Raw genomic sequence first — 72,089 nt, forward strand, 5'->3', positions numbered from 1 at the left:
TGGTTATGGCTTGTAAGCCTAATTATTCTTGCTATGTGTTAATGTTTGTGATGTGTTTATAATTGGTTGTTATGAATTATTAGTATAACTCATGTACATGATGAATGCTCTAAGACCATTCGAGGTGGTCGTGGCCATGGAATGAATGTGTGGCATGGTAGTAAGTTGATAATGATTGAATATGGACAATTGTAGAATGTGAATTGGAATGTCTAACTTGGTGTAACATGAGTATAGGTAACAAACACATGTATGACAACATGTAAATGCTTTAACAGAATTTTACTAAATGATGATTAACCATTAAATTGATGTATAATCAACCATTAAATCCGAAATCAACCACAACTTAATTCAAGCACTTACTGCTTACTCCAACACACCAAACTATAAACTACGATCCTGTAGGAGTATAATCTCGATTTCCTCGACTAGTTGTTGCCCAAAACATAGATATAACCCAAATCAACGTTTGGAAAAGAAACTTCAAGTTACAGAATAAGAACATCCCTCTTGCCAAGACGATTAACAATCCCTGTGGAGTGAAGCATGAATTGAAAGAGCAAAAGAAAACACAGATTGAAAAGAAAGAGTGGATTTGGAAGCATCGGATAGGGTGGAAAGCAAGAAAAAAAGCACGTTAGAATTTTGGAAGAAACCGAAATTTGAAAAAGAAAAATCTTACCTTATTTAGCACAATTTAAATGATGTGGATTTGAGTGCACTTGAGTGCATTATATCCTCCATTTAAACTTTGAGAAAGGGATGAAATTATGAATAATTTAAGCATGGAATATAAAAAGAAAAAAAATATGATAGGCTTACTAATACTAATGGACAATACTACAGTAAAAACACTATGTTGAACTCATAGTTCTACCTTTAATGCATAATCTAAAAGGATAAAATGAACACTATGCACGTGCTTTAGATGGGGTAATTCCGAATGAAGTTATGTCACCTATTTTTTTTAATAATATTAACATATATTTAAATATTAATATAATATAAATGTATAAATTTCTAAATATATAAATAAAATAAAATATTCATTTTAAATACATATTTATAGTTGACACTATAACAACTTTTTCTACATCTTTGAAGTAGTGTTTTCCAATTAGTTCCCAGCTCACCCAAAAATTTATAAGGTCCATACTTAAATTCCGACATTAAAGTTTATTGTACAATCATCAAGCTGTAAATTTTAGCATATTCCACAAGCTGTATTTTCCTTTAAGTTGGTACAACCAAAGCATGATATGGCACTATTTCACATTTAAGGAACACAGCAGCTTTATGGGGCCATCATATCATAATTTATAATAAACCAACCACTCAGCAGCTTTGCATATGGAACGTTGTTAATTTAAGATTAACCCACCAAATACTTTAATACCCCTCATCTCATATAAAGCAAATTCACTTTCATATCTTACTTAATGAATAAAAATAGTAGAAATTGAAATTTCAGGTTTAATTTAATTGATTCACTTTAGATTCTTTCAAAGATTTGATGTATCTGTTTAAGTATTCACCGTCGGTTAATAACTAAATTGATTGTTTTATTAATTAAATTAATTTAAAATTTAAAATCTTTTAACACTTAATTGAATTAAAATTGGTTATAGATAAATTAATCAAATAGAAATAATTTTCTTTTAACTCAAATCTTTCTTTTATGGTTTACCATTAACCAAATCAAATCAAATTTAGATTGGTTTATTTGCTTAAAATCGAATAATGAATACCCTTATAAAATATCAAACAAGAAAATGGGCTTCCATATAAAAACTATTTAAAATGTAGATTAAATTTGGATTTTAATATTTTAGTCCCAAATTCAATTAGTCTTGTTTTAACATATATAATTTTCTGGTATAATTCTCATTATTACTCATAAGCTTAAATTCTTAAATCAAAAGATAATATCGCCAACAACAATGGGTGCCAACTGAACTAAGGTATAATCGACAATATAAATATTTAAAAATATATTAAGTTGTTGATGATTCAATTTTAATAAAATATAAAAATATCAAATTGCTAAATACTAGATAAAATGAGATAAGTTTTAAAATTTTTTGGACAAAACTTGAAACTTATATTTCAAGTCAAGTTTTGTAAACATACATGATATTTATAGAAATATTATACCTACACCTCGCAAGCCTGTTTTGCATACCACCAACCATGAGAGTTAATGCCCTAGATATTGCAAGGTAAGGGCATTGACAAGGTCAAACCCTATTGAGCTCAAGATATTTCAAGCTATTAATATCGCAAGGTCTTACATGTTCCATGCAGACCACACCCCTAAAATAGACAAAATATCTGCCACTCATACATCACACGTGTCTATTACCCTGACATACTAGCTCATACTTATGAGGATAAGACACCGATAAGTTGGTTGAGTTCTAAGGAGTATGAAACCAAAGCAAGGATGACATGTGACATCTTCGGAATGACTAAAAGCCTCTTTTTGAGGCCTATGGATATCAGAGCAGAAAAACATACGTCTCTCTCTCCTCTAACGCTTTCAACTATCTCTTCTACTCTTTTTGGATCTCAATCCTTTTTGCCAACCAACATTTCTATCACCCTTATCTCCCTACAACTCTCTGTCCTTTCAGTGAATCGTCACAAACCACCACCACCTTTGTCTTGTATCAACATTGGTGTAATGAGCGTGGAGTCACTCCCAACCTTTAAGACCAAAATGATAGCTTTTCCCAACAACAACTTCCCCAACAATAAGAACTTCCCTAAACTTTCTCAACAACCAAAATCTTCCTAATTATCAAAACCAAATAGAATAAAACTTCAACTAACAATACCAAAATCCTTACAGTTCATCCAGTCAACAATAATATTATCCCCAGTACGATCACTAGCATGGATACTACAACCCTTATCCTAAATAGCCCTTAACTAGCTGCAGGACACTAGGTCTTGAACCAAAACCCAACCTCTCAACAAGTCTTATATCTCCGAGAACAACTTTGTAGTTTGTAAAAACAAGAATTCCAACATGACCATTAACAACAAGAATTTTTCAAAAGCATATAAAAGAGTTGAGGACAACACAACGATCTCCCTATAGGTAAGGCCAGGTAGGTGCAGATGAAGGGATATCTCTGATGTCCAATCAAGAGTAGGAGTAGCCAATGCATAGACCAACTCACAAAGACCAAGAATACATCCCTTAAGTATAACTCCGCCAAAGCAATGACTTAGAAAGTAAAGTATAAAAACTAAGGAAAGCACCTCATGACATGCAAATAACCTAACTAGGTAGAGCAAGTTACGTTTCGAGTGCTAACAATCCCCTAGCACCCTAAACACCCAACACCTTTTTTCCTTACATTTTTAGGCTCCCCAAAGAAAAATATATTGGCATTAAGGAACCTAAAGAACAAATTGAGAAATATGGTGACTATATGGAAATTTTAGGGGTTTTGCATAAATTAAAGTGTAGAATATTTCCAATAACCTAAAGAATCCATGCCAAGAGTTGATATTCGTTGATGTTAGATAGGTCAGCAAAAAATTACCAAATTATTGGAAATTAGTCATCGACATGGTTAATTCATTAGGGCTTTCACTTGTTTCAATGCAACAATAGTTGAATGGTTTAACCTAACAAAAAAATATAGTGCCTAAGCCTTTAAAATGGATTTGAGATGTAAGCATCTCTAGTAGTATATCATAACCAATGAAAAGCCAAAGTAGCTCAGACAAGTTTATGATAAAGCAAATAGGTTATAGAAACAAAAAATGTAGCATGAGTTACTCGCCTTGACTTTGACTAAAGCTCTTTATCACTATTGTAGAGATGTAACCCAACCCAAAGGGAAAAGTAATAGGGAAAGGATCAAAATAAAAGGAATCCAACCTTGCGTGTGAACATGGGGATGGGTCAATTTTCTCCCAGCTCCCATCAATAAAGGCGAATGAAAAGGCCTCACACAAACGACTTAGAAGGCAGCTCCACTTTAGAAATGGCCAAGAACAATAACCAAAAGCCCCTTACAATAGATTCAAGACATGTAAGCCTTTGGAGGCTACTAAGGTGCACATTCTACATCAAGTGGAGAAGGAAGGTATTCTGGAGTTTCCCTCACTAATGTGACCAGTCTTGTACATAAGGCAATCCTCATAATGGTGCAAATGCTATGGTTAATGTAGTCATAGGACAGAGGACTATGTATTCTTAAAATGCGTGATTAAAGAAGTTATTCAATAAGTTTAATTAGACATTTTAGGGATAGAAAGAGGGTAAAAGAAAAAGTTGGGTCATGTGGTAGAGATGACAAAGCAGAAATGAAAAAATTCACTAGGGGAGTCATTCACATTATCGTATGTACTTTAGAGGAATGAGTGTCCTCCAACTCTAAGAGATAAATTCAATCACACATCATCTTGTTCGTAAGCACATCCAAGGATTGTAATAGATGGTAGTAGTACAATGAAAGCAATACATTACCAGGTCTTCAAATAAATAAGAGTGACTGAAGATAAATTATGAAAAGCGAACCCCATTTTTGGCAGCACAAACCAACTGATCAAAGTGCTTAATTGAATAGGTTGCCAATAACTATGGGTGACGGTGAGCTACAATAACAATAGAAGTTGAATTCTGGTGGTAGACTAATTGTCAGCGTACAATGCAAACTTTGGGAGACTACTAATAGAAAAAAAAAAAGACCAAGTCAACCCTAACAACATTTAGCCTAACAATTAAACTCCCAATCCCCTCTAGAATAAAATACATGAAAGAAAATAAAAAACAAATTGCATAAAAATGCCACCTTATGTCCATCTAACTCACTCGACAACCAAAGGTCTCGTAGGTAAGGTTAAAAAGGGTAGGCTTTGCAAAAAATCAAATATATACAATGACGAAACACCAAGTGAACTTGTTGGATAAGACTACAATGAACTTGGGAAGTCTAGATTGTGAAGCGAAATGATCTTGAACAAAACAAAATCAATTGAACAAAATAAATGTATACATTTGTATGATAATGATCAAAAGAATGGCACCTAGACTGTGAGACCCTACCCAAAACATAACATAAGGCATTGTTAGGAAATGTGCCCATATTGTAGTAAACATGTAACTGTTTTCTATTTATTTGAATGATGAATAAATAAATAAAGTTAATTTCACATTTCACTATTATGTTTTTTTTTTATTTTCTATCTTTTATATTTTGCATGCATAATGAAATTGTGATAAGCAAATATTAGCTCATTGATTGTCTAAAGTTCAAACTGAAGATAAGTGGCATTGTAAAAAATGTTTACATTGCGAGAAAGATAACTTAGTTATGTTGATAATCTAAATGAGTCTGTAATCCTGTAAAAGAATCAAAGTGAGCGTTTGATTCAAATACTGATAAAGATTATTATATCGTCTACATTTCCAATTGGGGAGATGGATAGTCTTTGCTATTGGAGCATTTGACTCCATGAGTAGAGACATGATGTATTCATTGGTTGAATGATACATTTGATTGGACCAAAGATGAATTAATTCTAAATCTGTATGTGAATTAATTCACTTGTGACATTGAGGGTGTGATTTACATAAATCCTGAGTTAATCACTGACCATGCGTATGCAACCCATTTGCTTTGATATAAGTGGAGGCTTATGCTCTAAAGATGATCGAGCCCATAGCCGGTATGTTGGGTACATGACTTGTGTATAGCATAGCTTTACTAGCAACAATGGAATTCATAGCTCAATTAAAGAGTTAATGATATCCTCTCATTGGCATTGTGTGGATTGATAAATATGAAACGTGGCCATGGATTGCTTGTTCTCGAACGAGCAAGTTATCACAGTCATTTGTTGGCACTGATCGTATTAATCATTAAGAAGACATAATGGTGACAATGAGATAAAATAAAATTGTATTGAGTAAACAGATTCAACTCAAATGAATCAATGATATCATATGAGGGTAACACCCACATGACGAGGTCATTAGAGAAATATGTTGGATGAATGGTTTTCGTATAGAGTATACAATAAGGAGTTTTTAATCATGGTATTTCTTGTGGACTGACTCCATGATTAAGTAATAGTGAATTATTGAACCAATGCTTCTGAACATAATTGCAATCACTAGAGCCTAATTGTATATATCCAATTTGTCCCTCCGCTAGCTCAACAAAAGCTCGATCGGACTGTATTTGAATCAGAAGAAAAATTCTACGACTTTGGGAATAATTTAATTGAGTTTATTTATTCGATGTGGAATTAAATTAAGCGGTTATAAGAATTGTTCAACTATAGAATCTGATTAAAAATTTTTCTTGGAAAATTAATTTGGAAAAATATAAGTGATTTTTGAAAAAATTAATTTTGATCAAGTAAAATTAAATTAATCAAATCAATTAAAATTAATATGATATTTTTGGAAGTTAATTTTCAGGTTAGACAATTGGCCCAATGGGTAATTGGACTCGAAAATTGGAACTGATATCATAAATTTGGCCCGAAAACCTAAAATCAAAACCAAGACACAAAAACTGCTCGGTATGTGAAACCTAGCCAACAGCCCAACCGGTCGCTAGACCAGACTAGACACGACAATGTCGGTGGTTGCGACGACGGCGTCCTGGTGGCTGATGGCGGTTGATCATCTGTGGTTGAGCAATGGTAGAGTTACACTCCTATTGGGACTCTACCAAGGAAATTGATTTCAGATTAACTATTACAGAAAAATTATATATTAAATTTAATTTAATACTTATCTTAATAATATTTTATTATTTTAATATTAAAGTGATTATCTTAATATTAAATTTAATTTAATGTTTATCTTGTAGATAAAATTTTATTATTTTAATAAGATTTAATATTAAATTTAATTTAATATTTCTGTTGCTAAATATTATATTAATTTATTAAAGTGGTTAAGTTTAATCATAGTTAAACTCTCTAAACTCTCCCTGTATAAAGAGAGCATTGGGTCATTATTTTCACACACTTGAACTCAAGAGAAAGTTATAGAGAGAAAATTCTCTGAAGAGATTATTGCAGAAAATTTCTAGAGATATTTTTCTAATTTACAACTTGACCCAAAACTTTTGAGAAATTGCAAAATTATCTAACTGGTAATTTTTGTGAATTTTTTTTTATTCGAAGTGAGCCCACACTCAGCAGACATGAGCTTAAAGATAGTGGAGAATACTACTCGGTCGAAGTGCTCATCCTAGACAAATAAAAAATGTATAATTTTGGCTAAGTGTTTAATAATTTAGATATCACAATCAAGATCTTGTTTTGGAAAAAAATTTAAAACTCTAGTTGTTCCTTAAATTTATTTTTTGCTGCGTTTTCCAAACTCATTTTTTCCAACAATTTGTATCAAGAGCCAGGTTGTGTTCTATCTATCAGTATAAACAAATAATCAAAATAAATTTCTCTTCTTCTTGAATGATTTGATTACATAGAAAGTGTCATTCTTTAGATCTTATGCATGTTTTGAGTTATATATGAGAATGGATGCGATATAATATATTTGTTATGTAATTTTTTTTTTACCGAGGTTGTGGTTCTTAGGAAATAGACCATGGACTATTATGTCCATGTAGGGCTATTTTTTTAAAATTCATAGAACTCTTGTGAGCCGAAAAAGCATATAGGACTTAAATGTAATTTTTCCAAAAAAAGTCCATGACAATGAAAAGATGTGATGGCGGTTGAAGACCCAATGAATGCCTTGTGGTGAAAAATTATGTAATTTTATTTTTCCATTTATTTTCTAGAAATAGAACTATGGAAACCTTGGCTGGTAATTTTATTTTAATTACCTATCTCCTTATATATTTATTTTATAATTGTTTATTATATTTATATTATGTAATGTTATAATTGTGATATATATGAGATGATCCACAGTTGATCCATTAAAAATAAGAAGTGTGGTAATGAGAAAATACATGTGTTGTATTGTTCTATACACTTCTTTAGGTTATTCGATAACTGTGAGAAGTGTGGTAATGAGAAGATGCATGTCTAGGATTAGCTTTAACTAGAAAAGACTTGGTTTTTAAACAGTCAAATTTTACTGACCTCCCTTTCCTGGGACCCTACCTGGTGCAAGGTTCACTTTCACTTCTTCAATTTTTCCCTTGAAAGAAAAACTACGGAGAATCAGAATTGTTTGTTTTAAGATTGATTGATTCTTGTGAATGAATATTATTTCCATAGCATGCTATGCATATATTGGAAGCATGTCATTTAGATTAGGTAAGAATTCCACTAGGACTATTGTATGATCATTCTTGAAATTTGAGATAAAAAACCTTGCATGTTTTCAAAATATTGAGTGGGAGAAGGTCCTTGAACAAGATTTACTGCATCCATTGATTGTCCCTAAGTGATAGCATGATAAAGTTTCGAGCTAGTTCCTACCCTGGCCACACCCCAAGGTAAACTTTTTCATGTGGGTTCACTAGATGAGATTTCCTTTTAAGGACAACTAGTCATGCATGACTTTTAGAGAGATTATCCCAAGATAACTCACAAATGAAAGCATGTTCATGATGGATGTTGAGTCAACGATTACACACTCAAGATCATCTCTTATTAAATAGTTTCCCAAGAAACAATATTTAAGCTAGAGATGATGGCCAAAGACGGTCATTAATTCGTATGAAGTCTTAAGAATTAATACTCATGAAATGGTTGGATGTAATCCATGTTCTTACTAACCCCAATGCAATATGGTTGATTGGTGTGAGAATGATTGTAGCAACAAATTTTTTTAAGGTTTTAATATAAGACGCATGCATCATACTGCATTCTTGATATGTTGCTGAAATTAAAAATGTTTGCTTAATACAAAGATAGTAATTAGCGAAATCTTTATTTTTTCAGTTCAAATATGTCTCATACTCCTCTTATTAGCATTCTTATTGAGAATAAATTAAATAGGGATAACTTTCAAGAATGGAAATGAAACTTGCTGATAGTTCTCAGCTATGAGAAACACAAATTTGTTCTTAACGAAACGTGTCCTTCTGAATCTTAGCCTAAAGCAAGAAATCATTAGGGAGATTCTAACTTGATTGCTTGATGTTATATGTTAGCAAGCATGAGTTGTGTGTTGCAAAAGCAACACGAGAATTTTCGTACTACCAAAGAGATCATGACAAATTTGGAAGATTTGCTTGAAGGCCAAGTTGCGTTGGCTCGACAATTTGCTATTACAAATTTGATGAATTCTCAACAAAAAAATCAGCACCCCGGTCAAAAAACATATGCTTAAGCTTATGTGATTCTTTACGGAAGCAGAGGGAAATGGGGCTAAATTAGACATGAACACTCCAATTGAAATAGTGTTCAAATCCTTAACCAAGAGTTTGCTGGTTTTAGAGCTGCTTACAACTTAGGGAACAAGGTGCTTACCTTGACTCATCTCATGAAGGAATTACAATCCTATGAGTTGATGTTGAATGGTGTTAAGTTGGTTGAAGAGAAACATGCAGCAAACTTAGCTGAGGGCCCTTCGTCCTTTAAGGGGAAACAAAAAGCTAAGGGAAAGAAGAAACCGACTAAGTCTTTAGTTCCACCTCATGCGTATAGGAAGAAGGCTAAGAAGTCAAAAGATCCTAAAAAGATCAAATATTTCTTCTGCAATAGTAAAAGACATTTCAAATCAAATTGCAAGGAGTATTTGGATTACCTAGTCAAAAGGACAAATGTATAGAACTTTTTTTGGTTGAAGCTTGCTTAGTGGAAGAATCAATTGACAACTGGGTTATTAATTTTGGAGCCACTAACCATGTGTGTGTGTCTTTACAGGAGTTTAGCGAAACGAGAAGTCTACGTGATAGGAGCCTCTCATTGTGGTCCGAAGATGGGAGCTATGTTTCAGCTGAAGCAGTGGGACAAGTTATTTTACACTTTGATAATTTTAGGAAGATTGTTTTAAAGAACATGTTTTATGTACCTCCTTTTAAGAGGAATTTAATTTTTGTAGCATGTTTATTCCTGTTATACTGTGACATTCAATAAAAGGATTGTTATTCATAGAAATCATTCTTTAATCTATAATGGATGGATGGAAAACAATCTCTACTTTATCAAACCAAATAACTACTCGATGCTTCAAATTGAAATAGTGAATAACAATCTTAAAACTTCTCACTCTAATGAGGGGTACCTATGACATTTAAGACTTGGTCATATTAACCAAGAAAATAATCACTAGACTTGTGAAAGATGGTCCCTTAAGTATGCTTAAAGAAGTTAGTCTTCCATAGTGTGAATCTTGCTCAGAAGGTAAAATGACTAAGAGGTCTTTTAATGTGAAAGGTACAAGGGCCAGCCAACCTTTAGAACTTGTGCACACTTATTTATGCGGTCCCATGAGCATCAGTGCCCGAGGAAGTTACGATTATTACATGAATTTTATCGACGACTATTCTCGATTTGGATATATGTATCTAATGTACCGCAAAAGAAAAAACTTTAATAAATTTTGAGAGTTTCGTGTGGAAGTGAAAAAACAATTAGGTTTATCCATAAATAATCTTCGGTCTAACCAAAGTAGGGAATACCTATCCGATGAGTTCTTCGGATACCTCATAGAGAATGAGATTTTATCCTAATTAACGTGTTTGCAATCGCATTTGCGTAATGAATGGCGTGAGAGAAGGAATAGAACCTTACTTGACATGGTTCGTTCAATGTTAAGCTATTCACAACTTCCTACTTCCTTCTGGAGATATACAATACAAACGGCTTGTTATATTCTGAATAATGTGTCAACCAAGTCTTCTTGTAAGACACCTTTTGAACTGTGGCATGGAAAGAAACTCGCTCTAAATCACTTTAGAATATGGGGTTGTCAAGCACACGTTCTAAATAAGGATGCAAAGAAGTTGGATGCCCGGATAGAATTATGCATGTTTGTAGGATATCTAAAAGGAAAAAATGGAGGATTATTCTACAATACAAAAGATAATACGATCAAAGTTTCTACTCATGCTACTTTTATCAAGGAAAAATACATCGATAACTTTAAGCCTCGAAGTAAAGTAGCATCCGAGAATCTTCTGGGAGTGGTAGAACAATTACAAGTTCAATTCTTGCAAAATTTGTAGAAAAACTTGCAAACGATCAACAACAATACAGAATATGTAGTGGCGGGAGAGTTTCTAAGAAACCAGACTTCTTTATCTATGATGGTAGTATTTATAATATAGAAGCCAATCATGAGGATGATGATCCACTCACTTACGAGGAGGCTGTGCAGGACGTTGATTTCAAGCTCTAGAAACAAGCCATGGATGCTGAGATGAATTTTATGAAATCTAATATAGTATGGGAACTTGTAGCCTTATCGATTGGGATTAAACCCATAGGGTGTAAATGGATCTACAAGAAGAAGAGAAATGCAGAAGGGAAAGTGGAAACACACAAAGTTAGACTCATAGAGAAATGCTACACACAGAAACAAGGTATCGATTATGATGAGACCTTCTCTCTGGTAGCCATGCTCAAGTCTATCTGCATACTCTTATCCATTACCACTGCTCTCGATTACGAGATCTAGCAAATGGATGTCAAGACAGAATTTTTGGATAACTATCTTTATGAGACCATTTACATGGCTCAACCCAATGGTTATGTTGTCAAAGGAAAGAAGCAGAAAGTTTGCAAACTGCTAAGATCTAATTATGGACTTAAGTAGGCGTCCCGCTCATGGAATAAAAAGATTTGATTAAACATTTAAGACTTTTGGATTTGAGAAAAATGCTAATGAACCTTATGCTTCTAAACGTATAAAGGACAAAAAGATGGTTCTTCTCGTTTTTTATGTCAATGATATTCTACTTATCAGTAATGATTGAGGAGAATTTTCATCGGTTAAACTATGGTTAGCTTAACAGTTTAGGATGAAGGACTTAGGTGAAGCTATTTATATTCTTGGAATTTGAATCCTTAGGGATCAAAATAATAAACCGATAGTATTATATCAAGCTTCATACATCAATAAGATACTAGAACGTTTTGCAATGACCTATGCGAAGCCAGGCATTCAGTTGACTATATTAGGTTTTCATCTTTCTTTAGATAATTGTCTTAAGACAGATGAAGAAAAGAGCATATGAGTAAGGTTCCATATGCTTTGAAAGTTGGAAGCCTTATGTATGCGATGCTTTGCACACATCTAGATATTTTTTTCACCGTAGGATTGGTTAGTCCGTATCAGGCAAATCCAGGTCTCAAGCAATGTCAAGTTGTAAAACATATATTAAGGTATCTTAAAAGAACCAGGAATTATATGCTTGTGTATTCTAGTGAGGATCTTACTTTTGTTGGATACACATACTCAAAATTCTAAACTTGTAAATATTCAAGGAAATCGACATTGGGAAATGTATTTATTCTAGGCCGTGGAGCCATAATGCAGAAGTGTAAAAAAAATTGTACTGCTGACTCTACTGTGGAGGCCGAGTATGTGGTTGTTTTTGAGGCAACGAAAGAAGCAACATGGCTTCAAAAGTTCTTAACCGAACTTGAAGTTATTCGTGGTATAGAAAAAACTATAACAATATATTGTGATAACAGTGCTGTAATAGCAAATACCAATAAATGAGAAGTCATAAGAGGACAAAACACATTGATCAGAAGTATCACTTGATATGAGAGGCAATAGCCAAAGGAATTGTAGATGTGATGAAAGTAGCTTTTGAAAATAACCTTGTGGATTCATTTACTAAGACTCTTGTAATTAGGAGTTTTAACAAACACGTCGAGGATATGGGAATGCGAAACATGACACATTTACTTCATTAGGGCAAGTGAGAGATTATTGGGAAATGTGCCCATATTGTAGTACACATGTAACTATTTTCTATTTATTTGAATGATCAATAAATAAATAAATTTAATTTCACATTTCACTATTATGTCTTTTGTATTTTCTGTCTTTTATATTTTGCATGCATAGCAAAATCGTGACAAACAAATATTAGCTCATTGATTGTCTAAAGTTCAAACTGAAGATAAGTGGCATTGTAAAGAACATTTACATTGCGAGAAAGACAACTTACTTCTGTAGATAATGTAAATGATTTCATAATCTTGTAAAAGAATCAAAGTGAGCAATTGATTCAAATACTAAGATGGATTATTATGTCATTTACAATTCAAATTGGGGAGATGACTAGTCTTGCCTATCAGAACAGTTGACTCCATGAGTAGAGACATAGATGTATTTATTGGTACAATGATACATTGGACTGGACCCAAGATGAATTAATTTTGAATATGTTTGTGAATTAATTCACTTGTGATGTTCATGGTGTGATTTACCGAAATCCTAAGTTAGTCACTGACCATTCATATGCAACTCATGAGCTTTCATATAAGTGGAGGCTTATGCTCTAAAGATGACTAAGACCATAGCCAGTATGTTGGGTACATGAATTGTGTATGGCATGCCTTTACTAGCAACAGTAGAATTGATAGCTCAATTGAAGAGTTAATGATATTCTCTCATTGGCATTGTATGGATTGATAAATATGGAACGTGGCCACGGATTGCTTGTTCTCGAACAAGCAATTTATCACAATCATTTGTTGGCATTGATCATATTAATCATTAAGAAGATACAATGGTGATAATGAGATAAAATAAGATTGTATTGAGTGAACGGACTTAACTCAAATGAATCAAAGATATCTTATGAAGGCAACACACACATGACGAGGTCATTGGACAAATCTATTGGATGACTTGCTTTCATAAAGAGTATACAATAAGGAGTTTTTAATCATGGTATTTCTTGTGGACTGACTCCATGATTAAGTAATTATGAATTATTGAAACGATGCTTCTAGACATAATTGTAATCACTAGAGCCTAATTGTATATGTCTGATTTGTCCCTCGACTAGCTTAACAAAAGCTCGATCGGACTGCATTTGAATCAGAAGAAAATTCTACGACGTTGGGAATAATTTAATTAAGTCAATTTATTTTATGTGGAATTAAATTAGGTGGTCATAAGAATTGTTCAACTATAGAAATTGATTAAAGAATTTCCTTGAAAAACTAATTTGGAAAATCTAAGTATTTTTGGAAAAATTAATTTTGATCAATTAAAATTAAATTAATCAAATCAATAAAAATTAATATGATATTTTTAGAAGTTAATTTTCAAGTCAAATAATTGGCCCAATGGGTAATTAAACTTGAAAATTAGAACTGAAGTCATAAATTGGGCCCAAGAGCCCAAAACCGAGATCGAAACCCAAAAACTGATCGAATCAAAGCCCTATATGTGAAACCAGGCTGATGGTCCAACCGGTCGCTAGACCGAACCGGTCGGGTCATCATTGACTTACCAAATCGACAGTAGTTGAACCATCTCGGGGTGTCGTAAGGGTGTCGCACCTGCATCACCAAACATAGCTGTGCCGATGGCTACGACGGCGGTGTCCTGGTGCCTGGTGGCCGGCGGTGGTTGGTCATCAGTGGTTGAGTAGTGGAAGAGTTACACTCCTACTGGAACTCTACCAGAGAATTTGATTTCAGATTAACTATTCTAGAAATAATATTATTTTAATAGTTTAATATAAAATTAAATTTCATACTTATCTTAACAAAGATTTTATTAATTTAATATTAAAGTGATTATCTTAATATTAAATTTAGTCTAACATTTATCATTAATTTAATATTAAAATGATTAAGTTTAATCATAGTTAATTTCTCTAAACTCTCCCTATATAAAGAGAGCATTGGGTCATAATTTTCACTCACTTGAATTCAAGATAAAGTTATAGAGAGAAAATTCTTTGAAGAGATTATTCTAGAAAATTTCTAGAGATATTCTTCTGATTTACAACTTGACCCAAAAGTTTAGAGAAATAAAAAAATTACCTCATTGGTAATTTTTGTGAAATTTTTCTGAGTATAAGCAAACCCACACTCGACAAACATGAGCTTGAGGATAGTTGAGAAGACTAATCGGTCGAAGCGTTCATCCTAGATAAATCGAAAAGGTACAATTTTGATTAAGTGTTTATTACTTTCGATATCTCAACCAGTATCTTGTTTTGGAAAAAAATTAAAACTCTAGACTTTCTCTAACATTATTTTCCGCTGTATTTTCCAAACCCATTTTTCCAACAACACTCATTTGATTATTGAAGAATAACACCAATATCTTTATCTAGACAATCATAGATATGTTAGGTATTCAACCATTATTCAGTATCCATTTTTTAATGTTGACCCAATTATTAGACTTGTGAAATAGAAAGGGAGAAAGTTTTATACGAAGATAATCCAATGAATTAAAAAGGAATTGAGTAAATTGATGGTTGTAAACTTTATCAAATGAGAAACATATGTGGAATGGCTCTCAATGTAACTCCCCTAACCCGTATCCATCGCTGAATTAGGGTTACAGAGCATTACTGTACAATCGAAAACATTTAAATGTAATATTATTCAATAATATAACTACATCGTAACCAATCATATACATACATATCGTCCCTAAATCGAGCCCTCGAGCCCCCTAAAAATATCTTAGGAGTAAATCGGGACCAATTTGAAACAATGTGGAAAGTTTAGGAAAAAGATACAAATTTTGCAAAACAAAGGTCACATGGCCATGTGGCCAGGCCGTGTGCCTCACACGGCTAAGACACATGCTTGTATCTTAGGTCGTTGCCTCTCATGGCTGAGACACACGCTTGTATCTCAGGTCATGTAACCTTCGAACTAGGAACACATGGTCATGTCCCAGTGATGTGCGTGATAAGTTTCATATTTATGATTGATCGTACTTGAAGACTAACTATTATCACGATGAAGGCAAGCGCACCTATCGAATAGTAGTATAGTTTATAGCAAGACCGGAATGTCGAACCCACAGGAACTAAAAGTACTAGTATTAACTTTCTTTTTATTATCTAGCCTAAAAATAAGGGGATTTGTTTTATCTAACTAATTAACTAAACTAAGAATGCACAGAAAGTAAATTGGGAAAATACTTTTGGGAAAACTGATTGATTTAGACAATACCCGAGGGAAAAATCCATCTAGACTTCGCTTGTTATTTGACTCTAAATTAGATGATTTATTCATTTGACTTGATCCGTAGAAATCCCTAATTTATATTATTATCTCTCTCGAGACTAACAACGTCTAACCCTAGGTTGATTAATTGGGATCTCTTTCTAATTAAAACCCCTAGTGTTGCGTTAAGTTGATCTATGAATTCCCTTATTTGGTTTCACCCTAATTCGACAGATTTATGTCACCCTATGTCTAGGGGTGCAATCAACTCCGCTTAATTATGCTAGATCTACTCTTAGACAGGGACTTTTGCTCCTTTGAATAAGCACATCAATACTTGAATCAATATCCTGGAATATTAAAGCAAGAATTAAGAACACATAATTAAGATCAAATCAAATATTTATCATATAATTCAGAAAATAATAACAAGATTCGTCTTAGGTTTCATTCCCTTAGGTATTTAGGGGATTTAGTTCATAAGTGTAAAAGGAAACATCTCAGAAGAATAATAACAAAAAATAAAGAAAACCCAAAATCCCTTGAAGGAAATTAAAGGGAGATCTTCAGTGTTGAAGGAGAATCCGGCTTCTGAGATGGATCAATCGGCTTTCTTCGAGTAATTCCTTGCCTCCTACTCTGTGTGTATTTTCTGGGTACCTCCTGGGGCGTTTATATAGGCTTTAGAATGCTTTAAAACCCTCAAAAGTAGCATTTTCTGAATAGGACTAGACTTGGGCTTGACAGGGACACGCCCGTGTGACATGCCCGTGTAAGGTGGCTTAAGCCATGTTGCAATCTGTTAAATAGACACGGGCATGTAAACTACCCGTGTGAGGAAGTCCAAGCCGTGTTGATTTCCCACGTTGACCCATTTTCTCCGTTTTTGGCTCGTTTCTCGCTCTTTTTACTCTCCTATGCTCACCTAAGTATAAAACATGAAATTAAAGGCCTAGGAGCATCGAATTCCATAAATCTGATGATAATTCATCCAAAAGTAAGATAAGTATGGGAAAAAATGTGTATAAATTGTGACTTATCAAATACCCCCACACTTAAGCATTTGCTTGTCCTCAAGCAAAATCCTTAACTCACAATCAAAATAAATTCTTCTCAACTTATAATTCTCATCAATAGTATCTCAAAATAATCCATAAGTAATCATACATTGGAAATTCAACTCGAAGAACATCAAAGTTTCAAATATTCCAAGTTGAGCATTTTATTACGAAAACATAGGTGTCTCCCCACGTCTAAGTAATCACCTTTGATTCAAAATATCACAGAGTTTCACATCCTCACAAAAGATTCACTCAAATCACTCGAGGTGTTTAAGGACAAGAAATTTAGCACTCAATAGTCACTATGAAAAGTTATTACCATAGGCTTGCGTGAACATTAAATCTCCACCATTATATATTGAGATGATACATCAATCAAAAGGTTTTTAGAGGGTTGTAACGTGACTTTAGTTAAGGGGTGTGGTCACAAGCTGAAAGAAAAGGTTAGAATCAAGATTGAATTGAGAAATTACCTAATTAGAAAAAATACTAAAATTGACAAATTACATTCCTAATTAGAAGATCCTAGAATTGAGCTTTTCTTCATGGAATATGAAATTAAATACTTAAGCTCAAAAACAAAGAATTACTACTAAAATGTATGTACGTATTTTTTTTTAAGATCAAATCAAATTAACATAGAACTTTGCTAATTATCAAAAATAAAACATAGCTAAGCAACTTATTCAAATCAAATTTCGACAAAAATAGGGATCAAATGAGGAGATTTCAACAATAATGGGTTATGGGTTAATATTAAGGATAAATCAATGAATGTCTTGTTAGGCTCAAGGGGGTTCACTAAGGATTAATTATGAAGGTAGACTTTTATGGAGTAAGTGGGTTAAACCTAAGTGCCTTTATCATCTCGACATATCAAATCAAATGGTGGTGTCTTGACATGCATAATCGAAGCAATTTCTAGAATAACAAATCAATATTGATGCACTCATAGCAACAATAAAAGTGAGCATGAAAGAAATAATATATGCTCTAAAGGCTCAAGATCTCACAAGCATTATGGCTTTTTGATGTTAAACCTGTGAATTTCAACTCAAGATAATACCTAAACTTGGGGAAACAACCTAAAAATTTTAATTTTCAAGAATTTCAACTTATCATATTTGGTTCCCTAATATCTTAAAGTTTAAACAATCAATGCATATTTACTTATGGTTTAATTCAAAACATATCGATAAAAATCATGGCTCAATCAAAATTTATTCTTATAATGATATGAGAAAATTATTTGAGACAAGATAAAAATTCATGGGTTTTCTGGTAATGGTATAAATAACCCTCCCACACTTAAGATGTATATTGTCCTCAATGTACAAAGATATATAATAGTGATATAAAGATAATATCAAAAGAGAGGGAGAGAAGTGAAACTGCCCTGAAATTATGGATGAAATCCCTGGATACGTGAGAGCGAGAATTGAAGATAAAGCTGAAGGAAAGGCATGATTCTGAGGGATAAATTAGAAGACACCACTGTGAAAGAGAATTAAGGGAATGATTCAATAATAACCATAAAGATAAGCAAAGTTTAAAAAATATAAACATGAGTCTTCAGAAATAAATAGAAATAAAAGTAAAGATAAAAATAATATGAGTTTAAAAAGAGGCACGGTCGTGTAGCTCAGCATGAGTCTCACACGGTCGTGTCACACACCCGTGTGCTCTCGTCTAGCCCGTGTTTATCGTGAAACGAGAAGTCATCACACGGCCTACGGACACGCTCATGTGTCTAAGCCGTGAGGTCACATAGTCGTATCGCACGACCGTGTGTGATGTGGTTCGCTTCGCCAACGCCCGTGTAGATATGCGCACGCCCGTGTTGTTTTGACAGTATTGACTAGCAGGATTGCCCACGGCCATGTCGCACGGCCGTGGCAACGTATCGATTCTCATGTTTTGGGAAAAATTTTACTCTGTTTTCACACAGTCGTATAGCACGGCCGCGTCGCTGCCCGTGGTAGGAGCACAGCCTATAGCACATCCGTGGGCTAGGCCGTGTTCATCCCTGTCAAATGTCAAAATTTCCCGCGGTTAAACTATGAAAGAAAAATTAAACCCTATTTAGTGAGGTTAGTGCTTGGGTTGCCTCCCAAGAAGTGCTTATTTAGAGTCTAAGCTCTACTCTACCTTGTGGGTATATTTAGGGAAGTTCGTGGAGCTGTAGCTCTTCTCTATCGTCTTTAAAATTCTCACCGTTGTAAAGTTTGAGACTATGTCCATTTACCTTGAAAGTGCCTTATGATGGGTGACTCACCTCTACTGTGCCATAAGGAAAGACAGTTTGGACTACGAAATGACCTGACCATCGTGATTTAAGCTTCCCAGGGAATAATTTGAGCCTCGAGTTATATAACATGACAAGATCTCCAACTTCAAATTGCTTGCGTTGTCTTAAACGAGCGTCGTGGCGGTGCTTCGTTGCTTCCTTGTATAGGCTTTAATTTTCATATGCATTGGTTCACCACTCATTTAACTCATTCAACTGCATCAAACTCTTTTCACCTGAAAGTTTGGGATCAAAGTTTAGAAATTTTATAGCCCAGAATGCCTTGTGTTCTAACTCAAATGGTAGATGACAATTTTTTCCATAAAGAAGTCTGTAAGGTGATATTCCTATAGGGGTCTTGAAAGCTGTTCTATAAGCCCATAAAGCATCATCTACTTTCATTGAGCAGTCTTTCCTATTTAATTCTATTGTCTTTTCTAGGATACGTTTAAGCTCTCGGTTTGCTACTTCGATTTGGCCACTAGTTTGAGGGTGGTAAGGGGTAGTTGTTCTGTGGTAAACTCCATATTTTTTAAGGGTCTTGTCAAATTGGTCGTTACAAAAATGAGTACCCCTATCACTGATAAGTGCTCTACGTGTTCCAAATCGAGAGAAATTTTTTTTAAGGAATCGTACTACTACTCTAGCATCATTAGTAGGTAAAGCTTGGGCTTCAACCCATTTGGACATATAATCAACAGCTACTAAGATGTATTTGTTCCCAAATGAAATAGGGAATGGACCCATGAAGTCGATACCTCAGACGTCAAATATTTCACATGAAAGCATATATGTTTGAGGTATTTCATCACGTTTGGAGATATTACCTGTCCGTTGGCATTTGTCACAAGAAGTAACATACCTGTTGGCGTCTTTGAATAGAGTTGGCCAATAAAAACCTGATTCGAGTGTTTTATGTGCGGTCTTATTTCCACTGTAATGTCCTCTAGTCGGTCCTGAATGGCAATGTTCCAAGATTTTCAGTGCTTTTGACCTTGTAACGCATCTCCTAATGACTTGATCTACACATATACGGAAAAGAAAAGGGTCTTCCCAAAAGTAGTTTTTCACACTAGTAAAGAATCGCTTCTTTTGCTGATATGTCAACCCTTTTGGGATAACGTTAGCGGCTAAGAAATTCGTGATGTCTACAAACCAAGGTACCTCAAAATCAGATATAGCAAAAATTGTTCCTCAGGGAATGAATCATTTATTTCAACTTCATCTAGCTCTTTGGAACTTGAATTTTCAAGCCTGGAAAGATTATTAGCCGTGAGGTTTTCAGCTCATTTCTTATCCTGAATCTCCAAGTCAAATTCCTGCAATAATAGAACCTATCGAATGAGTCGAGGTTTTGCATCAGTCTTAGTTAAAACGTAGCGAAGAGCAGAATGGTCAGTATAAATGACAACTCTAGACAATATTAGATATGGCCTAAATTTATCAAATGCAAAAGCCACAGCTAGCAGCTCTTTCTCCGTGGTGGTGTAGTTTTCTTGTGCGGCGGTCAAAGTCTTGCTAGCATAAACGATAGGTTGAAAATGCTTGTCTCTTCACTGTCCCAAAATTGCACCTACTACAAAATCACTCTCATCACACATTAATTCGAAAGGTAAGTTCCAATCAGGTGCGATTATAATTAGAGCATTAATCAATTTATTATTTAGAGTATTAAATGCTTCTAAACATTCCTGATTGAAATTAAAAGGCACATCTTTTTCTAGTAATTTAGTCAAAGGCTTAGCTATTTTAGAAAAGTCATTAATAAATCTTCTATAAAACCTAGCATGTCCTAAAAAGCTTCTAATAGCCTTAACTGAACTAAGGGGAGGTAGTTTTTCAATGGTCTCAATTTTAGATTTATCAACCTCAATCTCTTTACTAGAAATTTTATGTCCTAACACAATACCTTCTTGAACCATAAAGTGACATTTTTCCCAGTTAAGTACAAGGTTCATTTCCTCACATCTTATTAAAACTCGTTTTAAATTTTAAGGCAAAGATGGAAAGAGTTATTGAATACCGAGAAATCATCCATAAATACCTCCATGATTTGTTCTACGAGTTTGTCAAAAATGGCCATCATACAACGTTAAAAAGTTGCAGGAGTATTGCATAATCCAAAAGGCATTCTACGATAAACAAACGTACCGTATGGGCATGTAAATGTCGTCTTTTCTTGATCTTCAAGATCTATTGGGATTTGAAAATAACCAGAAAGTCCATCTAGAAAGCATTAGTACATATGCCCCGATAATCTTTCCAACATTTGGTCGATGAATGGCAGGGAGAAATGATCTTTCCTCGTGGCATCATTCAGCTTCCTATAGTCAATGCAAACTCTCCAACCTGTAACTGTCCTTGTTGGAATTAATTCATTCTTCTCATTGGTTACAACAATCATGCCTCCTTGCTTAGGAACAACCTGTACTGGACTTACCCAAGAACTGTTAGAAATAGGATAAATAATTCCAGCATTTAGGAGTTTAATTACCTCAGTTTTAACAACTTCCCTCATGTTGGGGTTCAATCGTCTTTGAGATTGCACGCATGACTTATATTCATATTCCATTAAAATTTTGTAGGTGCAAAAAGAAGGGCTGATCCCTTTAATGTCAGAAATTTTCCAAGCTATGGCCCTTTTATGCTCTCTTAATACTTGGGGTAATTCCTCTTTCTTCTTGGGTTGCAAGTTAGAAGCAATAATCACTGGTAGTGTAGAATTATTTCCAAGGAATACATATTCCAAGTGATTTGGCAATTGTTTAAGTTCCAGTTTGGGAGGTTCTTCAATAGAAGGTTTTCGCTTAAGTTCATCGTTTACCTTAATACCCTCATATTCTGCTTGTCTTGGGGAGTGTTCATTGGAGTCATCATCTACCTCCTCTCCTTGCGCAAGATACAGTTCCAACATGTCCTTATGTATGATTTCCTGAAAAGAATCTTGAGTAGCATGATCAATAAAGTCAAAAAAATAACATGAGTCATCTTGTTCCCTAGAAAATCTCATGGCATCATAAATTTTAAAAATGATCTCTTCGTCACCTACTCTAAGTACTAATTTACCATCACCCACATCAATAACAGCCCTAGCAGTTAAAAATGGAAGCCCTAAAATTAAAGGCACTTCAACATCTTCATCCATGTCAAGTACAACAAAATCAACAGAGAATATAAATTTATCCACTTTTACAAGTAAGTCTTCTATAATACCCCTAGGATATTTAATAGATCTATCGGTTAGTTGAATACTCATCTTAGTGGGTTTAGGTTCCCCAAGACCAAGTTGTTTAAACATTTTATATGGCATCAAATTAATACTAGCGCCTAAATTAGCTAGTGCCTTATCAACATTCAAACTACCAATTAAGCAGGGAATAGTAAAACTTCCTAGATCTTTCAGTTTGGTTGGCAGTTTATTTTGTAGTATGGCCGAGCACTCCTCGTTATGTTCCACTGTAGATAAGTCTTCAAACTTCCTTTTATTTGTTAGAAGCTCCTTTAAAAATTTTGCATATGTAGGTATCTGTGATATAGCTTCAACAAAAGGTAAGTTGATATGCAATTGTTTAAAAAGTTCAAGAAATTTACCGAATTATACATCCATGCGGTCTTTCTTTAACTTTTTTGGATATGGGATTGGTGGTTTATATTCCTTTGACATTGGATTGTCATTGTTTTCGAGTTTTACCTCCTCTCTTTCGGTTGTGTCAGCTTCTTGTGGTGGCCTCTTTTCAGATTCAGCTAACACTTTCCCACTCCTAAGTGTAACTACTTTCACATGCTTTTTTGGGTTGGGTTCGGTATTACTAGGTAGACATCCTGTGGTCTCTCTGAAATCAACTTAGCCGGTTATCCAATTTGATTCTTGAGCCCTTGGATTGATGCTTGCTGATTCTTAAGTTCGGCTTCGATATTCTGGAAATGAGTTTCTGACACCGAGATGAATTTTGTTAGCATCTCCTCGAGGTTCGGCTTCTTCTCCTGCTGGTAAGGTGGTTGCTGAAAACTTGAGGGATGTTGTGGCCTTTGATTTCCCTGGCCACCCCATGATAAGTGGGGATGGTTCCTCCAACCTGCATTATAAGTGTTACTGTATGAGTTATTTTGAGATCTAGAATTATTATTACCCATATATTGAACTTGTTCCTCCTCGGTGCTAGGGTTGAAGGATTGATATTCTGTGTATCCTCTTCCATTAGAATCGCACCTTATCACTAGATGTACCTGTATAGAACCATACAAACTGTTAATCTTTTTATTTAAAAGTTCTACCTGGTTAGACAGCATAGTAACCGCATTGAGGTTGAAAACACCGGCTGCTTTTTCAGCTTTGTTCTCATGACTTGCCACTAATAGTTATTCAGTGACATCTCTTCAATAAATTCATAAGCCTCTTCAAGTGTTTTGTTGTTTAAAGTTCCACCGGCGGCTACATTGATGAGTTGTCTTGTTGAGGGGTTCACACCGTTGTAAAAAGTCAAAACCTGTAACCATAAAGGTAACCCATGGTGAGGGCACCTTTGTAATAGGTCCTTAAATCTCTCCCATGCATCATAGAGTGTTTCTAAATCCATCTGTACAAAAGAAGAGATATCATTCCTTAACTTAGCCATTTTAGCCGACGGAAAATATTTAAGTAAAAATTTTTCGATCATTTTTTTCCAAGTAGTGATTGACCCTCGTGGTAAAGAGTTCAACCACTGTTTATCTTTGTTTCTCAATGAAAAGGGAAACAATCAAAGGCGAATGGCATCATCAGAAATGCCATTGATCTTAAAAGTATCTCAAAACTCTAGAAAATTCGCCAAATGAGTGTTTGGATCCTCGTCCTGCAAACCATCAAACTGAACAAACTGTTGCATCATTTGAATTGTGTTAGGTTTCAGTTCAAAATTATTTACAGCAATAGCAGGTCTAACTATACTCGATTCGGCTCCTGTTAAAGTAGGTTTAGCATAATCATACATAGTACGAGGAGCAAGATTCTGATTTATTGGATCTGCAGCAACCACAGGAGGAAGCTGATTATTCTAATTTTCAGCCATCTCCTCGGTTGTATTATGGATATCTTCCTCTTGTCCTTCCTCTATGTTTCTTAGGTTTCGCCTTATTTCTCTTCGATTTCTGCGAGCTGTGCTTTCAATCTCATTGTCAAAAAGTAATGGTCCTGACGGGTTTCTTCTAGTCATAAACTATAAAAACCTGCCAGAAGAAAACAAAAGAAAATTTAGTAAAATTAACAAAACTAAAATAAAATTTAAATTGCAATAAAATAAATTACCAAAGTAATAAAATTTAAGCATTCCTAATATTTTAGTCCTCAGTAACGATGCCAAAAACTTGATGCGTGTGATAAGTTTTATATTTATGATTGATTGTACTTGAAAACTAACTATTATCACGATGAAGGCAAGCGCACCTATCAAACAGTAGTATAGTTTATAGCAAGACCGGAATGTCGAACCCACAGAAACTAAAAGTACTAGTATTAACTTTCTTTTTATTATCTAGCCTAAAAATAAGGGGATTTGTTTTATCTAAACTAATTATCTAAACTAAGAATGCACAAAAAGTAAATTGGGAAAATACTTTTGGGAAAACTGATTGATTTAGACAATACCCAAGGGAAAAATCCACCTAGACTTCACTTGTTATTTGACTCTGAATTAGACGATTTATTCATTTGACTTGATCCGTAGAAATCCCTAATTTATATTATTATCTCTCTCGAGACTAAAAAAGTCTAACCCTAGGTTGATTAATTGAATTCTCTTTCTAATTAAAACCCCTAGTGTTGCATTAACTCGATCTATGGATTCCCTTATTAGGTTTGACCCTAATCTAGTAGATTTATGTCGCCCTATGTCTAGAGGTGCAATCAACTCCGCTTAATTATGCTAGATCTACTCTTAGATAGGGACTTTTGCTCCTCTGAATAAGCACATCAATACTTGAATCAATATCCTAGAATATTAAAGCAAGAATTAAGAACACATAATTAAGATCAAATCAAATATTTATCATATAATTCAGAAAATAATAACAAGATTCGTCTTAGGTTTCATTCCCCTTATGTATTTAGGGGATTTAGTTCATAAGTGTAAAAGGAAACATCTCAGAAGAATAATAACAAAACATAAAGAAAACCCAAAAACCCCTGAAGGAAATTGAAGGGAGGTTTTCAGTCTTGAAGGAGAATCCGGCTTCTGAGATGGATCAATCGGCTTTCTTCGAGTAATTCCTTGCCTCCTACTCCGTGTGTATTTTTTGGGTACCTCCTGGGGTGTTTATATAGGCTTTAGAATGCTTCAAAATCCTCAAGAGTGGCCTTTTCCGAATAGGACTAGACTTAGGCTTGATAGGGACACGCCCATATGACATGCCCGTGTGAGGTGGCTTAGACCGTGTTGCAATCTGTTAAATAGACATGGGCGTGTGAACTACCCGTGTGAGGAAGTTCAGGCCGTGTTGATTTCCCATGTTGACCCATTTTCTCTGGTTTTGGCCCGTTTCTCGCTCTTTTTACTCTCGTATGCTCACCTAAGTATAAAACATGAAATTAAAGGCTTAGGAGCATCGAATTCCACAAATCTGATGATAATTCATCCAAAAATATGCTAAGCATCAGATAAAAATATGTATAAAATACGACTTATCATGTCCTCACCCATGTAATTCTCTTAGTAGGGTCACATGGTCATGCCACACACCCGTGTGCCAGGCTGTGTAACTCACTGACTTGCACCCTAAATAAATCATCAGATGACACACAGCCGTGTGGACCGAGATTTACCTAAAATTAAACCATTTCAAAACTATTCCATGCATGAACATTTTGTAATGACCCGAAATTTATGGTTATCGAAAAGTGTATTTTTGGGTCATTGTTCTCATAAAACAGATTCATAAATATTTATTAAAAATATTTACGAAGTTAGTAGTGTGGTTAATTAGGTTTTGGTTAGGTGAATTAGCTTGAATTAAGGTTAATTAGGCATAAGGATTAAATTGAACAAAGTGTGAAAGTTTAATTATAGATTAAAGAAAAGTTGAGGGATTAAATGAGAAAATAAACCATAAGTAACACTTGTATGGTAAAAAGTAAATACTAGTGTACGGTAACAATTAAATACATTTGTACAAATAATGTACATAAGTATAAATTAATTATAAATGTAAATATTTAATATTTTAGTATTTAATAAAATAATAAATAAATCAAAATTGAGACAATTGTATGGTAAAAATAATGTACATGTGTAATAAATATAATTATACATTTGTAATAAATATATGTATTTACTTATTATTTAAGAACTAATAATTATTATGTTAATATAATATTATATTAATATAATAAACATAAACTACATAAATAAATAAAAGAAACAAAAAGAAAAAGAAGAACAGAATAGAAACGAAAAATAAGGGAGAAAGAAAGAAAGGAAAAAGGGAAAGAAAGAAAAGGGAAAAATTAGGGTTTAAGGTTTCAAATTCAATTGGTAAGCCAATTTAGTTTTTTTTCTTGTAATTTTGATGTTTTTAGAATCCTAGAACAAATTATTACTTGATTTATGTTAAAATTTTGAAAGTTAGTTGATTTTTAGATGTGGGATATGTTGAATTAATTGAAGAATTAGGGTTTGAATTGATAGAATTTCAAGTTAGAATTGAGAAAAGGATTGAAATGTAAAACAAATTATAAGTTTGAAGTAGTAGGAACTAAATTGAAAGAAATTTGAAATTTGAGTTTTATGGTGAAATTAGAGGGTTGAAATTAATTTTAAGCGATAGTTGAATGAATAATAGATAATAAAATTATGACGAAAATAAGGTTAAGTTTGGATAGGGATCGAATTGGAATTTAAGCAAAAGTTGTGTATAAATTGAAATAATTGATATAAAATTGTATTGTATTGATAATTTTTAATTGATTAAATTATGTAGCTAACGTGGTGTCGGAGACCTCGGCTAGGAAAGGAAAGGAACAAGCCGAAAAAAAGTGACACGGGAATTACAATTTGTATTTCTATAATCCGAATCTAATAATTATTTATTGTATTTGTTATTTAATATGTAAGGTAAGTGAAATTGAATTGATTGAGTTTTATTTGTTATTATTATTTATATTGAATTGAATTGTCTTGTGTAAATATATGAATGATTGAAATGTGTATTGAATTGGAATTGATTGAAATTAGTATTGATTGGAAATTGAAAAGTGAATTGAAAATTCTATTAACTGTATCGGGCTGAGTCGGATATAGTTAGCATGCCATAGGATTGGAAGTGTACAGGGATACTTCGACTTTGAGTCGATGAGAAAATGAGTGTCGTATTATTACTTCAGATAAATCCGATGAGGTACTAAGTACCGTATTACTTTACTTCGGCATAACCGATGAGGCACTGAATGTCGTGTTGGAGTGTTTTGGTTGGATCCGTGTATTTTTCCGAGTCCGAGTCGTGTTAATAAGGGTATACGATTGAATTGACCAATCGATTGACATTGAATGATATTGATTATGGATTGGAATGAACAATGAAATGAAGTATGCAATTAAATTGCATGGAATTGCATGAATCATGGATTCATGGAATAGATATTGATATTGAAATTGAATTGAGTATATTATTGTGAAATGCTTATTGAATAGCAATTATGAGGTTGAAATAGAAAATATGATAATTGAAAGTGTTAAAAATGATGTGTTTGAGAAATTTGACTATTTGTTGAATGATTGTTGTTATGTGTGATTATGTATTTAAACATTATAAATTTTTGCTTAATAAGTATTCGGATTATAGAAATACCACTGAGTTATACTCAGCATACGGTTTATTTCCGTGCCGAGGTTAGGTATAGCCAGATCGTTGAATTAGCATCCAGAGCCGATCCCGAACTCAAGTGGTTAGGTATATTTTCTTTTTGGTAATGGCATGTACCTAGGGTGTCATTTGTTTGATATTTGAGTAAGGTTTGTAAATGATGTTATATGATTATAAACTATTTATATACTTAAATATATGTATAATAAATTAATATTATAAAATAGAATGTTTATATTAATGCATATATGAGTATGAAATTGATAAACTTTAGGTGAAATTATTATATTGAATTGTCTTGGTTAAAATATGAAAAGTATCTATAAGAGTACATTTATTTGGTTATTAAGTCTATCATTTTGGCATGTTTTAGAAGTGTTTAATCGTGTTTTGATTTGGTTAAATAATTGGATATTGAGTTATTTTTTGTTTAAGATTTGTAGGGTTGGTAAACTCTAATGTGTATGTTAAATATTTATGAGATTGTTCGTATTTGTTCTATAATGACCGGTAATGTTTCATAACCCTGTTCCGGTGACGGATAAGGGTTGGGGGTGTTTCACATTTAGACCAATTATGCACACTTTCAAAGCACTAAAACCTCATCTAAACACACATATATTTGTCACTTCCAAAATCTTAATTCAATTAATCAATATGCCAATCGAGGTACCACCATTAATATCTAATTAACGCATGCATAAACAAGTTCATATGACACGCTTCGTGCATTTAAATCTAGTCCATTTAGGTACTAAAGCATACCACATTTAACCATTTCCAAACCATTCAAGACATACCATAATAGCCTCATACTATTATGTACCTAAAACACATCACAATTGACCATTTTCAAGCCAACAAATTGTACCAACAAACCATACACTTCAATTAGCAAAAAGTGACCAAAAGAACTTACCTAATCAAGCAATATAAGTCTATCAACCATACTTAAACATCAAGGCACAAACATACCAAATTACCATTTACATATTCATCAAAACATCATTATAAATCACCTTATGCATGTTAATATTGTCATTCCCAAATATAATAACCTAGTTCAAATATGAACTAAAACATTCACAAGTATCCATTTTCAAACCATCATCAACAAGCCAAGATAATCATATCCAAAAGAACATTAATGTAACCAAAATCACATAACTTGGTAAGGCTTCAAGGAGTACCAAACCACCAAAGCTTTCCAAAGCTTATACATACCAAAACACCATTAACCCATGCACTATAATACCATTACAGATCAATAAAGCCTATATAACACCATCAAACTCACAATTTAGCATACTTGTTCATGATACATATGAAATCAACTATATATATATACATAACATTTAATTCATCATCATTACCATATGATCATGTTTAATTTTGTTTGCTTACTTATCGTTTCCAAATGCTTAGTATAATTCTAAACAACATCATCAAATCACAAGTTAGTGCATTTGTCCATATTATAAATGAGTTTATCCATAGCATAAATAGATTTCCCATATATAAGTACATCATTTAATTCATCAATATTTTTATAACATCATGTTACATCTTAATTGTGTACTTACCATTTCATTCCCTTTTCTTACTCATTGAACCATCTAGAATTACGTCGGATACTCGAGAAAGCTCACACGAAGTGTGCCTTTACATATAACCGTAACATTTCCTTTACATTATTGCTCACACGAGCTGTGAAATGGGCCTGCTTACACGAGCTGTGAGTTAGAATGTAAGCTACACGATGCTGCTCACATAAACTGTGGAGAATCCGCAACAAATTCAATACTAGCACCCAAAACTTGAAATCCCTAATGACATGTCATTTGTATCCTAAGAATTCCTAAGGTTCAACAAGGACTCAATATCCGTCAATTCCTCATAATGTAGTTATGTAGTTACATTCACATACATATTGATTCATTTAGATTAAAATCAATATAGTAAACATTTAATTTAAATAAGATTATAATTATTACAGTTCATACGAAGTTACCAAACTAAAAACTAGCAATGACTAAGTATAGGGGCTATTTGGTAATTTTCTTCTCTCCACGATTTTTCACTCATTCTTGATCTAAAATAATAATTCCATTCAATTCCCTTATTCTAACAGAAAAATTAATTCATTTTATGCAATTAAGTCCTTTTTTAACTTTTTTACACAATTGCCCCCACCATTTTAATTTCTATACAATTTAGTCCCTAAGTTCAAAACATGCAAATTAACCATTTTAATTCAATTAATCCCATTCCAGCATTTAGAATGATTAATTTAGCTTATAACCCATAATAATGAAAATTTACAAAATTACCCTCAAAGTTCACCCTTTTGCAATTTAGTCCTTAAACCCGAAACCTGCAATTTCATCATTTCTAAATAAAATTCATGCAAACCAATTTTGACCAAATCTTATAACAGCCCATATTTATCCATAATTTATACTATTTTCCTTAAATTTTACCTTTTTTATAAATCAGTCCCTAAACTTGAAAATCTTCAAAAATTACTTAACAAAATACTTATATTTAACAATCAAGCTTTATAATCTATTAAAAAATTTAAAGAACATCACAATTTCATCCATGGTAAAATTCTAAACATTTAACAATTTAACAAATTGATTCCTCGATTAGCCAAATCTAATTGCAATGATTTCAAAAACATAAAAATTATTAAAAACGGACCTCAAAATCTTCCACATGCATTGAAAATAGATTGGCCAAATGTCCTTGCTCAGAAAATGGAGTTCTTCCCATCGAAGAAGAACATATGAAATTATGTTTTGTTTTTGTTTTTCTTTTTTTTTTCTTATTTTATACCTATTATTTACTTTATTAATATTAAAATATATAATTTAAACTAATAAAAATTAGTCACCAACCGCCACTAATTTATAGTATGGTTTATTTTCCATTTTTGTTATTTAATTAATTTTCCTTAGCTATTTGAGACCTTTAATTAATATAATTCAACTTTTGCATCTTTTACAATTTAGTCCTTTTTAATTAATTAACTATTTAAACATAAATTTCTTAATGAAACTTTAATACAACCTTAATAACACTCCGTAGACATTTAATAAAATATTTACGGCTCAGTTTATAAAAATGAGGTCTCGATACCTCATTTTTTAAAACCACTTGACTTTAGGGTCATACCACTTAAATCTAATTATTCATTCAAATAACATAATTTTCCAATTCAAAATTTATTTTAATACCATATTTGACTCATAAATATTAAATAATAACATTTACAAACTTACTCGTTGGATTTGTGACCCCGAAACCACTGTTTTTGACACCATGAAAAACGAACTGTTACACTTAAATATAGTTTTGGTGTAGAAAATAAATTATAAGTGGAGGATATGTGTCGAATTAAACAAGGGTTGCCCTAAAAATAGTTTCCCCTACCTTTGACAGATAGATTAGTTGGTCCCTCAACAGGCCACAAGTATGGGTTTTTATAACCAAATCTAAATAGCCCTGGTTTACTAAAAAAAAGGCATTATTCATCGCCAAATATGGGTTTTTTTTTTTATATAAGGTCATTCATTTGAGTTTAAATAACGCTAGTGCAACCTACCAAAGATTGGTTAATAAAGTTTTTGGAGATTAGATAGGTTGCAATATAGAGGTTTATGTGGAAGACATGCTAGTAAAAGGTACCTTAATGGAGCAACATTTAAAGGATTTATAAGGATTTTTCTAGGTTCTGCGAGCTTATAGCACAAGGTTGAAATTGAACAAGTACTCATTTGATGTTTAACTAGGGAAATTTCTATATTTCTTAATATCTAATAACGGAATTGAGGCAAACGCTAATAAAATAAATGCAATTCGCATGATTACTAGTAAAATCCTAAAATTGAAAAGCAAGGTGGTATCATTGAACAGATTCATTTCTAAGACGGTAGACAAGTTCCTACTATTCTTTAGAGCCCTGCAAGCTTTATTCTAGTAGAATAAGGATTGTTATGCATCATTCAAACAATTATCAAAACATCATTGATTGATATACCTCACGAACTCGGATGAAACAGTAGCAATCGTTTGGGTTAAAGAAGAAGCAAGTGACCAAACTCCTGTACACTATGATAATAGAATCATACAAAATGACAAAATCAACTATGCCAAAATAAAAAAGATAATATTTGCCCTAGTAGTAGCCACAAGAAAGTTAAGAAAGTTTTTATATTATCATATTGTTTTAATGTTATTTGACCAACCCCTTAAAGAAATATTGCAGAGGATTGATTCCTCATGACAAATGATAAAGTGCAATGATGAAGTTAGTGAGTTTGACTTAGAATTCTTATCAAAGAAGGCAATAAAGGCCATGGTATTGGAAAAGTTTGTGGCTGAATCTTCTTTTACACATAATGTAGATAAAGATGAAGAAGAAGAAGGAGATTAGGTAATGGAGGATGTTGATCTAGACAAGAAAGACCACAAAGGAAAAAGGACACCAAATGTTGTAAATCCAGTAAGCCATTTGCCTAAATTCTAGTGGACCTATTTTATTGATGGTTCTATTAGAAAAGATAGATTTGGTGTAAGAATTTTATTACTCAACCCTCAAGTAACAAAAAGCAAGATAGCATATCTTTTAGGTTCAAGTCTTTTAACAATGTCACAAAGTACGAAACTCTCATACTAGTTCTCGAGTTAGCATGTCGACCTTGGGAAAAAATTTCTAAATATTCTTAGGTTCTCAATTGGTGGCTAAAAAAATATTAGGTGAGTATGAGGTAACGGGTGAGACCTATCCAATTACCACAAGCTCGTTACAAATTTGTTAAGAAAGTTTGATGGAACAGAGTTAAAAGAAATTCCCATGAGTGAGAACACTATAGTTGACACTATTTTAAGGTTTGCCTCATTTATGAAAAATTCAATAGTGGGCAAAATATTATTAGAGTACAAGACTAAACATAGTTATGCAGTGCATAGATGATGACCTTACATGGATGATGTTGATAATCTAATTTTTGATAGATGGCAAACTGCAAGATGACAAGAAAGAGTAGATAAAATTAAGGAACAAGGCAGTGAGGTATACCCTAATTGATGACAAATTGTACAAGAATAGCATCCAGCAACCATTCTTCATATGTTTAGGCCTTAGAAAAACTGATTAAATAGTAAGAGAGATTTATAATGAAATTTGTGGACACCACATGGGAGGACGAACTCTAGAATAAAAACTTCTTGGATAAGGGTTCTACTAGTCTACAATCAATAAGGATGTAATAAACCTCATATTAAAGTGTGAGTTTTGCTAAAAAATTGCTCCAATACCTCGCTAACCAGTGGAGCAACTTTAACTGATCAATAATCCAGTATCATTTGTAACCTAGGAAATGGATATTGTTGGCCCTTTTCCAATGGCACGAGCCAAAAAAAAAGTTCATAGTAATGGCTACTGAGTTCTTCAAAAATGGATAGACACAAGAACATTGGCCACCATTACTAAAAATCAGATGTAGAATTTTGTTTGAAAAATTATAATCTATAGGTCTAGATAGCTTCACCTCTTAATCATAGACAATAGTGCCTAATTCCAAGGAAATTCAAGGATCTCTGTGAGAACCTAAAAAAATCTCATTAGCCCAAAGCTTGATCAAAATACTTTAAACCAATAGTCAAGTGAAAGTGACCAGTAAAAAAAACCTTTAAAACCCCCAAAAAGAAGGTTGACAATGCAAAAATAGAATGGTTGGAAGAGTTACTAGGAATATTATAAGCCTTGCGAACTACCTCGTACATAGGAATATGTGAAATATCATTCAACCTAACTGGAGTCGAAGCTATAATACTAGCTAAAATATGCCTTAACATGTACAGGGTATCTCATTTTGACCCTTAACAAAATAAAATAAAAAAACATTTAGAGTAAATTTGGACTTGCTTAAAAAAACAAGGGATTGAATGGAGAAAAAGCTCGCTACAAAAACCCAACAAGTAGCCAATTATCATAATGTGCAATAGCACATGTCTCGCCTTGAATCACACTCCCATCAAATAAACATTCATTTAAAAAATTCAAATATCTTCAAATTTTAAAACCCCTAAAACACAAAAAGAATTTGTTCAAAATCCACCTACCTACATCCATTATGGAAATCTCACCCCTAAAAGTATGTACCTCTTGTTAACATGAATCACCTAAAAAAAACGAAGCAATCCTCATCAATATAAAGGACAAGTCACAAAGATCAATGTCTCAAGAAAGATCACTTTATAACCTTATTTTGATTGGTAGGCAATTGTTATACCTATACCTTGTAAGCCCGTCTTATGTTTAACCGACCTTGTAAGTTAGCCTAGACTAAAAAAAGACTATCCTACAAACTAAGGACAACAACAAGGCCAAAACCTTACGAGTCCAAGACCTCGCGAGCATGTTTCATGAGGACTACACCCTTGACAAAGACAAAATACTTACCACTCATACATCACACATATCTACTACCCTGACATGACAATCCATGCCTAAGAAGACAAGACATTATATGTTGATTGAGTTCAAGGAAATATGGAATTAATACGGGGGTGGTATGTGGCATCTTGGGAATGACTAAAGGCCCTCCTTTTAAAGGCTCGCAGACATCGATAAGGAGAACATACGCTCTCTTGTCTAATTGTTTTAGCTGTATCTCTTCTTTTTCTTGGATTCCAATCCCCAACATTCCAATCAACCTTATCTTCCTAAGGTCTTAACTCTTTAGATGAATTGTCACGAAGTACCACCATTTCCATCCTATATCAATAGGATTGCAACATTTGACAGTAAATAAAAATAGGGTTAAATATAAAATTAGTACATAAACTTGTCCACTTCTCCCAAATTGGTACTTAAGGTTTTTTTTTTGTCCTAGATTGGTACCCGAACTTTTTCTTCATCAACTAGATTGGTACTTTTTTTTAACGCCGTTAAATCTGAGACAGGTGGTAGAATAGGATTGTGACACATGGCATGATGATTTCATAATCTAAAAATATATTAAAAATTAATAAAAATATTTTTAAAAATTATTTCTATTTTTTTCTTATTTCCATTTTTCTGATATTTCCATTTTTTTCTGATATTCCTTTCTTCTTCCTTCTTCCTTTTGTCACTTTGCCTTTTTTTGTTTCTAGGTTCATTCAACATTTTTGGGTTTCTTTGAAAAGAAATTTAAGAACATTTCTAGGTTATTTTTTTCTTATTATCTTATTTTTCCAGATATTCCTTTCTTCTTCTTTCTTCCTCTCGTCACTTTGCCTTTTTCTTTTTTGAATTCATTCAACATTTCCAAGTTCATTCAACATTTATGGGTTTCTTTGAAAAGAAACTTAAGAACATTTCTAGGTTTGACGCAACTGTAAATATGAAGTGACTTAAATATGATTAAATTATTCAAAATTTTGAACCACAAGAAATTTAAACAATAAATTTGAATAATCCAAACTCAAAACATAATCACACCAAAATCAATTAAACTAATCAAATTCAGAAAATCTACTTGTAATCTTTCCAGATTTAGTAGTAATTCCACCCCACTTTGAAAAATGTTGGGTTGTAGCAATCAACTTCAAAGAAAACTCCAACGCCCTATGCTAGTGCCTATCTTGCAGGACAATGTTAATGAGGAAGTGTTAGAATCATACAAAACTTTCCCAAATAAAAAAACTAAGTGAAAATTTCTATTTGGTTGATTAGAAAACACCGTGGAAAATAAATAAAACCATAAATGAATTATATTACCTCAAAAGACTAACAAAGACACACAAACTCATAAAGATGGCCAAAGCAATCCAAACACCAATATAGCCATTGTTGAAGGATAGTATGAACAAGTAAAGGATGTTCACAACAGAAACCAAAACCTAAGAAAATGACAAGAAAATTAAACCAATTAAACCAATCCAATTCACAAATTTACTTATAATATTTCCAGATTTTATCACCAATTCCATCCCACTTTGAAAAACATACCTTACAAAGGGATCATTTCAAGTTTCTTGGTAGTGGAACGTTACTAGCAGATCTAATCTCCGCAAAATAACGCAAGTGCATATAATATGGCAGACCTAGAAACAGATTGTGGACTTATTTCAAAATCTTAAATTGTTTAGTAGGTTTAGGTAAACCCGATTTGACCATGGCTTATCTAACAATAATAACAAATGAGAACAGTGACAACCAAGGGTTTTGAAAACAAAAAATAAAGTAGAAAAGAAGAGGAGCAGAAGCAGGAGAGAAAGGAAAGTATTTCGGTGCTTCTCTGACTAGTGAAGACATTGAAACAGACTGTGACGACATCAGAGCAAGGTGCCTGGTAGAGGAGAATCTCAACTGGATTTCAATGAGTTTTCTGTGAAAAAAACAATAGAGGAAATGATAGAGCAAGAGGAAAAAATTGACCAGTGCCATTATTTGGACTGGAAAACAAACATCGGTGATAACGCTGAAGTGGAGCTATGGTGCATGTTGGCGGCGACTAGGGTTGGGAAAGAGAGGAGAAGAAGAAGAAAAAAATAAGATGGGAAGGGAAGAGGAAAGAATAAAAGAAAAGGAAAAAAAAAGTGATATAGAAAAATAGATTATGACATCATCATGCCATGCCATGTGTCATAATCTTATTTTGCCACATGTTTCAGATTTAATGGCGTTAAAAAAAATCAAACTAGTTGACGGAGAAAAAGTTTAAGTACCAATCTAGGATTAAAAAAAAAACTTTAAGTACCAATCTATGATAAGTAAATAAGTTCAAGTACCAATTTTATATTTAACCCATAAAAATATGACACCTCATCATTTAAAATAAAAATTGACTTATGAATAGATACTAATAAATTTATTTGAATACAATTAATTATTAATTAATTATAACTATTATAAATAAATTTTAATAACTCTTAATTTTAGGACTCAAAGTTTAGGCTGTAGTATTTATGATATATGCTTTTAAGATTTAGGATTTTTTTTAGATTTAGAATTTACTCTACTATTTTTTATTTTATTAAATCTAATAATATAAAAATTCATACACGAAATCCATGAAGAATTATTTCATATTTATATTATTGGTAAATTCGACCACCATGCTGATCACGGACGGTTCTAGTTCATACAAATCTTAAATTAGGAGATAAATACACAACTGATACATCAAAAGCAATGGAATGGGAAATTGCCTCTAACTTTTTATTAATGCAAATAATTATTATGATACAAAAGAAGCCTCAAACTTGAAAAGGTTCTTTTTTTCATCAAAAGAATCAAAAGGAAAATCGTCAATTATGTGCGGACCTCAACTGTCACCTTTCTTCTATAATGCCATTTTCCCATTTATCCGAACTGAAATTTTCTGATTGTAGTTCATTACTTATTTACTGTTTTTCTTTTGTGTGGCGTCATTGCCCTTTCGCGGACAAGACAAGAGGAATCTTTTGGGAAAAATATATACATTTTTTGCACTCATTTCGCTTACTTTTTTTTATCTCCACCATAGAAAAGGAAAAAAAAAACCAAAAATCTATAGGTATTTTGTTTCCATTTGCAAACAGTGTGGACGTTAATAGCTTAGTGTTTCCCATGTTTATCTGTAAGAAAATCCTTTAAAGACGCAAACTTCCCTTTCTGAATAACCTTATTATTGGTTCACCCTTCATGTTTAGAAATTAAAACATGGCTGATGGCTCCCAACCTTTGTAATTCTCTTCCTTTAAACTGTTCTTAATTGGTTGATGTAGAATTTTATGGATATATAGCTATCTTCAAGCTTCTGCCTTTCTTTTGTTTCTTCAGTTTCAATTAGATTCTTCGTGTGTGTGTTTTTCTTCAAGAAAACTTTGTTGGGTGGTCGTTGAAATCTCGTGGGATCTGATAATTTTTAGTGAATTTTGATGCTACAATGCCGCCGTCTTACTTCCCCCTGCGTTGGGAGAGCACTGGGGACCAATGGTGGTACGCATCGCCTATCGATTGGGCAGCAGCCAATGGCCTTTACGACCTGGTCATTGAGCTCCTCCATCTCGACTCCAATCTCCTCATAAAGCTCACTTCTCTCCGCAGAATCCGCCGCCTGGAGACCGTGTGGGACGATGAAGCTCACTTCGATGATGTTGCTAAATGCCGCTCTTTTGTAGCCAAAAGGCTTCTTCAAGAATGCGAGACCAAGAAAGGCAACAATAGCTTGATAAGAGCCGGGTATGGAGGCTGGCTTTTGTACACCGCTGCCTCGGCTGGTGACATCGGTTTCGTCAAGCAGCTGTTGGAGAGAGTCCCTTTCCTTGTCTTCGGAGAAGGAGAATATGGGGTTACTGATATATTTTATGCAGCGGCGAGGAGCAAAAACTCTGACCTTTTCAGGATGCTGCTGGATTTCGCGGTGTCGTCCAGGGGTTGCCTTGGCGGTGGTGAAGGTGAATTGAGTGAAACTCGGTCGGTTTTTAAGTGGGAAATGATGAACAGAGCGGTTCATGCGGCGGCAAGAGGTGGGAGCTTGGAGATTTTAAGGGAGATTCTTGGGGATTGCACTGATGTTTTGGGTTATAGAGATGTGCAGGGATCTACTCTCTTGCATACTGCCTCTGGGAGAGGCCAAGTAGAGGTTAGTAAGGCACTAATTTCTCTTGAATCTTTCATCTCTGATGATTAAACTTCATAAGCATCAGTATCTACTTAGGTAACATAGTGTGTTAATCCCAAGTTATAGGTTGTCTGTATTAATGGTGCTGAGCTCCAGTTATACTTCCGATTATGCTCATATTACACTGATTAGTGACTAATACAGTTCGTTGTTGGCAGCTACATTTACCGATGTCCTTTTTTCTTGCCTCTCAAATGCAGGTAGTGAAGGATCTCGTGTCATCGTTTGAGATCATAACCTCTACAGACAATCAAGGAAACACGGCATTTCATGTGGCAGCTTATCGCGGTTATTTAAAGGTTGTTGTGTTCCTCATTCAAGTGTCTCCGAGTTTGGCCTCTGTGAAGAATGATTACGGAAATACTTTTCTTCATGTGGCTGTGGCTGGTTTTAGAACCCCGGGATTCCGAAGAATAGATCGGCAGATCGAGCTGATGAAGCAATTAGTATGCGGTGAGGTTGTCGACATTCGAGATATGATCAATGTGAGAAACTTGGATGGAAGAACTGCTTTGCATATGGCCGTAACTGAGAATGTTCAGTCTAGTCTGGTGGAACTACTCATGTCCGTGCCATCTATTGACCTGAATGTTCGTGATGTTGATGGCTTGACCCCGTTAGATCTCCTCAAGAGAAGGCCTAAATCTGCATCTTCGGAAATTTTAATCAAAGAACTAATTGCAGCTGGAGGAATCTCTAATTGTCAAGACAATGTAGCAAGGAGTGCTATTGTTTCTCATCTGAAAGAGCACGGTGTAGGTGCCAGTCCTGGAACATCATTCAGAGTCCCTGATGCAGAGATATTTTTGTACACTGGTATGGAGAATACATACGATGCAGGTTGTGAAAAAGAAAGCGTGGAATATAGCTCGTGCCTGAGTGAACTAAGCGACTTGAACTTGAGTACTTCGTTTGATACTAAGAAGTCAATCTCTGTAAATCATACTGCGAGACGACTGAAGAATTTTCTCCATTGGCCTAGGAAGAAGGAAAGAAAAGCTACTAGCACAGAATCGGTAGACACTGATGATCCTGTGGAGGTTACGAGTACTTGTAGAAACTGGCCAGACATGCATATTCCGCTTCGTGAAAAGTACACGAAATCTGCATCTCTTCCAAACAACAAAAGGACCCTTGCTCTCCACAATGATCTTCCAAGCCGATCCAGCAGGAAGAAATTTACTGCTGGGCTAACTCATGGTGTGATCCAGGCAGCACCACATTTAGCTGCTCCTTTTAAGTCACCTCCAAGCCCTTTTTCAGTATCTTCTACAACCTCGCCTATATCAATGGATGAACAAAAGAGTGTCCTAGATGCTCAATGCTTTTACTCGAATTCATCATTTAATGGTGAAACAACAACACGAATGCATCCAAAGCAAAGTTCAGTTGATAAGAAGTTGATGAACCATTATTTCTGTTTTGGAGCACAAGGCCTAGCTGTCGAGGATAATAGAAGCCATACACGGCTGGATCGCCGCATCAAGAGTGCCCGTTCTTTAGTTGCTTGATGCAGAGTATTGCAATTTTCTAGAACCACCGTTGACAGGAAAGGAATTTAGGATTCTATGAGATTCCTACACTTCAGTTTACTGTGTTTGGGACCTATGAATAAATTCAAGGTATATACTGAAAAATGACCCAGAATTTTTAATGTATCAATAAACATACCAAGTTGTATTATATGTTTAGTTTGTTGTTGAAGTTGAAAGTTTTTAAGTTTTAATAAAAAGGTTAAAATTTTCCATTAGTCCTTGTACTTTATAAAAGTTATGGATTTAGTCTGTCATTTTTAGTTCTATACTTTTCAATATTTAAAAATTCAGTCATTACCAAACGATAACCGTTAAATTCGTTATATTATTTCCAAAATTTGATGTGGTAAGCATATTATCATGTGTAATATCATGTCAACTTGTTATTTTTACATATTACTTACTAAAAACTCAATTAATGGATTAACGAATATTGTTTGCGTCAAAACTGAAATTTGAAAATTCAAAATATAGAGATTTAAAATATGAACTAAATTTGCAACTATATACATGGTACAAAGTTAATAATTGAATCCAACTAAAATGGATTTAGCAATTTCTATTCGAGTTAAGATCAAAATTTCAAAATTTAAAAAGTATAGGACTAAAGTAGACCAACTCAAAAAGAACAAGGACTAAAATTTATCAAATAAAAGTACATGGATTAAATCCACAACTTTCACAATGTACAAGGACTAATAGCAAATTTAACGAAATAAAAACAATCCTTGCAAAATCTTTTTCTTCTCTGTTAATGAATACCAAGTTTCATTCATATTTTTCTTCATGATTCAATGTGCAATTTTTTCCACTAAAGTGAGACTTAAAGCGAAAAGTTAGCCACCATTGATAGACCAAAAGGAAAAAAACATGTAAATTAGAACACGTTAATAAAAAAATTGACCAGTTGATCCCATGGTTACAGGGGAATCGAGGGAGAGTTTTGCTGAAGCTACATGGTTACCCTTCATTCCCACTAGATCCATCATAAAAGCTGCCCATGAGACAGACAGCATATTCCATAAATTAGACCATTCTAGCAATTCAAACCTTAGACACCCCAAAACTTGTCAAACTAACAAGATTTATGAAGAGAAATGGGAGCTTATTACAACAACTGTCCACATTATCTTCCTTGTAAAATCCACTTTCTATTAATAGCATACCATATAATTGGGCACATGTAGCTTATATGGTGGCTACTTCGGCGAGTTTCATTATACTTAATCCTTTTCTTTACAGATTTGTTCCCAATTCCTTAACCACAACTGAGAGAAAAAAAGAAAAAAAAATGGTGTATGAAGGATCAGAAAGCGAACGCGAGAGGGCCATCAATGAATGGCTCCCCGTCACTTCTAATAGGAATGCTAAATGGTGGTATTCAGCTTTTCACAATGTCACCGCAATGGTTGGAGCTGGTGTTCTTAGCCTTCCTTATGCCATGTCACAGCTTGGATGGTAAGTTCCCAAAATTTGTACATTAATCCCACAGTCTACACTGTATTCATTCTTGACTATGATTAATTTGCAGGGGTCCTGGGGTTACTATAATGCTTTTATCATGGGTTGTAACATTATACACCATTTGGCAAATGGTGGAAATGCATGAGATGATACCCGGTAAGCGTTTCGATAGGTACCATGAGTTAGGCCAGTATGCATTCGGTGAAAAGCTCGGGCTATGGATCATCATACCTCAGCAATTAACCGTAGACGTTAGTTCCGACATTGTCTACATGGTGACGGGAGGCCAATCGTTGAAGAAGTTCCATGATCTGGTCTGTCCCAACTGCAAGGAAATCAGACAAACATATTTCATCATGATTTTTGCTTCGGTTCACTTCGTCCTTTCCCATCTCCCAAACTTCAACTCCATATCTGGTGTCTCACTGGCCGCTGCAGTCATGTCACTGAGGTAAAACGCTTGAAAGCGGACATTTTTCGTATGTCTGATGTTCCATTAATCGAATGTTATTTCTATGCAGCTATTCTACCATTGCTTGGGCAGCTTCGATTGGAAAGGGTGTTCAACCGAATGTCGACTACTCATACAAGTCCACATCCAACCCTGGTAAAGTATTCGACTTCCTTGCCGGATTGGGCGTAATAGCCTTTGCGTACGCGGGTCATAATGTGGTATTGGAAATCCAAGCAACAATGCCATCAACTCCTGAAAAACCTTCAAAAGGTCCAATGTGGAAAGGTGTGATTGTTGCATATCTAATAGTGGCAATTTGCTACTTACCGGTTGCTCTTATTGGTTACTGGGCATTTGGAAACAGTGTTAATGACAACATCCTCTTAACATTGGAGAACCCCACTGGGCTCATTGCTACAGCTAACATCTTTGTCGTCATCCATGTCATTGGCAGCTATCAGGTACAACTATACATATAGTTGGGTGATTTCGGGTTCGGGTTTTGACACTATGATATGATAAAAAACCTATGCAGATATTTGCAATGCCAGTGTTTGACATGATGGAGAGTTATATGGTAAAGGAATTGCATTTCAGACCTTGTTTAAGGCTTCGTTTAATTAGCCGCACTCTATATGTTGGTAAATAACCCCAACTCAAACTCCCATTTTCTCCTAATCAAAATCTAGTTCTCTTTTACCATGATTTATGATCTTGTTTGTTGCAGCATTCACAATGGTTATTGCCATTTGCTTCCCATTCTTTGGAGGTCTTCTCAGTTTCTTTGGGGGGTTTGCATTCGCTCCTACATCATATTATGTAATTATTTCAAACTTCTTCATACTTAAAACCTTAAACTCTAAACCATCATTATAAAAAAATACAATGTTATAAAAATTTCTTGCTTTTGCAGCTTCCATGCATCATTTGGCTTATAATCTGCAAACCCAAAAGATTCAGCTTAACTTGGTTCATAAACTGGGTAAGTAACAAGTAATAACCTCGACAGTGCTTTATGAGCATGCCAAATACAAGCCATGTTTAACATTAAGCTCGTTTGGTATCCATGTCAGATATGCATTGTACTGGGTGTATTACTGATGGTTCTATCACCCATTGGAGGACTTAGATCAATTATTGTGTCAGCAAAGGACTACAAATTCTTCTCGTGATTATTTTCCCTTCCTCCCAGATTCTAGAAAACAGTATGGTGATGATCAAACAGGGGCACTTTGTAGAAATATGTTTTTTATAATCAGTTTTGTCAAATATTGTTGTTTATTGTCATCAAACTCACCTTGTTCGTAAGTTTCATCGTTAGACGAGAAGGGGATTGGTCATCTCCTATTTTGTTATTATTACATTTTTCGGGTAGTTTGTTAAATATAATCTATAATTTATTGAATTAATTGATTGTTCTTAAAAACTGAACGTCGATAATGGCAATGTAAAAAGATCACAAACAATCACGAGCAGGGGAAAAGAAAATTCACTAATGGTGAATTCAAATAACACAAGAATTTCGACGACATCTATTTATAGGTTGAAAAACACTTTATTTTAATCAATGTCAAATATAATATGCTAATAAATGTTAAAAATATTATGTTAATAAATGCTAAATATATTATACTAATAAATACTAAATCTTCTAGAAAGAAAATATATTTTCTTTAACTTGACTTGCAAGTAATCTCCTAGAATTTGAGTTACACAACTCTAACAATTTCCACCTTTACAGGAATTTTCAACAAACAAGTTCTTCACCACTATCTCTCAACGAATAAGTTCTTCACCTCTTCTATGAAACTCCTTAAGGATATTTTTCAACAATGAACACCAACTAAGTCCAAGTAATGCTCGAACTTGGTTATAGGAAGTGATTTAGTCATTATATCTGCAGGATTATCATGAGTACTAACTTTGCTCACAATAATATCACAACGAGCAATAATTTCATGCACAAAATGATACTGAACGTCAATGTGTTTTATTCTCATGAAATATTTGATCTTTCATAAAGAAGATGACACTCTGACTATCACAAAACATTATACTGATCTGAAGGCCTTTACTGAGTTCACCAAAGAGTCCCTTTAATAAAATAGCTTCTTTACAAGCCTCAATAATTGACATGTACTTAGCTTTAGTAGTAGACAAATCAACTTTAGTTTCCAAAGTGACTTTTTAACTTATTGTGCAACCTCCAATAGTAAAGACATACCCGGTGAGAGATCTTATTTTATCAAGGTCTCTAGCAAAATCAAAATCAACATACGCAATGACTCCATTTCTAGTTCTTTCAAACTGTAAGCAAACATCAGTAGTACCTCGTAAGCATTTGAAAATCCATTAAACTACTTTCCAGTGTTCTTTATCGAGATTTTCCATGTATCTACTAACTGCACTAACTGCATATAATAAATCTGGATATGAGCAAACCATATCATACATTAAAGATCCCACTACACTAGAATATAGAACATGTGTCATGTACTCAATCTCATCATCTGATTGCGAAGACAGAGACAATGAAAGTCTGAAGTGGGCTGCTAATATAGTATTAACAAATTTGGTATTCTGCATATTGAACCTGTGAAGAACTTTCTCAATATACCCTTTTTTAACTTAGGTACAATTTACATGTTTTTCTATCTCTAATAATCTCTATCTCAAGTATCTTCTTTACTGCTCCCAAATCTTTAATCTCAAATTGTTTACTAAGCTGGACTTTGACCTTTCTTATCTCTCATTCATCTTTGGCTACTATCAATAAGTCATCAACATATAGAAGTACATACACAAAAGAACCATCACTGTTTTTCTTAAAATAACACAACTGTCAAAGCTGCTTCTTTTGAAATCATAAGTGGTCATAAAAGAATCAAACATTTTGTACCACTGTCTTGGTGACTGTTTCAAGCCATAAACGGACTTTTTCAACAAGCAAATATAGTCCTTCTTTTTTGAGATTATAAAACCCTTTGGTTGTTGCTTGTAAATATCTTCCTCAAGTTCTTCATGTAAGAATGTTGTTTTTACATCTAACTGCTTAAGCTCCAAATGAAAATAATAAGCAAAGTATCAACATGATTCCATGGAAATATAATCATAATTACTATTTTCTGGTCATGTTGTTTTCTCGAATCACAGTTACTAAATTATTTATATCTGGAGCTACGGAATTCTAAATTAAGATCCGTAAATTTTTCCTGAAACTAGACTCATATATATTTTTACCATAAAATTTCCATAATTTTTGATCTATCCAATAAGTACAGTTTATTCTTTAAAGTTACCCCTGTTCTGCTACTTGACAGCTTCGACCTTTCTTTACTAAAAATCAATTATCTCATAGTACAGGTTTCGATTAATGTTCCCGTCTATTTCTCTTGAAAATAAACTCATTAAAGATTTTAAGAATATAAATTATAACCTATAATTATTTTTTTACAATTTTTAATGATATTTCCAAGTCAAAATAGGGGATTCCAAAATCATTCTGACCCTGTCTCACAAAAATTCAAATATCTCATAATATGAAATCATCTTACTTATACCATTTCTTTTATATGAAAATAGACTCAAAAATATTTAATTTAATATCTTATTCAACCTCTAATTCAATTTCCATGATTTCTGGTGATTTTTCAAAGTTACACAACTGCTACTATCCAGCTGTTTTATTACAAATTTCACTCTTACATAATTTCACTTACTCCATTCCATCTTACCGAAAGCTCACTCAACTATCGAGCAAATTGCTCATAAATTTCCACAAACATATACCTGCACTTATTCATCACATGGTCATGTTCACATGTATTTTCACTCAGTCGATTTCCCGTTGAACTCATTGGAATAATAACAGATACACAGTTGCCTGCACATATTACCACCCTTGTAACCGAAGCTATTTGGTACGCATAGTAACCTACACTTAGTACGACATATGCGACCAACAATCCAGTACTTGTAGTACCCTACACTTAGTACTACACACGTGAACTAACCATCTGATACACGTAATAGCCTGCACTTAGTACTACACATGTGATTGAAGTTGTCGGGTACGCATAGTAGCCTACACTTAGTACTACACATGCAACCTAACTATCTGGTACACGTAGTAGCCTGCACTTAGTACTACACACATGACCTAAAACTATCTTAAACACGTGGTAGCCTACACATAGTACTACACATGTGTTCTCACAATGGATCATTCTTATCATTTCTATTCCGAAGGTTTAATCGGGAAATTCCTCACTTTTCAACATTTAACAAACTCATTCATAGTCTATTTCGATTCGTAATTTACATCAAATGATCATTTTATAGGCAGCCAAATCTCATATAATAACGAAATATAATAACATAAAAAGAATCGATATATTATTTACATATAAACTTACCTCAAATACGAGCACGGCTATTTATTCCAATTTAGTCCATAATCTCATTCATTCCCAATCTATGCCCGAATCTCATTTTCTTTGATCTATAATATCACATTTAATTTAATAATTAGTCACATTATTCATATGGGTCCAGAAATCATATTTTTACAAATTTTAATTTTGACCCCTAAACTTTCACATATTTTCACTTTTTCCCCAAGGCTCGTAAAATGATTTTTATCCAATTTCCTTGCATTTTAAGCCTAGACAAATCATTTTCATAACTATAGCTGTAACACCCCTTACCCGGCCCAGACGTTATGACCGGATCCGACATGCCACATCGAAGCGTTCAAAACATTTTATATTGTTGATCCAGAAAAACTTACTTAGTGTTTTAAAAGATAATTTCATTATAGGTTAAAGTGAATGGAAGCTGTGCACCAAGTAGGAAACCGGAAAAGAGGTGGTGAGTCCATCGGACTGCTTAAGTACCAAGCTCCCTTCGGATCCAATCCTAGACATGCATACCGCCATTGCCACACCTTAACGTCATGGATATTTCTAGGAAACCGATTTGATTAAGTCATTTTTAGGAAAAGTGATTAATTTTGGAAAATACTTTCATTGCAGAAGCTTTGGTTGTTGTCGTGTTATTTTGAAATCAATTGTTGTTTTTGAAAACGCGCCCTAAAGCTATCCAATTTCAACAGTTAAAATAAGTAATACCTATCTTAGTAATACATATTAAAACCATCAAAAATAATTAAGCGACCTTATTACATTTAAAAACCCAAAACTTCAAACGTAAATAAAAAGATGTCCAGTTCACCAGAAGAAAATCAAACTTTCAGAACGGGTGGCCACTCCAAATTCCCTCACAACTCCAAGCCCACTATGGTTGGGGATTACCTGCGTGGATGAAAATAAAAGGGGTGAGTTTAGGGAAACTCAGTGTGTAAATTAACCCAACTATAGCCTATATCAGCTCAAACCACGAAATAGAATAAGTTGGCCTTAGCCCGAATGTAATTCGTAATAAAGGCCATAGGCCCATAATGTAACGAGCAGATATTACATGTTTATGCGAAACCCAACCCAGATTCATCCATAACACCTCGTACCAGCCTTACACCATGTGGGAGACTACTCGACCCACCCAACCACCACACACCACGAAATCGCAGCGAGGTGCCGGATATTGTGACGAAGTCGCCAGATCTGAATATTGTGGCAGAGCCACCAGAACAGATATATGTGGCAGAGCCACCAGATCAGATAATTGTGGCATAGCCACCAGAACGCTTCCTCCATAATATAACCAATGTCCCCATGCAACAGATATGTAATCATTGCATACATCATACAGAATCAGATCGTCATGCTTTTCAGTCAAAATTAACCCTAGGGGTATAATGGTAATTTTGCACCTAGGGATATAATAGTAATTTTCCATACATAGGGGATTATAGTAATTTAGCTACTTTTAGGGTTTTCATGCATATCCTAACTATTTACGTACTATCGAACACTTACACAAGATACTTACGAATTGGGCCGTTGGCCCATGAACCCGATCTTTAGCCCATTAAGCCCAAATTATCAAAATGTACGAAATCGCGCATCGCAGTTTATTACTTTAGATTACCAAATATACAAACCCAACTATCTTACGAGCATTCGCACACTCGCAAATTCCCAAAAAACCGACTTTTTGGCATTTCGGATTTTCGGCTTTTGCCAATCTAGTCTATGAGAGGTGTCGATTACACACACATTTGCGACGATATCTTGTGAGATCCACACACGAACCGCCTACAATTGGATTACTAATACGTTAATCTAACTATTCAAATATAAACTACGTATTAACCCCTTACAATATTCGGCCAACCACACCTACAGATCATAGTAAGCTTACAAGAAATCAATAAGCAACTTATTAACAATTTTTTGTCAATGTTTACCACATAATCATAATTTCACTGCAAGCTGTCTTCCTGAGCAATAGTCACTAAATTATTTATAACTAGAGCTACGAAACTCCAAATCAAGTGCCGTTAATTTTACCTGAAAATAGACTCATATATCTTCTATCCATAAAATATTCAGAATTTTTGGTATGGCCAATCAATACCAGATTTTTCTTAAAGTTTCCCATGTTTCACTGTTTGACTAATCTGACCACTCTTCATTACGAATCAAATTTCTCATTGTAAAGAGTTCAAAATATGTTCTCGTTTATTCCATTTGAAACTAGACTCATTAATATTTAATTACATAATTTATGAAGCTTCTAAGTCGTCTCTCACAATTTATGGTGATTTTCCAAAGTCACGTTACTGCTGCTATCCCAAGCAGATTTATTACCAAATCACTCTTTCACACCTAACTTGCATGCTTGTTATTTAAACATGTATATCACCAATCAATCATCACATATCTATGATTTTACTTAAGTATAATCTCCATTTCATCATTTTAAATCACAACATGTTAGCCGATTTTTCCGCTTAGCATCTAAGGCACATGCATGCTCATTTGTTTGGCTCAACTTCACCTATCTTCCATTTTTCATCAAAAGAACATGAAACAACAACCATTTCCTTCATTTTAATTCATGACTAAATGCTCACAACACAACTAAAAACCAAAATATGCTTCAAGAGTTAAGGTAGAATCAAGAAGAACTCATGAACATCAAGATAGAAGCAAACTACCATGATCTTACCTTCAATTTTCTTCCCCAAGTGACCGAACATTCAAGAGCTTTCTCCTCTCCTTTCTCTTCTCTAACTTTCGGCTATGATGAACAAAGATGGACAAAACTTTGTTCTTTTCACCCTTTTCTTTTAATAAAATTTCATATTTCATCCATTTAATTCTTTAATACAAAAGACATGAAATGCCCATCATGGAACATTTACCTAAACCATTATCATGGAACATTTACCTAACCCATTATCATGGAATATTTACCTAATCCATTATCATGGAACATTTACCTAACCCATTATCAATTTGTACCATGAATTATGGATATCAAGTGCTCATATTGTCTACAACAACATGATGGCTGGCCACTTCATGTAAAATGGGAGGTTTGTCATGCAAATCCTCCTATTTTGCACTCCTATTTATTTGGCCACTTCAATTTAGTCTATAGCATTTTCAAACATTCTCACATAGGTCCTATTTCATAATTTCACCCCCTTTTTCTTATGGAACAAAAATTAACTAAAATTGACGGGTTCTATCTTAAGCTTGGGCCTTTTAGAGGCCTACTAACATAATTAAACCTATGCCAACATTCATAGAATTCCCGAAAATTGGGACGTTACAACTTTACCCTCCTTAAAGAAATTTCGTCCTCGAAATTTACCTGATCCAACTAGTTGAGGGTATTGTTGACGCATAGTCTCTTCTGATTCCCAAGTAGCTTCTTCCCTTCCATGATTACGCCAAAGTACTTTCACTAACGGGATAGATTTCTTTCTGAGAACCTTAACATCTTGAGCCAATATTTGCACAAGCTCCTCCTCAAAGGTCAAATCAGTCTGAACTTCAATTTCTACAACTGGCAGGACATGAACAGGGTCAGAACGATAACGCCTTAACATGGAGACGTGAAAACATCGTGAATCTGTCTAACTCGAGGCAATTCAAGCGATAAGCCACTTTGGGCCTACTCGCTTCAAAACCCGATAAGGCCCAATGAACCGCGGACTCAACTTGCCCTTCTTATCGAACCTTAATATCTTCTTCCAAGGAGAAACCTTTAAGAAGACCATATCACCTACTGAGTACTCAATCTCTTTACGCTTCAAATCGCATACGACTTTTGCCTATCGATGCTTCTTTTAACCGGTCCCTAATTATTCGACCTTATCCTCGTGATCGCCTACCAACTCGGTCCAAGAATTTGTCGCTCTCCTAGTTCAGTCCAACAGTGTATGACACCTTCGTCCATCTGATGCTTCATACGGTGCCATTCGAATACTACTTTGGTAATCTGTTATTGTACGCAAATTCGCCAACGGCAAGTAATCCTCCCAACTACCTCGAAAGTCAATCACGCATCCCTCAACATGTCCTCCGAATCTGAATAACCCTCTCTGACTGACCATCAGTTTGGGGATGGAAAGCCGTACTAAAGTTCAATCGCGTCCCCAACGCCTCATGCAACTTTTGCCAAAATCGAGATGTGAATCTGGGATCCCGATCAGAGACAATCGAAACTAGGACTCCATGAAGTCGTACAATCTCCGCCACATACAGCTTGGCTAACTTTTGAAGTAAAAAGTCAGTACGTACAGGTATGAAATGGGCTGATTTGGTCAACCTATCCACAATCACCCACACCGAGTCTTTCTTTGATGGTGTCAAAGGCAACCCACTCACAAAGTCCATGGTTACCCTCACTCACTTCCAAAGTGGTATCTTCACCGGCTGTAATAGTCCAGAAGGTAATTGATGCTCAGCTTTCACTTGTTGGCATGTCAGACATTTTCCTACAAACTCCGTTACTTTGAAATCAATTGTTGTTGTCGTGTTATTTTGAAATCAATTGTTGTTTTTGAAAACGCGCCCTAAAGCTACCTAATTTCAACAGTTAAAATAAGTAATACCTATCTTAGTAATACATATTAAAACCATCAAACATAATTAAGCGGTCTTATTACATTTAAAAACCCAAAACTTCAAACGTAAATAAAAGGATGTCCAGTTCACCGAAGAAAATCAAACTTTCGAATGTGGCCACTCTCAATTCCCTCACGACTCCAAGCCCACTATGGTTGGGGATTACTGCGTGGATGAAAATAAAAGGGGTGAGTTTGGGGAAACTCGGTGTAAATTAACCCAACCATAGCCTATATCAGCTCAAACCATAGAAATAGAATAAGTTGGCCTTAGCCTAGAATGTAATTCGAATAAAGCCCATAAGCCCATAATGTAAGTAAGCAGATATTACATGTATATGCGTAAACCCAACCAGATTCATCCATAACACCTCGTACCAGCCTTACACCATGTGGGAGACTACTCGACCCACCCAACCGCTACACACCACAGAAATCGCAGCGAGGCTGCCAGATATTGTGACAAAGTCACCAGATACAGATATTGTGGTAGAGCCACCAGAACAGATATATGTAGCAGAGCCACCAGATCAGATAATTGTGGCATAGCCACCAGGACGCTTCCTCCATAATATAACCCATGTCCCCATGCAACAGATATGTAATCATGGCATACATCATACAGAATCAAATCGTCATGCTTTTCAGTCAAAATTAACCTAGGGGTATAACGGTAATTTTACACCTAGGGGTATAACAGTAATTTTCCATACATAGGGGTATTATAGTAATTTAGCTACTTTTAGGGTTTTCATGCATATCCTAACTATTTACGTACTATCGAATACTTACCGCAAGATACTTACTTCAATTGGGCCGTTGGCCCATGAACCCGATCTTTGGCCCATTAAGCCCAAATTATCAAAATGTACGAAATCGCGCGTCTTGCAGTTTATTACTTTAGATTACCAAATATACAAACCCAACTATCTTACGAGCATTCGCTTTTCATAAATTCCCAAAATACCGACTTTTCGGCATTTCGGATTTTCGCTTTTGCCAATCTAGTCTATGAGAGGTGTCATTTACACACATTTATGACGATATCGATTTGAGATCCACACACGAACCGCCTACAATTGGATTACTAATACGTTAATCTAACTATTCAAATATAAACTACGTATTAACCCCTTACAATATTCGGCCAACCACACCTACAGATCATAGTAAGCTTACAAGAAATCAATAAGCAACTTATTAACAATTTTTTGTCAATGTTTACCACATAATCATAATTTCACTGCAAGCTGTCTTCCTGAGCAATAGTCACTAAATTATTTATAACTAGAGCTACGAAACTCCAAATCAAGTGCCGTTAATTTTACCTGAAAATAGACTCATATATCTTCTATCCATAAAATATTCAGAATTTTTGGTATGGCCAATCAATACCAGATTTTTCTTAAAGTTTCCCATGTTTCACTGTTTGACTAATCGACCACTCTTCATTACTGAATCAAATTTCTCATTGTAAAGAGTTCAAAATATGTTCTCGTTTATTCCATTTGAAACTAGACTCATTAATATTTAATTACATAATTTATGAAGCTTCTAAGTCGTCTCTCACAATTTATGGTGATTTTCCAAAGTCACGTTACTGCTGCTATCCCAAGCAGATTTATTACCAAATCACTCTTTCACACCTAACTTGCATGCTTGTTATTTAAACATGTATATCACCAATCAATCATCACATATCTATGATTTTACTTAAGTATAATCTCCATTTCATCATTTTAAATCACAACATGTTAGCCGATTTTTCCGCTTAGCATCTAAGGCACATGCATGCTCATTTGTTTGGCTCAACTTCACCTATCTTCCATTTTTCATCAAAAGAACATGAAACAACAACCATTTCCTTCATTTTAATTCATGACTAAATGCTCACAACACAACTAAAAACCAAAATATGCTTCAAGAGTTAAGGTAGAATCAAGAAGAACTCATGAACATCAAGATAGAAGCAAACTACCATGATCTTACCTTCAATTTTCTTCCCCAAGTGACCGAACATTCAAGAGCTTTCTCCTCTCCTTTCTCTTCTCTAACTTTCGGCTATGATGAACAAAGATGGACAAAACTTTGTTCTTTTCATAAAATTTCATATTTCATCCATTTAATTCTTTAATACAAAAGACATGAAATGCCCATCATGGAACATTTACCTAAACCATTATCATGGAATATTTACCTAACCCATTATCATGGAATATTTACCTAACCCATTATCAATTTGTACCATGAATTATGGATATCAAGTGCTCATATTGTCTACAACAACATGATGGCTGGCCACTTCATGTAAAATGGGAGGTTTGTCATGCAAATCCTCCTATTTTGCACTCCTATTTATTTGGCCACTTCAATTTAGCCTATAGCATTTTCAAACATTCTCACATAGGTCCTATTTCATAATTTCACTCCATTTTTCTTATGGAACAAAAATTAACTAAAATTGTTAGGTTCTATCTTAAGCTTGGGCCTTCTAGAGGCCCACTAACATAATTAAACCTATGCCAACATTCACAGAATTCCCGAAAATTGGGACGTTACAATAGCAGCTCCTAATTTCCACTAAATCACACTTTTATGACAAATTTTGTAACTTTTGCAAAACGATCCATTTTGACAATTTCACCGAAAATCACTTAGTAAAAGTCCTTTATTACACACCGAGCATTCATTTTCTACCATTAGACACCAAAACACATGCATTTCATTCATGGGTAAATTTTTAAACACAAACCCTAACTCAAAATATGGGTAGAAATGAGTAGATCTTGTTACAAGGATTTCAAAAACGTAAAAATCATTAAAAATAAGGCTAGAATGAACTTACAATTGAGCTTTGAAGCTTGAAAAGCCCTAGATATGTCTTCTCTATGCAATTTTCGGCCAGGGGGTAGAAGATGGACAAAAATTGGCTTTTAATTTTGTTTTTAATTCATTTTAATTACTAGATTACCAAAATGCCCCTAACTTAAAAATATTCTATTTCACCCATTTCATATCCATTTTTGTCCAAAAAATTATCCAATGGTATAATTACCATTTAAGGGCCTCCAATTTAAAATTTCATAACAATTAGACACCTCTAACATGTGGAACTCAACTTTTGTACTTTTTACAATTTAGTACTTTTGACCAAATTGAGTGCCCAAACTTCAAAATTTTCGAACAAAATTTTCACGAAAAGATACCGTGAAATTGTAAACCATAAAAATATAATAAAAACAAATTTTACTGTGTCAAATTTTTTGTCCCAAAAGTACTATTCCAACTAGGTCCTAATTCAAGATGTTACAACTTTCCCCCTTTAGGGATTTTCATCCCCGAAAATCTTGCCAGAATAGTGGTTTAATTACCACATAAACTCCACTATCTCATAATCATTGCTGAAGAACTTTTACTCAGGCTATGCTTAATACTTAGCTCTTTAATTTCTCATACTAAAGTCATGAACAATTTTATGTTATACGACGCATCAACTGAATCTTAACTTCTATCAGAGAATTCATGTACACAAGGGTCGAACCCATACCGTTCATAGAATATATATATATATATGCATATCATACTTGAATCCTCTCGGTTTCAAATGGCATAGCCAGCCCTATCATCATGGCCTTAAGTTCCCCATCATTTATACAACCTGACAGTTTACTAATTCAACCTCTGGTCGTCATTAAAATTCAAAGCCTCATTTAGCTTTTTCAATAATTCACGATATAAATCCCGGATCTCAATCTGATTAACAGAAACTAGCATTTTAAAAAATTCAACAATCTCAAAGATACTTAATTCCATAAGTCTGATGAACGAAAATTCAGTACATACCGACATGATTTGCAGATTCATCAATTACTTAACAACAAGTCACATAACATCTTTCTCTTTCAAAGATAAGAATAATCCTTATATGAAATCTATAATAATCTCATTCTCATTTCCATTCAATTACCACCACTGGCGAAAATCGTTCTGACATCACCTAATATTCAACTTTAACCCTGATAACATTTCATGTATCAAATACAAAGATTAGAAATGTCGAGTTCCAAACTTGAACACCAACACATTACTCCCGTGGGCTTTCTTGCAAACTCTCTATAATAGCTCTGGACTTTCTACCCAAGCACTTGTAACCACATTTTCCTTTTCTCAAAGATCATACAACAACAATCTCATGTCATCTACGCTATCTCAAAATCAAATCTTTCTATGACAGCAGATACATTAAGCTATCACATTGCCTTTCTGTCTCGAAACGTATCACAATCTATTTAACGACACATCACTGAAAAATCAAGAATTTCTTGCCCGATGTAGGCCAAACCAAGTCTAATGTCCTAATTAACAATGTTCTCGTCTGTTCTAAACTTTACTAACATGCAATGGACCGTTCAACTTTCACAAGGCGATAACTTTATTATTCATAGAAACTTTAAATCATATCAATGTCTGCTAGGGAATATACACTTTTCATTCAAACTATCCGTCTTTTACCCATAAATGAATGAAATTTTATTCCCAGACATGAATATCTCGTTTAGTATTTCAAACAATAACCAATACCGATTGAACCACTGAGTCGGTCTTAATCATCAATAAATGACATTTCAAGAAATCCTCTCTTCCAATCAATAAAACGATTCAATATGTAATCATTCAAAGTTAACTTATCATACTAATCAAAAACCATTTCAAAAGCATTAATTCAAGTAACAAGGATATCTCAATTGAAGGCATCAACTTCGATTAACTTACTTGAGAAAAAAAATCCACCATACAAATTGTAACTAGCAATTTCATCACTTATTCCTTTGCCGATATTAAATCCTTCACGAAGATTTAGAGAAATCTAGATACTAGAATTACCACATTACTATGATCAAACCAGAAGCATAGTCACACTTGACATGATTATCACAACTGAAGAACACACTGTAGATATGAGCGGTGATTGATAAATTCTGGAATATAGATAACAAGAAAACTAGGATTAAGAAGTCCAAGATAGAGAAATCCAAGATACAATATCATAATGAAAGACCCAGAACAAAGCTCATAAGAAAATATGGAAGATTTCAATAATTTCGCAGAGGAAAGAAGTCCAGAAGAATACATCATTCAAGCCCACTGGAATCAAATGAAACAAGGATAATGTACCTTCCCCTATATATATATAGAATAGAATATCAATTAGAAGAAACAGAATCTTGGCATCATGTGTATTTTCTCATAAAATCCCAACAGACGGAATGTAATAGAATGCTAGAGGGAAAATAGAGCAATACAGATTATAAACCAGTCAAACTATCAATACTTTCCTCTTATTCCAAAATTAGAAAACATTCTCGCACGATAACAATTTATCTGAAAATAGATAGCCCCAGTAATACTTCCAAGAGTAAATGAACTCATAGAGTACCTCAAGAGAGACAGTCATAATATACTTACTATAATTACCACATTCAGATATCTTACATTTTAAGATTTATTCCTCCAACTATTTCTGTCATTACAAATCCCAAATTATGATTTTCATTGAAGAAGATTGGTTCTGAAAAAATTCCAATTAATACGTTTCTCGACATCGTACTCTACTAGCTCTGTCTTTTCTTATCAATCCAATTAATCTTTGATCATAGTTATAATCATTTTACAGCTGAACTCTTTGGTCCCATACTTGTGAGCTTATTCAACACTGATCTTATAAAATCCTTTACAAAAAACCACTCTAGTAAAGGGGTGGGGTCGTAAGGTCCCTAACTCATCTCTCATACACATATACATATAACATTATTTCATCATCATAGCAACATTTTCACAAACATATCAACCACTTCTAGTAAATTATTATTCACACCTGTATGGCACGAACCTTCCAATTATCTTATTTAAACCAGTGCATTTATGCATGCATTCTATGGATTCTGAATAACTTTGCTTATCCCATTCATCCAATCAAACAAGTCATGCACATAACACCTTATGAGGGCCAAACAAACATGGATAAGTATGTCACAATCAAAACTTTTATCTTGCACATCATCCTATACATATCATTACCATCATATAACTCAATTCAATCAATTTTAGCACAATTACTTAAACTATACGAGTTTGCCCATTATAATTATCCAAACAAGTATACACATACATTTATTCCATCAATAAGGTTGGTGAGTTGCCCAAATACATACATTCACTAGAGCAAATCGATCATATATATCATAGAACTATCAACTAAACATAGATAATCTTATCATAATGTATTCCTTTATCTCATTTAAAGATATCATTGCAATCCATCAACATTCAATGTTCAATCGGGACAATGACATTTTATCCGTATCATGTTATTATGAACCTTTTATTCATACCTTCATGAATTTATATCTGTCACATTCACTTAATCAAGTAAATCAAGTGCACAACATCATATGAATATCAAACAAGCATAGGGACTCATCACAACATGAACTTTCATCTTACATGTTATCATGTACATATCATGAACTTTTATTCATACTTTTCTGAGTTTAGGCTCATCATAACTGTAATTTACTCAAATACTTTTGCATCACATTTAACATGGTCGGTGTAGCTCGGTTGGAGAGTACCTCTGTCTAAACAAAATGGTTCTCATTCGCGTTGGGAGACATCACACAATCACGGATTGGTGGCATGTATAGCTAGACTCTTATTCATGCTAGGTTAGTTCGAGAACTGACTAAACCATAACTCTGATACCACTAAATGTAACACCCCCTACCTGTGTCCGACACCGGGACAGGATATGAGGCATTAACGGACTTAAACGCAAACAATCATGGAAACCAGGCCATAAAATTTCATTCATATTTTAAAACATTCAATCACATGCACATAGTCCCTTACTTGGGTTTACGAAGCCCAAAACATACTTTAGACAGGGTTCGGGACTAAACCGAGAACTTTGGAAAGCTCTGGGAAAAACTTAAAAAAATTTTCTCATGAAACAGGGTCACACGCCCGTGTGCCGCCAACACACTTGTGTCATTAGGCCGTGTAAATCTCTGTTTATGACGTTAGCAAATAAATTGAACCACACGGCCAGGCCACACGCCCGTGCCACCAGGCCGTGTCCCTCACACGATTGAGACACACGGTCGTGTCTCATCCCGTGTAGTTAACTCTTAGGCTATTCTTCAAGCCTTTTTGTTACCCTTACATGCATACACATATACACAGATCCAATGGCATTCAACATCCTAAATTATGATACAAACATATCATTTACCTATCAACATGAATGTGTTACACATTTCCACATTAAGCCAAGACTAGCCATACCATAGTTAACTTTGTGCCAATTTATTTCAACTTATCATCAAACTTCCATGTTCAAAGCATTATTATTTATCTCCTTATTACACATTTAATTCATGGTCATAAAACATGCATTCAACACACATGACATATTGCCAACCATGCATGACAAACAAACATAATCATATCTTCACATCATAAGCAATAAATCATAACTTGACTAGCTATACTTACAAGCCATAATCAATATGAGCAGTATATCATGGCCATATACAATAGCCCAAAATAGGCCAATACATTTGGCCAAATCATAATAACACATGTCATAGAACGAAGTCCCTATACATGCCACTCACTTGATAATTCTAACATATGTAACAATATTCCAAAGGTATTGGCTTGATAGTGTGATACTGCCTCCGACGATCTCCAACCTCGAGCCGACCTGACAACACTAAAAGAAATGGAAAGGAGAGAGTAAGCTTAAAGCTTGGTAAGTCTGAAAATAATAAGCAAATTATCAACATGATTTCATGGAAATATAATCATAATTACACTTTTACTTATTTTCTAGTCATGTTGTTTTCTCGAGTTATAGTTACTAAATTATTTATATCTGGAGCTACGGAACTCCAAATTAAGATCCGTAAATTTTCCCTGAAACTAGACTCATATCTCTTTTTACCATAATTTTTTTTCTATCCAATAAGTTCAATTTATTCTTTGAAGTTACCCCTATTCTGCTGCTTGACAGCTTCGACCTTTCTTTACTAAAAATTGATTATCTCATAGTACGGGTTTCGATTATGTTCCTGTCTATTTCTCTTGAAAATAGACTCATTAATTATTTTAATCATACAAATTATAACCCATAATTATTTTTGTACAATTTTTAATGATATTTCCAAGTCAAAACAGGGGATTCTGAAATCATTCTGACCCTGTCTCAAAAAATTCAAATATCTCATAATATGAAATTCTTTTGCTTATATCGTTTCCTTTATATGAAAATAGACTCAAAAATATTTAATTTCATATCTTATTCAACCTCTAATTCGATTTCCACGATTTTTGGTGGTTTTTCCAAGTTACACAACTGCTACTGTCCAAAACTGTTTTATTACAAATTTCACTCTTAAATAATTTCATTTACTCCATTCTATCCTACCGAAAGCTCGCTCAACTATCGAGCACATTGCTCATAAATTTCCTCAAACATATACCTGCGCTTATTCTTCACATGGTCATGTTCACATGTATTTTCACTTAGTCAATTTCTCGTTGAACTCATCGAAATAATAACAGATACACGGTTGCCTGCACATATTACCAACCTTGTAACCGAAGCTATCTGGTACGCATAGTAGCCTGCACTTAGTACTACACATGCGACCAATAATCCGGTACATGTAATAGCCTGCACTTAGTACTACACACGTGACCTAACCATCTTATACATGCAGTAGCCTGCGCTTAGTACTACACACGTGATTGAAGTTGTCGGGTACGCATAATATCCTGCACTTAGTACTACACATGCGACCTAACTACCTGGTACACGTAGTAGCCTGCACTTAGTACTACACACATAACCTAAAACCATCTTAAACACATGGTAGCCTGCACATAGTACTATAGATGTGTTCTCACAATGGATCATTCGTATCATTTCTATTCCGAAGGTTCAATCGGGAAATTCCTCACTTTTCAACATTTAACAAACTCATTCATAGTCTATTTCGATTTGTAATTTACATCAAATGATCATTCTATAGGTAGCCACATCTCATATAATAATGAAATATAATAACATAAAAAGAATCGATATATTATTTACATACAAACTTACCTCGAATGCGAGCACAGCTATTTATTCCAATTTAGTCCACAATCTCATTCATTCCCAATCTATGCCCAAATCTCATTTTCCTTGATCTATAATATAACATTTAGTTTAATAATTAGTCACGTTATTCATATGGGTCCAAAAATCATATTTTTATAAATTTTTATTTTGACCCCTAAGCTTTCACATATTTTCACTTTTGCCCCAAGGCTCGTAAAATGATTTTTATCCAATGTCCTTGCATTTTAAGCCTAGCCGAATCATTTTCATAATTATATCAGCCCCTAATTCCACTAAAACACACTTTTATGACCAATTTTGTAACTTTTGCAAAATAGTCCTTTTTGACAATTTCACCGAAAATCACTTAGTAAAAGTCCTTTATTACACACCGAACATTCATTTTCTACCATTATACATCAGAAAACATGTATGTCATCCATGGATAAATTTTTAAACACAAACCCTAGCTCAAAATATGGGTAGAAATGAGTAGATCTTGTTATGAGGATTTTAAAAAAGTAAAAATCATTAAAAACGGGGCTAGAACAGACTTAGAATCGAGCTTTGAAGCTTCAAAAACCCTAGCTATGTCTTCTCCATGCATGTTTCAGCCATGGGGTAGAAGATGGATAAAAATTGGCTTTTAATTTTGTTTTTAATTCATTTTAATTACTAGATTACCAAAATGCCCCTATCTTAAAAATTTATATTTCACCCATTTCACGTCCATTTTTGTCCAACAAATTATCCAATGGTCTAACTACCATTTAAGGGCCTCCAATTTAAAATTTCACAACAATTAGACACCTCTAACATGTAGACCACAACTTTTGCACTTTTTATAATTTAGTCCTTTTGACCAAATTGAGTGCCCAAACTTCAAAATTTTCGAACGAAATTTTCACGAAATCATCCCATGAAATTTTAAACCATAAAAATATAATAAAAACAAATTTTAATGTGTTAAATTTTTGGTCCCGAAACCACTGTTCCGACTAGGCCCTAATTCGGGATGTTACAGCATAAGTAACTAGACCAGCCTCGATGTACCTCTTTGGAGGTTTAATTTCTCTTCTAGGTCTATTTTTGGCAATAGAATATTGTGGTGAATAAGAAATCTACTTTAAGTTTCTGTACTAACATGAGAAGTAGACTTTGTTGTAGATTCTAGATCAATCTGTAGCTCCACTTGCTTCACATGTGTGCTTGGACTTTGCCAATCTTTATTCAATGTCTTTAAAAGGTAATTAGGCAATATAGCAACTTCATGAAAAATAACATCTCTTTTAATCACAACTTTTTCTATTTTTAGAACACCATAACTTGTATCCTTTAACACCAGTCTTATAACCAAGAAAAACACATTTAATAGATCTAGGTTCCAATTTCTCATTATCAACATGAGCATACACAAGACACTCAAAAATATTCAAATCAGAATAATTAGCAGGATTACAAACCATATATCTTATGGAGTCTTTTTCTCAATGGCATTGGACGGAGATCGGTTAATCAAAAAACATGCAATAGAGGTCGCTTCAACCCAAAATAACTTCGGTAAACGAGCATTCAACAACATATATTGAATATTTTTCATGATTTTTCTATTCATCCATTATACAATGCCATTTTGCTGTGGAATATGATGAACTGTCAAGTGTCTTACGATCTCTTCTGATTTGCACAATTCATTAAACTCATCAGAACAGAATTCAAGCCATTAACTATGCAGAAGTGTTTTATCTGTTTTACCGTCTACTTCAGGAAGAATGCCCAAACCTTTCTGGAAAAATCATCAATGATCATCAACATATAATTAATGCCACCCCTCGAAGGCACTCTAAATTATCCTCAAATATCAGAATGAATATAATTCAATGTTCCCTTCCTATTATAGATTCCTCTAGTGAATCTGTAACACCCATAACCCGTATCCATCGTCGGAACAGGGTTTCTGAGCATTACCAAAAAATTCAAAACATTTTACCAATAACTAATGTAATTTACTATTCATTAACCAAAATCATTTAAAACGTACCTTAATTGGACCTTCGAGGCCCAATACGAGCATTAGAGTCGAGTCAAGACTTAATCAGAAACTCTAAGAATTTTTCGCGACATTTCAAAAATTTTATAAAGTGCAGGGCTCACACGCCCGTATGATCCAAGGGACACGCTCATGTGACCCTGGGACATGCCCATGCCGTAGGCCATGTTCGACCCCATGTAACTCTCTGACTTCTGCACACGGCCATGCCACACGCTCGTGTGCTAGGCCGTGTGGTCAATTAATTCATTTCGAAATTAGGTGTAGGTTTCACACGCCCATGTTCTAGGCCGTGTAGCACACGCGACTTAGACAGAAGCCTGTGTCTTTGCCCGTGTTCTCAATTCTGATCATTCTGTTTCTCAAAATTAAGTTGCAATGGGCGCACAACCTAACTACACGCCCATGTACTCGACCGTATGTCACACACGATCTAGACACACGCCCGTGTGCCTACACGTGTGGACAAAATAAAGTCATTTCTAGCTTCATTTCTCACCCAAAATTTCATCCAAGACCTGCACTTGAAACACACATTCAATACCAACCATTCCAAGCATTCAAATTAAACAATTTCATCATTCATCATGGCATACCATTACATGCATATGTGTTTATAAACTCACCTTAGATTAACTTAGCCATTATTATCTTTTGATCACATGTACTCAACATATCACATATGAATATATCATAATAACCCACTTAATCATACCAAAATAAGCCATTACTAGCCATTCCAATGGCTAGGTTACAAAACATTATTTTCAAGCCACTGTTGGCCAAGTTGTCCTATACATGCCATTATACCAAAATGATTTTACTATGTATACCCAAAATAAGCTAGTCGATAGTGTGACGATGCTCCAATGATCTTCCAACCTTTGCGAGCTTCCGAGCACTATAAAACGGGGAAAATAAAATGGAGTAAGCGTTACATGCTTAGTAAGTTCATATAACAAAAACTAAACTTACCTGTAACAGCCCGTTTTAGGGCCAAATCAGAACAGTGGTTTCGGGACCACGAATTCGACGTAGAAAGATTTATTTTTATTATATTTTTATAGTCCACAGTTTCATGGAATTGTTTCGTGAAAATTTCGTTCGAAAATTTTATCGATTGGGCACTTAATTTAGCTAAAAGGACTAAATTACAATAGGTGCAAAATGTGTGTTCTAGAAGCAGAGGTGTCTAATTGCTATGAAATTTTAAATTGAAGGTCTTTAAATGGTAATTAAACCATTATAGTCTGTATGGACACAAATAAACATGGTTAGTGAAAATTTTAAAAGTTTAGGTGAGGGGCATTTTGGTAATCTAGTAAATAAAGCCAAAATAACTAAATAAAAGTCTTCATCTTCATCAATTTAGTCCCCATGGCCGAATATTTCAAGAGAAGACATAGCCAGGGTTTTGGCCACTTTCAAGCTCAATTGTAAGTCCGTTCTAGCCCTGTTTTTAATGATTTTTCATGTTTTAGAGATCCTTGTAACCTAATCTAGCTATTTCAAGGACTAATTTGAAAGAAAGATAAAGTTTAAAATTTTAACCATGTTAGATATTTGTTTATTTTGATGTCTAATGGTAGAAAATGCATGTTTGGTGTTAGATAAACAACTTTTCCTAAGTGATTTTCGGTAAAAATGTCTAGAAGGACTTATTTGTAAAAAGTTATAAAATAAGTAGTAAAAGTGTGATTAAGTGGAAAATGTGGGCTGATATGAGTATGAAAATGGTTCATCTAGGCTTAAGTTTTGACGAAATTGAATACATTTCAATTTACGAGCCTAGGGGCTAAATCGTAAAAATGTGAAACATTAGGGGCAAAAATGTAATTTTGACATAAAATGATTTTTGGACCAAATTGAATAATGTGAGTATTAAATGAGTTAAATTTATTATTATAGATCAAGAAAAACAAGGTTCGGACCTAGATTTGGGGAAAAGCAAATTGTTTGACGATTAGGTCCAATTCTACTATTTTTGTACCGAGGTAAATTAGTATGTAAATAATGCATTGTTATATTTATGTTTTTTTTTTTAAAACCCTGGGTTTTTTTAAAAAAATTTTAAAGGGTTTAAACCGGGGAAAAATTGTTTAAAGATTTTAAAGGTTGGGCCGGGCTTTGTTAAATAAATTTGAATTGGGTTTTTGGAAAATTTAAAAGAAATTTGGGGTTTAAAGGTTTGTTTAAACCAAAATTTTAAAAAGGGTCAAAATTAATTGGCACCGGGTCAAAACCGGGCTTTTTGGGGAAAAGGGGTTTTTTTAATTTTTAAAAGCAAAAGGGAACAGGGTTTTTAAAACCCGGAAATAAAAAAAAGGGGCTATTTGGAAAGGGGAAATTTTATTAAAAATTAGTAATTTATTTTCCCAATTTTTTTTTACCCTCCAAAAATTTTTTTTTTATTTTTAAAGATTTTCTTTTCCGTTTAAAAAATTTTGGGGTTTTTTTTAAAAATTTCTTTCGATAAAAGTTTAAAACCCCTTTTTCCCTTTTAAAAACCCAAAACCCCTAAAGAATTGGTTTTTTTAAAGAAGTTAAAATGAAGGGAAAAGGGGTTTTTCTTTTAATCTTAAAACCTTTTTTTAATGGTTTAAAAGGGGGTCTTGGGAAAAATAAAATTTTAATGGAAAAAGAAGAACTTAAAAATTTTTTAGGGTTTTGGGGGTTTTAAATTTGTAGGGTGGAGTTTAAATTATTTTTTAATTAATTCAAAAAATTTTGGGGCGGGTTTAACGTTTTCCCAAAACCCCCAAAATTTGTTTTAAACAAACCGGATTGGCCCGGAAAATTTTTCAAATTTTGAGTTTTTATTTTAGTTTTGGGGTTTTTTTTTAAAAATTTTTAAAATTTAAAATTTTCCGAAAAGGGAATTAAAAATTTTTTGGAAATAAAAAATTAAAGAAATTTTAAAATAAGGAAAAAAATTTTTCCCAAAAATTTAAACGGGGTTTTTTTAATAATGTTTGGAAATTTTATTTTTACTTTTCATTCCTTTTTAAAAAAAACCTTAATTAAAATTAAACCCTCATTTAAAAACTTTCTTTTAAAAAATTTTAATTTTTTTTCACGTTAGGGAAAAAAAATAAAAATTTTTCTTTTTTTTTTTTCCAAAAAATTTTAATCAAATTGGGAAAAAAATTAAAACCAAATTTGGGAACGGGGGTTTTTTAAATAAATTTTTTAAAAAAAAAAGAGGGGTTTTTTTTTTTAGGGAAGTTAAATTTTTTAATTAAATTTTAAAATACTTTAAAAAAAACGAAAGGTTGGGAAAAAATTATTGGGAAATTTTTTCCCAAAATAAACAAATTTTTTTAAAATTTTTTCCTTTTTATTTTTTTTTTTAAATTTTTTTAAAGGTTTACCTATAAAAAGTTTTTTTAATTCCCAAAACGGCCAAATTAAGGTAAATTTTTTATTAATTTAATTTTTTTTTGGGAAGAAACCGTTTTTAAATTTTCATTTTTTTTCCCGGGGTTTTTCCCTTTCCCTTTTTTTTGGGGTCCCCAAGATACAAAAAGGGAAATTAACTTTTTAAATAACAAAAAAGGGAAAACAAAGTTTTTAAAAAAAATTGTAAAAAGAATTTAAAAATTTTTAAAAAAAAAAGGTTTTTTAAAAAAAAATTTTAAACTTTTCCCAAAGGTTTTAAAAAAAGGGGTTTTTGGGTTTTATTCAAAAAAAAAAAAATTATCCAAAAATCTAACTTTTCGGGGTTTTTTTTTTTCTATTCAAAAATGAAAGAATTTTAACCCTTTTTTTCAAAATTTTTCAAATGGGAATATTTCCCAAACCCTTTTAGGGGAAAACAATCGGGAATTATTTACTTACCTTAACAAAATTTTCTTTTCTTAACAATTTTAAAAAATTTAAAAAAACCTTTTTAAAAAAAAAATTTTAAAACTTTAAAAAAAATTTTAAAAAAAATAAAATTTTAAAATTTCAAAACATAAAAAAAAAAAAAAAAATTTACCTTAAATGTTTGAAATTTTTTGAGTGGCCCAAATTTTGGAGAACCCTTCCCTTAAACCCCTTTTTTTTTTTAAATTTAAATTTAAAATTTGGGAAGGGGTTTTTAAATTAAACTCTGAACCCGGCCCGGGTCGGGGACACCCGGGACCCCTTTGATTTTGTATGTTTCTGGGTTTAAATTTTTAAATTTTGGTTTCCGGGCCCTTTTTTTCCTTTTTGGCCTTTTTTTCCTTTCCCCTTTTATTTTAAAAAATTTAAATAAATTAAACAAAATTCCATTTAAAAAAATTTTAAAATTGTTAAAAAGTTTTTTAAAATTTAATTTTTATCAAATTTAAATTTGTTTAAAAAAAAAATTTTCCTTTTAAAGAACAAATTTTTGGTTTTAAAAATTTTTGGAAAACCATTTTTCCCCCTTTTTTATTTTTTTTTTTTTTAAAGCCCAAAAGCTTTCCCCTTCTTTGAAAAATGGGAAAACCCCTTAAAATTTTTAAAAATTTACACAACCTTTTTCAATTCCCGGATTTAAATTTTCCCCTTTCCCCCCGGAAAATTTAAAAATTTAAAAAAAATTTTTTTTCAAAAACAAACCTTTAAAAGTTTAAGAAAATTTAAAAAACGTTTTTCAAAAAAAAAATTATAAATTTTTAGAATTTAAGAAAAAGGGATTTTTAAACCTAACGGGAATTAAATTTCCCCAGAAATAAGTTTTAAACCCAAACCCTTCCTTGTACACCCTTTTACTTTTACCCAAATTAAATTTCGGCCCTTCCCGGGAAATTTTTCCCATCATTTCAACTTTTGGGTTTTTGGGGTTACAAAAGATTAAAATTTAACCCCAAAATTTAAATATTAAAAGGGGTTTTTTAAACAAATGTTTTGGGAAATTTTTAAAAACGGTTTTATCCCGGGAAAGGGAAACCCGTCAAACTTTTCCCAAAGTTTTGAATTAGGGTTTAAACCCTTTAATAAAAGGGTTAATGTTAAAACTCGAACTTCCCTTTTCAAGATGCCAAAAATAATCACAACCCTAAAATGACCCCAAATAAAATTGGTATCCTTAAAAAATTTTCCCTTTCAAAATAATTTTTGTAAATTTTTTTTTCAAAAATGTTTTTAAATCTTTAAAAACCCAAATTCCAAACCCGAATCCAAAAATATTTAAACCTATCTTTCTATTTCTCAAAATAATTTTTACCAAAAGGGTCCCAAAAAAGTTTTTTATACTGATTTAAATTAAATTTTTTTCAAAATTTTTAACTTTGAAACCCATTGCCCTTTTTTAAATTTTGGCCAAGTGTTACAAATTTTAATAATTTTGATTTAAAAAAAAACCCATTTATCCAAATTTAAAATTTTAAATTACCCAATTAAATTTAAATCCAATCCCAAAATCCTTTTAAATTAAACCAAAATTTTAAATCCCCTTTTTGGTTAAATTAAACCCCTTTTTTAAATGGGAAAAATTCCCCTTTAAAAACCCCAAATTTCCCCTTTAAGGGTAAATCAACTTTACAAATTTGTTTGGGTTTCACTTTTTCAATAAATTTAAACAAATTTCCCAAAACTTTCCCTTTAAAATATTTTAAACTTTAAATTTCCCCTTTTAAATATTTAACCCCGTTTAAAAACTCAAAATAAATCAAAATTTCAAATTTAAAACCCTTAAAATAAAAAAGGATAATTTTTGGTTTTAAAGAAATAAACCAGGGAAATCTTAAAAAGGAATTAAAAAATTAAATTTCTTTAAATTTTAACCCTTTCAAAAAACAAAACCTTTTTAAAATTAAATTATGTTTAAAAAACAAAACACCTTTTAAATAAAAAATTACTTAAAACTTTTGAAAAACACAAAATTTTACAAACCCCCTTACTTTTAATAAATTAATTTTAAACCATTTTCATTTTTAAATTAAAAATTTTTATTATGAAATTTAATATCCCAAAATTATTTTTTTTCCCACTTAATCAAAACTTTAAAACAAAAAGGAATTAATACATACTTCAAAATTTTTTCTTTCCTTTTAATTTGTTTTCCCCCAAAACTTTTTAAACAATAAATTTATTAAAATTTTAAAAGGGGAATTTAAAAAAAAATTTTTAAATTTAAAACAGCTTAAAAATTTAACCAAATATATATAAATTTCAAAACCCACCCAAAAAATAACAAACAATTTTATTTTTTATTAATTCCCCTTAAAACAATTTTAATTAAAAATTTCAAATTTTAAAAAAATAACCTTTAATTAATTTTAACCCTTAATAAGTTACTCCCTTTTAAAAATTTAAACATTTCAAAGGGAATAAATTAATCCCAAAACCTATTTTTAACCTTATTTAAAACCAATTTTTTTACCCAAAATTTTAAAATTTAATGGGAAATTAAAATTCTAAACCCTTTTTTTTATTTTTTTGGGTACCCAATTTAAAAAATTTTTAATTCTTTCAAAAAAAAAAAATCATTTTTTAAAATTAATTTAAAATTTAAAAAAAACCCAATTATTTAAAAAACTACAAAAAACAAACCCTTTTTAAAATTAAATTTTTAAAATTTATTTTATTTCCAATTATAAATTTTAAAACTCTATTTTATTTTTTTCCCTTTAACCAATTTCCTTTTTAAAAAAATTTTAAAATCAAAAAAAATAAAAATTTTTTAATTAATAATTATAACACTTTTTTTAAAACCCCATTTAAAAAAAAATTTAAAAAATTTTTTAAATCCCTTTATTAAAAAATTACCCAAAAACCCAATTTTATTTTATTTTTGTTTTAAATAAACTTTACAAAATAATAAAAACACTTTTTAAATTATATTTTATTAAAAACCCCCTTTTTCCCTTTAAATTTTTTAATTAGATTTTTTTTCTACCAATTTAAATTTAAATAAAACTTTAAAAAAAAAAACCCAAATTTTTTAAAAAAAAATTTTAAAATAATTCTTTACCCTTAAACCAAAAACCCAATTTCCAAATTTTTCCCTTTTTTTTTTTAAACCAAAACCAAAAAAAATTTTTTTTAAATTTTTTTCCCTTTTATTTAAAAATTTTAAAATTTTAAAATTAAACCATTTTAATTTTAATTTTTAATTTTAAAAAACAACTTACCCTTTAAATTTTCCCAAAAAAGAATTTAAATTCCCTAAAACTTTAAAAAAAATTAAAATTAAAATTTTTAAATTTTAAAAAAAATTTTTTTTTCCTGGGACCAAATTTCCCCCTTTCTTTTTTTCCCAAAAAAAAATAAGTTTTTTTAAAATTTTTTTATTTTTTTCCCCCTTTTTTTTAAAAAGCAAATTTAAAGGGTTTTAAAAATTTTTTAAAAAAAAAATTAAAAAAAATTTATGGGCCATTTTAAAAATTAATAATTAAAAAACTTCCCAAAATAAAAAATTTTTCCAATTAAATTTTAAAAATCAAAAAACATCCTTTCACTTTTAAAACATAAATTTTAAAAAATTTTTTAAATTTTAAACTTTTTTTCAAATTTCAGGGAATAAAGATTAAAAAGGAAATTTTGGAAATTTTTTCCCCTTGGGTAAAAAATTTAAAAAAAAAAAGAAAATAAACTCTAATCTAAGATAGAAGAAAAGAAAAACAAATCCCTAGAAAAGTACAGAGAAAACTAAAAAAAACCCAGAGAAAAATAAACCTAAAACTAAGCTAATGCATGTCTCTCTCTTCCTCAGTAATTTTTGGCTATTTTGAAGTGTATTCTGATGATTTTTCATGCCAAAAATGCCCCTACATGGGCCTTGTGTGATTGGTCGGCCGGGTAGACAAAGGTTGTTGTTTTTGTCCAAGTATGTCCCCCCTGAAAAGGTGATATTACGATACCCAGAAAAGCATATCACGATATCTCGAGCAATTTTGAAACTTGGGGTCTTCCTTGGGAGGTGGATATCATTATACCCATGGGGATATCGTGATACCACCAAAAGGACTCATTTATCTTCTACACTGTCGGAGCTATCACGATTTTAAGGGTTGGATATCACGATACCCTTGCCCTAGATGTCATTTTCGCTTATTTTCGACCTCCGACACATCCCTACAACACTTAAACACATGTTAGACTTCCCAATGGCACTTCCGGCCAATTTGGGTAAAAAAATAGACAAAACTAATATATTTTCACTTATTGCTCGAAAATATAGAAATAATGAAATTAACGAAAAACTATGCTAAAAATATATATTTTTCTCGAGAAAAAGCTCCTTAGGAGCGTCGAAAAAGCCTAATTTTCCATGTTGATTTTTGGCAGATCAACTCCCCTGCATTCAAGTCTTTTCTTGTCCTTAAGCAAACACACAAAACATGCAAAAAGATGACCTTTTGACTAAATTAGTTAATTAAGTTATATAGCCGTACAATATTAAATTTATACAAGAATTACTTCACATGCAATTTAACAATGATGACTAGCTAATTTACTTACTCATAATGTAAACATTATTAGTTCAAGAAGTTAAAGTGTCAATAGTGGTAGAGGCAATGTAAATGAACATATGTACAAATGTTATCCATCAAAATAAATTATACAAATCACTCATAGATATTTAAAAAGAATTGTTAATGTTCGTTCCAACAAATGCTAGCTATATACAAATAAATGTTTCGGTGATTTATGCAGGTCCCAAAAGTCTTTTAGGCTTGTAACATTCTGAGGTCAAGGTTGGTATGGATTCAAAGAAAGTTCATCTCAAAACAGTTCAAGCATTATGAATAGTATAGCACATGACATTATTCCCAATTCCCCCCCCAAATGTGATCGTTACCTCACACCGGCTTATTTCTCCTTCTACCAGCTTCCTTACTTCTCCAACAATGCGGAAGAGGATGATTGACATCAGCTCATTTTTGTGCATTATGGTTTCGAGACTTTATGTTTGCGCTATTTTTCTTTTTCTTATTTTGAGCACAATTGTACTTTATTTGTTCTTTTCTCTCACAATGCTTTTGATCCTCACTCTTCTCTCTTTCAAGTTTTTTTAAGCACGGTTTCTAGCAAGAATCAATTACAAGCTAATTCAATCCCTCTTCACTAATCACTCGAGTACATTTTTGTGAGAAACCTTCATAATATTCCTACCTAACCCTCAATGTCTATGGCCTAACATCCATTCAATAGTGCGTTACAAAGTTCAAGGACTGTGAAGGGTTGAGTTTCAAACTCAATTTCGGCTTAAGGTTTTAAACATAGAGGTTTATTAAGAAGGGCAACGTAAGGCTCAAATTTGGGAACTAGAGATAATGTAAAGTTTAAGGTTGGTCCTTTAAGCTCAAGGTTATACAAACAATTTTTAAGGTCTTTCCCAGATTACCACCTAGCAACAATCTATTAAGCATGCATCTATTTAAACAAACAATTAGCAAATTGAATTACCTATCTACAAGGATCCGTATCTTTTATTCATCCTACAATGTCTTTTTTATATTTTTATTTTGATTATTGCTTTTAGTCTATTATTCCTATTAACTGAATGAACTAATT

The 72,089-nt window shown here is 33.1% G+C and overlaps 2 protein-coding genes and 1 non-coding gene across 4 annotated transcripts; all 3 read left to right on the top strand.

Annotated features, from left to right (window-relative positions):
- Window positions 1-23,919: 23,919 nt before the first annotated feature.
- LOC128291379 (small nucleolar RNA R71) lies at window positions 23,920-24,026 on the top strand. Its single transcript, XR_008281153.1, has one exon. It is a non-coding gene; the product is annotated as a small nucleolar RNA R71 (small nucleolar RNA).
- A 13,386-nt stretch (window positions 24,027-37,412) lies between these two features.
- LOC108476392 (uncharacterized) lies at window positions 37,413-40,641 on the top strand. Of its 2 annotated transcripts, none has more exons than XM_053025578.1 (2): window positions 37,413-38,870; window positions 39,068-40,641. In XM_053025578.1, exons 1-2 carry the CDS (start codon window positions 38,172-38,174, stop codon window positions 40,418-40,420), a joined length of 2,052 nt encoding a protein of 683 aa, XP_052881538.1. In that variant the 5' UTR covers window positions 37,413-38,171; the 3' UTR covers window positions 40,421-40,641. The 2 variants fall into 2 exon arrangements, with proteins under 2 accessions (XP_052881538.1, XP_017634094.2); XM_017778605.2 differs by having other exon boundaries at window positions 37,414-38,870; window positions 39,110-40,641.
- Window positions 40,642-41,741: 1,100 nt separating this feature from the next.
- On the top strand, window positions 41,742-43,534 carry LOC108476393 (lysine histidine transporter 2-like). Its single transcript, XM_017778606.2, has 7 exons — window positions 41,742-41,902; window positions 41,976-42,359; window positions 42,430-42,823; window positions 42,898-43,003; window positions 43,090-43,181; window positions 43,276-43,344; window positions 43,436-43,534. The coding sequence occupies exons 1-7, from the start codon at window positions 41,850-41,852 to the stop codon at window positions 43,532-43,534; spliced, it is 1,197 nt and encodes a 398-aa protein (XP_017634095.2). The 5' UTR covers window positions 41,742-41,849.
- The last annotated feature ends 28,555 nt before the right edge of the window (window positions 43,535-72,089 follow it).

The sequence above is a fragment of the Gossypium arboreum genome, chromosome 3 (assembly GCF_025698485.1).
Source record: "Gossypium arboreum isolate Shixiya-1 chromosome 3, ASM2569848v2, whole genome shotgun sequence".
In the NCBI taxonomy this organism is placed as follows: domain Eukaryota; kingdom Viridiplantae; phylum Streptophyta; class Magnoliopsida; order Malvales; family Malvaceae; genus Gossypium; species Gossypium arboreum.

Coding starts and splice junctions, on each gene's coding strand:
- LOC108476392 (XM_053025578.1), top strand. CDS start 38,172: ATGCCGCCGTCTTACTTCCCCCTGCGTTGGGAGAGCACTGGGGACCAA. Junction 38,871..39,067: donor CTGGGAGAGGCCAAGTAGAG/GTTAGTAAGGCA, acceptor CGTTGTTGGCAG/CTACATTTACCGATGTCCTT.
- LOC108476393 (XM_017778606.2), top strand. CDS start 41,850: ATGGTTGGAGCTGGTGTTCTTAGCCTTCCTTATGCCATGTCACAGCTT. Junction 41,903..41,975: donor GCCATGTCACAGCTTGGATG/GTAAGTTCCCAA, acceptor ATTAATTTGCAG/GGGTCCTGGGGTTACTATAA. Junction 43,182..43,275: donor TCGCTCCTACATCATATTAT/GTAATTATTTCA, acceptor TTGCTTTTGCAG/CTTCCATGCATCATTTGGCT.